Source organism: Nicotiana tomentosiformis, chromosome 10 (assembly GCF_000390325.3).
Source record: "Nicotiana tomentosiformis chromosome 10, ASM39032v3, whole genome shotgun sequence".
Lineage (NCBI taxonomy): Eukaryota > Viridiplantae > Streptophyta > Magnoliopsida > Solanales > Solanaceae > Nicotiana > Nicotiana tomentosiformis.
The window spans coordinates 41,538,519-41,610,607 of NC_090821.1; the positions used below are offsets into that span (position 1 = coordinate 41,538,519).

Genomic DNA, 72,089 nt, shown 5'->3' on the forward strand with positions numbered 1-72,089 from the left:
AGCATGGTGATTTACAATTAAAACATGGATTCAAATCCTATCCATTAGTTACAAAAACTATATTTGGATAATTTCCCACGGAGGGTGGATCATAACTCGAAAGGGGCAATTTGAACATGACTCGAGCACATAAATATTTAAGCATTTAAATGACTAAAGCAATTTGGAATAGTAGGAATAGAAGTTTAAACAACCACATTTGGAACTTACGAGGAACTCATGGATTCCGATTCTAGAAATGGGGGTGTAGCCAACATACCTCAATTAAGCTTTCTCTTAGAGTTACTACAACTTCCCACACTCCTAGCAACCTCAATCTATAGAAACATAACCAAATTAACCATATTTAGGAATGTGTTCTTAGATTTAGCATTTTCTGACATTTCATCAAACACCTAATGTGCGAAATCGACTGCAAGGTCCCATAATAGAAATTCCTCAACCCCCACCATGAATTTTCAAGTAGTCAACAAATATACAATATCCCTACAACACCCATCCACCATCATTTGTAACTTGCATTCCTAGCCATTTGCTTCAAACCCACCAAAATCACATTTCCTAGTCTTTACATACTCCCAAATTCGAGATTGAGGGCTTATGGATCCCGATCACCATCCCACAAGCCCCGCCATGATAAAATCCTACTTAAACCCATTATTAAACTTTGTATAAAAGCTAGTGATGAAGTCTTACATTGTAAGTAGAAGGTCTTGTGAGTTTCCCTCTCGCATTCCTAAGGTTTGAGCAAGAATTGGAGAGTTGAATTGTTAGTGCTTCTCCCTCTTTCTCTAAATTGATATCCTCACTCTAAAACATCAAGTTATAACTTATAAAATTACCACCTAACGCTTTATAGCAAAATAGAGTCGAATTAGAAAATTTCCAAAAATAACCCCCCTGATGTCAATTATGTGATGCAATTCCATGGTAGCAGAACAGATCTGTGGCCAGCAGAATGTTATGTCAATTTCGCGATGCAATTCTGCGGTAGTAGAACATATCTACGTCCAGCAAAATGGCCACAAAGTGGTATTAAAATTTTGGGTTGGGTCTGGTCAGATCAACAATGCATTTTTGAGGTAGCAAAATGGTTATGCGGCCAGCAGAATGGCCACAAACCGGTCTTCAAATTTTGGGTTGGGTTTGGTCAGATCCGTGATGCATATTCGTGGTAGAATGTTTTTTATGTAGCCAGCAGAATGGACACAAAATGGTCTTTAAATTTTGAATTGCTTCAGAATCATTTCGTGGTGATTCCGCAGAGAGCGGAACAGATTCGCTATAGCATAATGGACCACAAAATCGTCATTTTCTGCAAATTCTTCTATCAACTCCATGATGCATTTCACAATCCAAATATATGTCTTGTGGCACATTAGATTACATGGGGTCTCAATACAGTAAACACTGCTAATACAAAGTAAATCCCCCCAGAAACTGGTAAGTACGGAGTCATGAGCTTCTACAACGGAATACAAGTTTGAAATTGAACCATAAATACACTGTCTGAACTGTAACAATAGTATGAAAGGAAAAAACAAGTCAAACTGCGACCAAGGTTGCAACTCTACCTCGCCTCTAGCAGATAGTCCAACAAGCAAGCCTACTGCTTATAACTGGTCCCCACACCTGGATCTCCACAATTAAGTGCAGAGTGTAGCATGAGTACAACTGACCCAATGTACTCAATAAGTATCGTAAATAAATACAGCAATGTAAGAGAAGAACACATAATTAATGATACTAGCTATCACCCGTGTAGTTTCATCCTTTAAACCGATGCCGAATAATATTGAAATCATATCATAAAATTTAGTACAAAAACATCTCTGTGTGTACATGTACAATTTCTCAAATACTCTGCTCAGACAATAACTTGGCATATAGAGGTGATATGAGGTTAAATCAGATAAATGATCAAGGAAATTACAAGTAAAGATGAAATGCAAAATCCAATAAAACATTGGTAGATTCCCTCAATTTTTCCATATCCGTTCTAATCCACTGATCAATATTCCCAACAATCGCGTGTACACTATCAAGAGAGAAACATAAGAGGCTCACCCTAGGGGGATGGATCCATATCCACACACAAGCACGACCAATTCAACGTGCTGCCAGCCTGGCGTTATCACATGCTCAACATCATAACTCACCCGGCGTGGTCACAAGCATAACAGTACAATCCGCCCGGCATGATCACATCCATAACAACACAATCTTCCCAGAGTGGTCACATGCATAATGACACAATCCGCCCGGCATGGTCACAGGCATAACGACACAATCCGCACAGCGTGGTCATAGGCATAACAACATAATTTGCCTGGGATCATCACATGTATAATGACACAATCCGCCTGGCGTGGTCACAAGTATAACAACACAGTCTGCCCGGTGTGGTCACAAGCATAACAACACAATCTGTGCCGTCGTGGTCACAGGCAGAAAACAACACAATCCACGTGGTGTGGTCACATGCATCCAGTCCAATCACATCATACAACAGTAAATAAACAAGTATACATATATGAAATGAGTGAATAACAAATCTCATGCTCCTGGACTGGTTTAAACGACATGCTAAGTGCAGGCATGTGCAAGTGTACTATCATTGCTCGAACCGACAATTTTCATCAAAGGATAACATTTATTAGTCATTCAGGGATGACACCCCTATATGGCCTCAAACATGGCCCAAATAGTTCACAACAATGTCAAAAATGTGGGAAGCATTATAGTTAAAGGTAGTCAAATTCTAGGTTTATGAGAGCCTGAGCACAACCCGAACATGAATAAATAACCCCGGGTTTCGCACATGGGTTCATCCCCACACATGTGCGCACCCAATAGCAAGTAGCTATCACAACAACTAAAGAAACTAGTGCCTCAACCGAGTTTAAATAAGATACTTACCTGAAACAAATCAGATCACTCCGCTAGCATGCCCTTCCCACGCATATCAATCTCTGGAAGGCTCGAATCTAGCCAAAATAACACAATACTTTCAATATAAGCTATAGGAAATGATTTCAAATGATGAAGTTATGTTCTTTAACCAAAGTCAAAAAGTCAACCCCGGGCCCACGTCTCGAAATCCAACAAAACATACAAAATCATAACAACCATTCAATAACGAGTCCAACCATACCAAAATTACTCAATTCCAACTCAACTCGTCCTTCAAATCCTCAAACTATGTTCTATAAAGTTTCACAAATTTCTCAAATTTTTCCTACCCAAAACAATAATTAAATGGTAAAAATAATGATAGATTCATGTATAACAACCAAAACCGAGTTATAATCATTTACCCCAATCAACTCCTTGAAAATCCCTTCAAGAATCGCCTAAATCCGAATTCTCTAGCTCAAAATATGAAAAATGGGTTCAAACCCTTGATTTTGAATTTTATAACTGAAGCCTAGCGGTTCCTCTTCGCGATCACGGAATGTCCTTCACGATCACGAAGAACAAAATAATGCTGCCCTCAAAAATCACCTTCGCGAACGCAGAACACCAGCCGCGAACGCGATGCACATGAACTCGAAGCTACGCGATCGCAGACCTCCTCACGCGACCGCGAAGAACAAACGCGTGGCTCCAGGACACCCTCCCTTCCTTCTTCGCGAACGCAGTCCACCTCACGCATTCGCGATTCACACTCTCTACAAACTACTCTACGCGATCGCAAGACCCCTTCCATGAATACGATGAAGGAAACCAGACTCGAAAAAATCAACAATCTCACAAAGCTAAAAATGAAGACGAACTTGATCCGAATCACACCTGAGCCCCTCGGGACCCCTTCCGAACATTCCAACAAGTCCTAAAATATGATAGGAACTTAGTCGAGGACTCAAATCACATTAAACAAAATCAAAAACACAAATCGTACCCCAATTCAAGCCTAATGAAACTAATGAATTTCTAGCTTCTACATTCGATGCCAATAATTATCAAACCAACTCCGATTGACCCGACATTTTGCACACAAGTCATAAATGAAACAACGGTCCTATTCTAACTTCCGGAACCAAAATTCGAGGCCAGTAACCACAAAGTCAACTCTCGGTCAAACTTCTAGACTTTCCAAACTTCAACTTTTCTAACTTTCGCCAATTCAAGACAAAATCACCTATGGACCTTCAAATCAATATCCAGACACATTCCTAAGACCAAAATCATCATACAGAGCTATCGAAACCATCAAAACTCCATTCTCGAGTCATTTACACATAAGTCAACATCCGATCAACTCTTTCAATATAGGCTTCCAACATTGGAACTAAATGTCCCAATTCATTCCGAAATATCCCCGAAACCAAACTAACCATCATGGTAAGTCACATAACAACAAACGAACATAGAGTAAGAAATAAATGGGGGAACGGGGCTGCAATACAAAAAATGACTTGCCAGGTCGTTACATTCACCCCCTCTTAAACAAACGTTCATCCTTGAACGGGTCTTGAATCAACCTGGAGTCTCAAATAGATATGTATATCTGCTCTACGTCTCTTCAGTATCCCAAGTGGCCTCCTCGACTGGCTGACCTCTCCACTGCACCTTCACTAAAGCTAAGCTATTTGACCTCAACTTTAGAACCTGTCTATCCAAAATGGCCACCGACTCCACATCATAAGTCAAATCCCCATCTAATTTAACCGTGCTGATGTCCAAAAACATGAGACGGATTGCCGAAATACTTCCGGAGCATGTAAACATGAAACACTGGATGAACACTCGATAGACTAGGTGGCAATGCAAGCTTGTAAGCTACCTCTCTCATCTCAAGCACCTCAAAAGGGCCAATATACCGAGGGCTCAACTTGCCCTTCTTTCCGAACCTCATAACATCCTTCATGGGCAAAACTCTAACCAATAACTTCTCCTCCACCATGTAGGCAACATCACGAACCTTCCGATCAGCATAACTCTTCAGTTTAGACTGTGCCGTGCAAAGCCGATCCTGAATCAACTTAACCTTTTCCAAAGCATCCTGAACCAAGTTAGTACCCAAAAGCCTAGCCTCACCCAGTTCAAACCAACCAACCAGAGACCCTCACCGCCTCCCATACAAGGCCTCATACGGAGCCATCATAATACTCAATTGGTAGCTGTTGTTGTAGGCAAACTCTGCAAGCAGCATAAGCTAATCCCAAGAAGCCCTGATATCCATAACACAAGCACATAGCATATACTCTAATATCTGAATGGTGCAATCGGACTGTCCATCCATCTGAGGGTGGAATGTTGTACTCAACTCAACCCGTGTGCCTAACTCTCACTGCACTGCTATCAAAAACTATGATGTAAACTGCATGCCTCAATCTCAAATGATGGACATCGGCACACCGTGAAGTCGGACAGTCTCGCGAATATGGATCTCAGCCAATCGCTCTAAAGAATAGGTAGTCCCAACTGGAATGAAGTGCGCAGACTTAGTCAACTGGTCCACAATAACCCAAATAGCATCAAACTTCTTCAAAGTCCGTGGGAGCCCAACTACAAAGTCTATGGTGATACGCTCCCATTTCCACTCAGGAATCTCAAGCTCCTGAAGCAAACCGCCCGGCCTCTGATGCTAGTATTTCACATGTTGACAATTCAAGCACCGAGCTACAAACCCCACTATGTCTTTCTTCATCCTTTTCCACCAATAGTGTTGTCTCAAGTCCTGGTACATCTTCGCGGCACCCGGATGAATGGAATACCGCAAACTGTGGGCCTCCTCAATAATCAACTCACATAGTCCATCCACATTGGGCACACAAATCTGACCTTGCATCCGCAACACCCCATCATCCCCAATAGAAACCTCCTTGGTATCACTGTGCTGGACCGTGTCCTTAAGGACAAGCAGATGGGGGTCGTCATACTGACGCTCTCTGATGCGATTATATAAAAAAGACTGAGAAACCACACAAGCTAGAACCCGAAATATATAACCTCACGAACTGATTGACCAAGGCCTGAACATCTAATGTAAGAGGTCTCTCACCAATAGGAATGTATGCAAGGCTACCCATACTCACCGCCTTTCTACTCAAGACATCGGCCACCACATTGGCCTTCCCGGGATGATACAAAATGGTAATATCATAGTCCTTTAGCAGCTCCAACCATCTCTGCTACCTCAAATTTAGATCCTTTCATTTGAACAAGTGCTAAAGACTCTATTGATCTATACCTCACAAGACACGCCATAGAGATAATGCCTCAAACATTTCAATGCATAGATGATGGCTGCCAACTCTAGATCATGAACGTGGTAGTTCTTCTCATGAGGCATCAACTGGCATGAAGCATAAGCAATCACTCTACCTACCTGTATCAAGAGACACCCAATACCGATAAAAGAAGCATCACAATACATTGATAAGAACTCGATGCTAAAGGCAAACTAGAACTAGAGATATGGTCAAGGTAGTCTTGAGCTTCTGAAAGCTCTCTTCACCCTCATCCGACCCTTGAATGGAGCACCCTTCTAGCTCAACCTAGTCAAAGGTACTGCAGTGGATGAGAAACCCTCCACGAAGTGATGATAATATCCGGCCAAGCCGAGAAAGCTTCAAATCTTAGTAGCTGATGATGGTCTGGCCAAATCTGAATCGCGTCAATCTTCTTTGGATCCACCTTAATCCCCTCGCTGGACACCATGTGCCCCAAGAACGCCACCGAACTGAGCCAAAACTCACACTTGGAGAACTTGGCATAAAGCTTCTCCTCCCTCAACCTCTATAGTACAATCCTCAAATATTATGCATGCTCCTCCTGGCTACGTGAATACACTAGGATATCATCAATGAATACTATGACAAATGAATCAAGATATGGATGGAACACAATGTTCATCAGATGCATGAAAGCTAATGGGGCATTGGTCAGCCCAAAAGATATCACAAAAAATTCATAGTGACCATAGTGAGTCCTAAATGCCGTTTTCATAATATACGTGTCCCGAATCTTCAACTGTTGATACCTAGACCTCAATTCAATATTAGAGAACACTCTAGCTTCCTGAAGCCGGCCAAATAAGTCATCAATACGCGGCAAATGGTACTTGTTCTTAATGGTAATTTTTTTCAACTGCCTATAGTCGATGCACATCCGCATAGTACCATACTTCTTCTTCACAAACAGAACCGGTGCACCTCAAAGGCGACACACTAGACCTAATGAACCCCTTATCAAGAAGCTCCTAAAGCTGCTCTTTCAATTCCTTCAACTCTGCTAGTGCCATACAACACGGAGGGATAGAAATGAACTGAGTGCCCGACACCAAGTCAATACCAAAATCAATATCCCTGTCGGGTGGCAGGCCCGGCAGGTCTGCAGGAAACATATTCGGGAAGTCTCGCACTACTGGAACAAAATCAGTGGTAGGAGTATCAGCACCAACAACCCTCATAAAAGCCAAATATGACAAACACCCATTCCTAACCATCTGTTGGACCTTTAAATATGAGATAACCCTACTGGGAACATAGTCCAGATAACCTCTCCACTCGATTCTAGGTAACCCTGGCATCGCCAACGTCATGGTCTTGGCGTGATATTATATAATAGCATGACATGGGAACAACCAATCCATGCCCAAAATCACATCAAAATCAACCATACTAAACAATAAGAGATCAACTGTAGTCTCCAATCCTCTAATGGTCACCACACACAACTAATACACATGGTCCACAACAATAGAATCGCCCACCGGCGTAGATACATGAACAAGAGAAACTAAGGACTCATGGGGCATATCCAAATAACGGGCAAAATATGATGATACATGTGAATAAGTAGAACCAGGATCAAATAATATGGAAGCATCCCTGTGGCACACTGAGATAATACCTATAATAACTGTGTCTGAAGCAACGACCTCTAGCCTGGTAGGAAAAGAATAGCATCGAGCCTGACCGCCACCTGATCGGCCTCCCTATCTAGGGTGACCTCTAGCTACCTGAGCCCCACCCCGAGCTGGCTGAGCAGGTGGTGAAGTAACAAATAAGGAAGGCATAACCTGGGACCTTTGCTGTGGAGCCCTACTCAATAACCTGAGCAATATATCTTGAGATGTCTCAAATCCCCGCACTCGTAGCAACCCCTCCTGACGGGCTGCTGACCCTGATAACCCGAGGATTTACCGATAGAAGACTGGGAAGGTGAAACATGGTAAGAACTCTTTGCTGGTAATGCACTGAAGGATGACTGACCCGAACAGCACTGTAGGAACCATGGTAAAATGATGCACCACGATGAACCAGATGAGCTATCTGAGCATTCCTATAAGGACAACCCCTACTGTGATGGGACTGCCCTCAAGAAGAAACACCATTGAAACCACCTGATCCAAGAGGCCTCTTAGCCTCCCTCTCCTCACGCTCCTGACTATGGACCTGCTCTATCCACTTAGCAATATCAACCACCTCGCTGAACCTAGAACCATATGCAATCCGCCGAGTCATGACAAAGCACAGTCCATAGTTGAGGCACTCAATGAACTTGCTAATCCTCTCCCTCTTTGTGGGAACCAACCAGATCGCGCGATGATCCAAATCTGAAAATCTCATCTCATACTGGATCACGGACATACCCTCCTGACGTAGTTGCTCAAACTGCCTTTGTAACTCCATCCTGTGGGTTTGTGGAACAAACTTCTCCAGGAATAGAATGGAGAACTCGTGCCCCGTAAGTGGTGCAGCACCGGCTGGCCTGCCCAACTCATAGGCCTCCCACCATCTGAAGGCTGCCCTAACAGCTGAAAAGTAGTAGATGAGACTCCACTAGTCTCTAGAATACTCATCGTACAAAGAATCCGCTAGCACATATCTAAGACGTCCTGAGCATCATCTGACTATGCCCCACTGAATGCTAGAGGCCTGAGCCTTCCAACCGCTCTAGCCTCTTATGCTCCTCGTCACTCATAGGTGGACCCATCTGGGCCTGAGAAGTGGTTGGTGCGGCCTGAACTGAAACTGCCTGAGCAAGGCTAGTGCATACAGTAAATATTTGGGCTAAAACCTCCTGAAGGCCTGGAACCACAATGGGCACAACTGGTGCCTGAGCTGGTCCCACCAGCTCAACCACATTTGGAATCTACTCCTGAGCTGGAGCACTAGTGGCTCCACGGGTGCTGCTCTAGCTGCTGTACGAGCTACACCTCGGCCTCTACCGCGGCCCCGGCCTCTCGTGGCCCTAGCTGGTGGTACTAGTGGCCGTCCACCTGATCCGGTAGCACATGTCCTTACCATTTGTGAGGGAATAGAATAATAGAAGTTTAGTTTTCAAAATCAACAGATTCGCACGACAGGAATATAAGAAAGTGATGTTTCCTAATGGTTTGGTAGCCTCTCGAAGATAATTACAAACGTCTCTGTACCGATCCGCAAGACTCTACTAAACCTGCTCATGACTCGAAATACCTATGAACCTAGATCTAATACCAACTTGTCACGACCCAAAATCCCAACCCATCGTGATGGTGCCTAACACATCGACTAGGCAAGTTAAAGCATGATAGCGAAGGCAACATAGTAACGAAATTCATAAAAATAGCGTAAACCTGAAGTCTCAATACAGTAAAAACCGTCGGAACTATAACAACAGTATAAAAGGAAAAGACAAGTCAAACTCCTACCAAGGATGCAACTATACCTCCCCTCTAGCAGATAGTCCAACAAGCAAGCCTACTGCAGATAACTAGTCCCCACACCTGGATCTGCACAATTAAGTGCATAGTGTAGCATGAGTACAACCAACCCAATGTACTCAATAAGTATCGTAAATAAATATGGCAAGGTAAGAAAAGCACAAATATTAATGATACTAGCTATCACCCGTGTAGTTTTATCCTTTAAACCGATACCGAATAATATTGAAATCAAATCATAAAGTTTAGTACAAAAACATCCGTGTGTATGTGTACAATTTCTCAAATACTCTGCTCAGACAATAACTTGGCATATAGAGGTGATATGCAGTTAAATCAAATAAATGATCAAGGAAATTGCAAGCAAAGGTGAAATGCAAAATCCAACAAAACACTGGCCAGATTCCTTCAACGTTTCCATATCCTTCCAAACCACCGATCAGTATTCTCAATAACCACATGTACACCATCAAGAGACAAACCTGAGAGGGTGACCCTAGGGGGATGGATCCATATCCACACGCAAGCTTCACCAATTCAACGTACTGCCAGCCCGACATGATCACATGCTCAATATCATAACTCGCCCGGTATGATCACATGCATAACAATACAATCCGCTCGGCGTGGTCACAGGCATAACAACATAATCCGCCCACTGTGGTCACACTCATAACAACACAATCCACCCGGCATGGTCACAGGCATAACGACACAATCCGCCTAGTGTGGTCGCAAGCATAACGACATAATTTTCCCGACATGGTCACACGCATAACAACACAATCCGTTCGGCGTGGTTACATACATAATGACACAATTCGCCTAGCGTGGTCATAGGCATAACGACATAATCCCTGCAGCGTGGTCAGATGAATCCAGTCCAATCATACCATACAGGAGCAAATAAACAAGTATACATGTATGAAATGAGTGAATAAGAAATCTCATGCTCCTGGACTGGTATAAACGGCATGCTAAGTGCAGGCATGTGCAAGTGTACTATCATAGTTCAAATATGCAATTTTCATCAAAGGATAACATTATCAGTCATTCAGGGATCAAACCTATATGTGGCCTCAAACATGGCCCAATTAGTTCACAATAATTTCAAAAATGTGCGAACCAACATAATTAAAGGTTCAACAGTCAAATTCTAGGTTTATGAGAGCCTGAGCACAATCCAAACATGAATAAATAACTCTGGTGTCCGCACATGGGTTCATCCCCATAGATGTGCATGTAACACCCTGAACAATTTTAAAGTACTTAAGTGTAAAGCCTCGTAAAATTTTGCAAAAGAAAGTAATGTTTCGTGGTGCCGAATTGGTTTTACGTGTTGAGTATTATAGAAATTCTTCACGGCGAGCTTGCGAGCCGCGGCTCAGATTTTTTCGGTTGAACAAAGCACCGGAAAATAAAGGAAAGTTTTTGGAAAAAAAGTGCATTTCTGTAGCCCATTATGCGACCACAGAATCACTTTATGCACCGCATAATGGCCACAAAGTGAGGCAGTTATGGGGTCTGTTGGAAGCAATTATGCGGTCGACTATGCGACCGCATAACTGTTATGCGGTGCACTATGCGACCGCAGAACAGTTATACGGGCCGCATAGTGACCGTAGACTCAGGCAGATTTTTGGTCATTTTGGACACCAATTATGCGACCGATATACGGTCGCATATGCGACTGCAGAACCTGTTACGGAGCTTCATTTTTTGGGTTTTTAAAACCCGACCCTACTTCGTTAAATACACGTTTTGGGCCATTTTTTGAGATATAATCTGACATTTTAGAGTGAGATAGAGTGCCCTAGAGTGAGAAGGTGTTCTTCAATAATTGTTCTTCAATTCTTGCTCAAGTTTTGGAAGATTAAGAAGGCAAGCTGACTAGGTCTTCATCCTAGAGGTAAGATTCTACACCCTAAACCCTAATTTCAAAATCATCTAAAAATGGGTAATTAGAAAGATACATTTTGGGTATGAGAGTTGGTTATTTTACATGCATGTGATATCAAGGGGTATAGGAAGATTGTTGAACTAAGCATGGTAAAGATTGGGTAGTGGGATGATGGAATCCTCCATAAAAAGACCTTGAAAACTTTTGCACACTTAGTATTTGATAAAATGCTCAAATGAGCTAGAACCATGATCATCTTCCTAATTTTGATTCAATTTGTTATATTTCTAAAATAGATTGAAGTTGCTAAAAATTCAGGAACGTTTTAGAGTTTAAGGAAGCTCAATTGAGGTATGTTGGCTAAACTCTTCTCTTAGAATTGAATCCCACGATATTCTTGTAAATTATGTAAGTCTCGAGTGATTCATTATGAAATTGGCTATTCCGAGTAAGAGTGGGTTGAAAGATATATGTTCAACAAGCATCCCAAATGCTCTATTCATGTTATGTTTGTTGGGATTGATAAAAATCGCGAACATAAAAGGTGAATAATTACGTCAGGCTAAGCAATAGTAGGCATGGAATTAGAAGATTAGTTGTGAGCCACCATCAACTCAGGTCAAAAACCTTGATTGAGAGCGACAATCTAAATCTAGAAATGAGTCTCACTCCCACCCTTTGGGGGGCAGGGAGGAAGCCCTGCAGCATGTGAATGAAGCTAGAAAATGACTGCCACTTACCGGCAAATCGTTTCCGGAATTGGCAACTAAAAGATTAGATGTGTCAACACCTATGAGCTTCCCATGCTCATCCTTCAACTGTTAATAACCCAAACAACATGTTAATAACAAACTAAAGCTGAGAGCCCCAAAAGTTTTAATGTAAAGCTTGCACTACCTTAGATATAATCTCTACTAACTCAGTGTAAGTAACATCATTGATGGAAGGCAAGTCATTAGCAGCCAAAACAACCTGGCAAAGAGAAAAGTAGTAAAATGAGATATGGAAACAAGAAAAACACTGTTACCAGAAATGCTTTCATTTACTACCAATACGAGCTCAAAATAGCTACTAAATGTATCAGTTGTTCAATTGGCGGCAACCAATCTGATGCACTCCATACTATCATCATGGCTACAGCCTACATATACAAAATGTGTAAGTTATTCACTGGGGCTTCATGCCTATTAAACTAGGGCTAATTAGTATTCCCTGAATTCATTCAAAATATGTTCAGGTCCTAAAGTTTCTTAGCTTCAGGGGATTGATGAAACAGAAGCAAGAAAAGAGAGATGATATTCACTGTACACAAGGCACTGCAACCATGTATGGCCATACAAGCAACACAAAGCCCCAGCTCGTTTGTAATGTTTTACTGGAGATAAAACATTTTCATTAATGTAATCAATGCCGCAAAAAGAGAAATAAAAGAGAATGAAGTTACACTTTCAGAAGAGGAAGTCAAAGTCCTATAGCAGTGATCTCTAATACACCACATTAACTTGTGTGCACCCATAGAAACTCACAGACCAAGCATATCAAGTACACATCAATTAATGGCATTTCATTCAATGCAATGTAATCAAAGAACAGTCCAGCTACTGGTGGCCTACAACTTGAATCCAGTTTATTAAATGCAAGAAACGTCCGATCTTTACATACAGCAAACAACAAGGGACGCCAAAATAAACCTGTGCTCCATGACGAAGTAATTCTCTAGCAAATGGCAAAATACCCAAAATAATATCTGCACCAGAATTATCAACAAAGATTACAGCCTGTATAAGAGTAAGGATGTCAGTGAAGGAACAGACATCAAACATACTGGATCCTGGTCAAAATAAAGATCAGAAAACTTGAAGCCCAACGAAGACAAAATATGACAAGAAACTCACCTTTTTCCATGTTTTTTTACTCCATTTTGTAATGAAAGTGTCCATATCATCTATAACCCAGGGTCGAGGGACTAGGTTTTGGCAACTAGCTAGAAAAGACATACCATCCTCTGAAAACAGCTCTGCAAGCTTCAAGAGAGGTTAAGGAAAGTAGACATTAATTACATGATCTCAAAAACTTTGAATCATTTTAGAATTGCTGGTTGTGCAGGATGCAAGATTATATTATATCAAAATCAAATTTGAAAGGTTTCTTCTAGCTGGATCCTCTATAGGTTCCAACAAGATGCTCAGGATATCATACTCTTGCATTTCACGGAGCATCCCCTATTGAAATCTGCATGTTGTTCTATGTTACAAGGACTCAGGTATGCAAGTCAGAGAGGGGAATGTATATAGGCACGTTCAATTTCTAGCAGGTTTCATGTATTTGTAAGGATCTTTACTGGGAACCTATTTATGTACCACCCGATTGACATGAGTAGGTTTAGGCAAATGAAGAGTTAACACAGGTGTTTAGCAACAAGTTTCTCAAATAAGAGCACACCCTTCAGATGATGAAATCTAAATCATCTCAACTGGCTGATGTACTGGTAATTTTGAGCCTCATAGTGTTACTGGCAATGGCTAAGCATTCCAAAAGATTTCTTTGCTAAGTCTAGTTGATTTGCACCTTTCATAAAGTTTCTAAGCTAGGAAATATTCCTGATACTCAAATAAGAGCACTCCTTTCAAATGATGAATCTAAACCATCTGAACTAACTGATCTACTGGTAACTTTAAATCTCACAGTGTTACTGGTAATGGCTAAGCACTCTAAGATTTCTCTGATAATTCTAGTTGAGTTGCATTTTTCATAAAGTTTCTACGCTAGGAAATGTTCTGATAATGGTCCCAAGATTGTAGAGTCCTCAAAAAGCAGAGAGACCATAAGCAATGTGATTCAGTAACTATTAGGCTTGAGCACGAGAACCATGAGGCAGAAAATAATTTTCTGATCCTGGGAGTGGCACATGATGACAAGGCTTTTTGTCTGAAACTTCAAAGTCGAAGCGCAAAAGAGTCTGTCACAGATACCAGTCTTCTGGTAATCCTAAGAATGAAAAGGGCTGCGTCTAAGTATGATCAGTACTGAGTGCTGACATTATGGGTTAAGATGTAAAAAACCCTTAAAGCAGAAACATATATGATATATGCAAGGTTGCTCTTCGATATCATCCAATCGTTTTCGTCAAGTTGTTTCACTTTTTTGCATTCATTCTAGTTTCTACATATACATGTTTTCCTGTATTCCTTAATATGTAATCATCTTACCGAAATCCCATTTGTCCGAGCTGATTTAATAACCAGCTTCTGATTTAACCACATTACAACAACAACAACAACAACAACAACCCAATGAGATCCCATAAGTGGAGTCTGGGGAGGGGAGTGTGTACGCAGACCTTACCCCTACTCCTCCGGAGTAGGGAGGGTGTTTCCGGTAGACTCTCGGCACAAGAAGGAAAGAGACAGTGTATCAGTAACAGCAAAGGAATCCAGAAAGATAACACCAACAACGCCATAACCAAAAAATAGACAGAAAGTAATAACACTAAGCAGTAACAAAGGCACAGTACTACAGACGCAAGGAAATAATACGGACACAGCAAGGGCCACTAAACATACTACAACCTAACCTACGACCCTAATGACATATTAAGAATACAACTGGAACCACTAGCAAACACGATTATACTAGCCTCCTATCTCCTAACCTACAACCCTAATGTTCGACCTCCACAACTTCCTGTCAAGGGCCATGTCCTCAGAAATCTGCAACCGCACCATGTCCTGCCTGATCACATCTCCCTAATATTTCTTAGGCCGCCCTCTATCTCTTCTCATACTTGTCAAGGCCAACCGTTCACACCTCCTTACTGGTGCATCCAGGTTTCTCCTCCGCAAGTGTCTGAACCATCTAAGCCTAGCTTTCCGCATCTTGTCTTCCATGGGAGCCACGCCCACCTTCACCCGGATATCTTCATTCCTAATCTTATCCAGACTAGTGTGCCCGCACATCCATCTCAGCATTCTCATCTATGCAACTTTCATCTTCTGGATATGAGAATTCTTAACTGGTCAATACTATGCACCATACAACATGGCCGGCCTAACCACCGCTCTATAGAACTTTTCTTTAAGTTCCGGAGGCACCTTCCTGTCACACAGGACGCCAGACGCTAGCCTCCATTTCATCCACCCCACTCCTATACGGTGCGTGACATCCTCGTCAATCTCCCCATCCCCCTGTATAACCGACCCCAGGTACTTGAAGCTCCCTTTCTTGGGGATCACTTGAGAGGTAAGCCTCACGTCCATGCCCACTTCTCCCAGCACGCCACTGAACTTGTACTCCACGTATTCAATCTTAGTCCTGGTCAGCTTGAAACCTTTAGACTCAGGAGTCCGTCTCCAAACCTCCAACATCTCGTTAAAACCGCCTCGCGTCTCATCAATCAGAACTATATCATCAGCGAATAACATACACCATGGCACCTCCCCTTGAATATGGTGTGTCAGTGCATCCATCGTCAAAGCAAATAAGAACGGCTGAGCGCAGATCCTTGGTGTAACCCCATAACAACCGGAAAATGCTCCGAGTCGCCCCTCAGTGTCCTAACCCGAGTCTTAGCTCCATCATACATGTCCTTAATCACCCTAATATAAGCCACTGGAACACCTTTCACCTCCCGGCATCTGCAAAGAACTTTCCGAGGGATCTTGTCATAAGCTTTTTCTAGATCAATAAACACCATGTGCAAATTCTTCCGCCTATCCATGTACAGTTCCACCAACCTCCGAATAAGATGGATCGCTTCTGTGGTAGAACGACCAGGCATGAACCCATATTGGTTATCGAATATCGACGCCAACCTCCTCACCCTCACTTCCACTACCCTCTCCCACACTTTCATGGTATGACTTAGTAACTTGATACCCCTATAGTTGTTACAGTTCTGGATATCGCCTTTGTTCTTGTATAGTGGTATCATCGTACTCCACCTCCATTCCTCTGACATCTCCTTCGTCCTGAAAATAACATTAAACATCCCAGTTAGCCACTCCAATCCTACTCTACCCACATACCTCCAAAATTCTACCGGAATTTCGTTTGGCCCGGTCGCTCTACCCCTGCTCATCTTACGCATAGCCCCCACAACCTCCTCGACCTTAATGCGCCTACAGTAGCTGAAATCTCGATGACTACCGGAGTGCTCCAATTCTCCTAGCACAATGTCTTTGTCTCCTTCGTCATTCAGCAGCTTATGAAAGTACGTCTGCCACCTCCGCTTAATCTGCGCGTCTTTCATTAACACACGGCCTTCCTCGGCCTTGATGTACCTCACTTGGTCTAGATCACGAGTCGTCCTCTCTCTCGCCTTGGCCAGCCGGAACAACTTCTTGTCCCCGCCTTTGTCCCCCGGTTCTTCGTATAGGCGACCAAATGCTGCATTCTTAGATTCCGTGACCGCTAACTTCGCCACCTTCTTAGCTTCCTTATAACTTTCTCTGTCCATCCGCCTCTCCTCCTCGCATGTACTCTCCACTAACCTTTGGTACGCCGCTTTCTTTTCTTCCACCTTTCCCTAGACCTCGGCGTTCCACCACCAGTCGCCTTTGTGCCTGCCCGAGTAACCCTTCGAGACCCCTAGCACCTCTCTCGCCGCCTCCCTAATACAGTTCGCCGTCATCGTCCACATACCGCTTGCATCCCCACTACTCCTCCAAGGCCCCATAGCCAACAACCTCCTCTCCAGCTCCTGAGCTTTCTCCTTCGTCAAGGCACCCCACCTAATCCTCGGACGACCCCGAACCACCTTATTCTTCCTCCTTGATGCCGATGTCCATCACCAAGAGCCTATGTTGAGTCGCGAGTGTATCACTCGAGATAACCTTGCAATCCTTGCACAACCCTCTATCATAGCTCCTTAGGAGGAGATAATCAATCTGAGTCTTAGTCACCGTACTCTGAAAAGTAACCAAATGCTCCTCCCTCTTCGAGAAACTAGAGTTCGCAATCACTAGCTTATAATAAATAAATAAATAAATCATTTCCAGCTTCCAATAGAAAGGTTAAATATCATCAGTGTTTTGGGATGGCCTAAGACTAATCCACGAATAAGGCAAAGAAGCCAGCCCAATAATCAATTCAAAGATTGAGAACTTTCTAAGTAAGATAGAAAACTTAGTCTGAGAATCAATTATCCACTTAATTGACTTCATCAACCAAACCATGTCCAGCATAAACTTTAAGGCAAAAAGTCCATAAGACATGATTATACGCTTTCTTGATATCTGGTTTTCATAGAACATAGTACTTTGATTCTAGACCACAAATACCTTCACACTGTGCACACCTTCTACAAAAGAATTTTAAATTTTCTCATAACTTTTGTTAACCGTAGTGCCCTACTTAAGGAACAACTCCGTGAATAAATACGCCAGACTAAACTATCCAAAACAACAACATGAGATGCAACCACATTTTCATTATTTACTTATAATGTTAAAAATATTCTTTCTCTTTGGTCTAGTAGTAAGAGAGTTTCGAACCATGTACCACTTGCCCTCGGGGATTTCTCTGTTATCAGGAAAAAGAATTTCTTTCTTGCCTTATCAATTGCACACACAACTTTATATTATGTCTGCAAAAATATGGGTCACTTAGCCAAGCCAAAATGTTGACTAGGATCAAACCATGATGCATGTCAACATTTTCCCTCTTTTTAGAAATAAAAATTCTGTAGTTAGTTATGGGTTTCAAGCCTATAATTGAAGAACTGTCGAGAGGTCTACTGCGAGTTTGTCAAGGCCAAAGCTATACACAGATTTACGAATCACTTATGGCAAGAGAATCTAACATACCCATAGTCCTTTGATTAAGAAGAGTGAAAAGCTTTCGTCAAGCAATTTGGTAACTATCTCAATCATATTTTGGCATCATTTTCGACAATGAAGGTCAAGCAACTTACTAAATATCTCAGTGCCGCTATTTTGTCACCAACTTTTTTTTAAAAGGAGCTAGTTTGTCACCAATTAAGACACTAAATGTGGCAAGCAAACAGAGAAAAACTACTAAAGGAGCCAACAGAGGAAACATGAACTTGAGTAACTCAACTTTCCACTAGAATTTCGAGATAATTTGGGCATAACATTGAATATCTACAATTCTATGTTGTCAAAAGTGCTATAGATTACATCAAAGTGATTGATGGAAAGCGTTCTATCAGTAGTTGCCATAACTTGACTGACTGCCCGGGCATAACATACAAGTTAGATGAAGTAATGGTTCAGATTGTTAACTGACTTCTTGCAATGATTGTGAAGAAATCATGGATCAAAAAGCATGACGTACCTTTGCAGAACCAAGATCAAATATATTTCCTGCAAAAATTCCTCTGACCAAATTCTTTACACGCTTGGCTTCATCCTTAATAGCATCATTAAGACGTACTACCTCCTCAAATAAGGATATAGCCTTTGCATTTTCTTCATCCTAATGCATTTTCATACACCAAAAACCATAGCAGTTAAAACCAGACACTAATTTCTAATGTTGCAGGATAAGGAGTACAAAACAATCTAATGACCTTTAAAGAACTGGATGGTTTATTTTGTAAGGCATGTCAACATCCACAAGCAAACACCCTAGTGCATGTTTGCATAGCAGATGCAAAGTTAGGGTCTCATATTTCACCTCTGGATCATCCACCATGTTTTAGAATGACAGTTTTCATCTATATATTAGAGATTTTCATAGCACTCTACACATCCTTACGGTTATTTCTATAAACATTTGCTAACACGAGAGAGTCAACTTGAGGAATTTAATAATGGAGAAATCATACTAACCTTGACCTTTTTAAATATGTCTCTGAATCCCACTTCCCTAAGCACTTGCTCTCTAAGGCGACAAAGAAGCTAAAAGAATGCAAAGAAGGAGAAATTTGAAGCTTCTTAGCAACAACAAAAAGTTATCAGGCAACTTAAGGGTCAATAACTGCTTTGCTAATACGGTTGAACTTACAATGCAATCAGGAGGCCCTCCATGACTTTCAGGATCTTTCTTTAGATCCTCAAGTATTTCAGCATACCTATCCACCAAAAGAAAAAAACAGGTAAAAATGGAAACTGTCATCAATTTTGATTTTCTAGCATATAAACCTCAAACCTTCTGAAATATACTGACACTTGCTCAAGGTATGGTCTAAAGCGGCTTTAATTTCCCATCACTTTGATGACAAGTCAAAACCACTTATAATTAGAATATGACTATATCGATACCCAATTCCCTCCAAAACGAACACCAAATTTACATGATACTAACCTACACAGTAATTTTTCTTTTATAAAGCAAATATTTTTCTTGACAAGTATTGATAAAGAAAATATATTTTATTGATTGAGAGAATATAAAATAAGAGAAGGTCGTCTGAAATGGTTTGGCCATATACTACGCACACCTCAAAATCCAGTAGGCGGTACATTGATGATTAAAGGTACTAAAAGTGGACGAGGTAAGCTTAAAATCATGTGAAGAGAAGAAGTCTCAAAAGACCTACAACTCTTAGCATTAATGACTTAGTTCTTAACAGAATATAAAGGAAACAAAATATCTATACAAGTGATATAATCTAGTTGGGATTAGCTTTATTGTGGTTACACTTACTTTAGGTCAAATTAGAAAAATGTGAGATTTAGAGAACTTCTAGATTTATAGCCCACTAATTTGTCAACTACCTAGCCCCCCGGCTGCTCCTCACACCCTTTCAGCACATTGTAGTCTGTACTTAAGCTAGCTTGTTTGATAAATAGAGAATCAAAGAATTGACCAAAAGCAACTTTCTTTCAGCATTCAGTACTTAAGCTTAACACTTGGAAACTAGTTCCTCTAATTTAGTTTCCTTGGTACCCGCCGCTTCCCTCATCTAACAAAAGGAATTAAACAGAAGAAGTATTTTCTATTCCATTGACCAACCTACCCGGTGAAGCAAGGGGTAGCAGATAACAGTTTAAGTTTTATGCACCTACAATACAATAAATATTTACACAATAAGGTCATAAAATATGAGCTGTGCATTAATAATGTTTCGACTTTAAGTCAAGTTCAAATGAAGGCTATTATGCTAATTTTGTGAAATATCTCTATGTGCATTAGACTTTAAATTGCTCACATGTGTACAACACACTTTGATTTGAATTGTGTTTGTTATTGATGATGAGGGTGATATTTGAAATTAATAATGTGAGCATGAAATACTGAATATGGCCAACGTGCCAAGGATGATCTTATGATTATGGCCACTAGTGCTAATGAAATGAAAAGATGTAAAAAACGTATGAAATGCAATGGCTGATATAAAAAGGTTGATGTCTCGAATAAGACAACCTAGCCGATCAGGTTATGATCAGTCTCCGTGCTAAAATTACGGTGGTATTGGTAATGATAGTAATTGTGGTTGATGTCTCTAATGAGATGGCCTGGCCGGTCGGGTCGTGATCGGACTCCGTACTAAATTTATGGTGGTATTGAAATTGACAGTAATTGTGGTTGATTCTCTAATGAGATAGCCTAGCCGATCGGGTCGTGATCGGACTCCATACTAAATTTACAGTGGTATTGGTATTAATGGTAATTGTGGTTCATTCTCTAATAAGATAGCCTAGCCGATCGGGTCATGATCGGACTCCGTGCTAAAAGTACGGTGGCATTGGTATTGTGAACACTGGTATTGCGGACAATGGTATATCGATACTAGAAATCTCCCAATGTGAGTTATGGAAATTAATTTGAACACTGTCTTGATCCTTATTTGAGGTTTGATGTTGATTAAGGCTTTCATTGATATTATGATATTCTTGTTTGTATTAATTGTTATTCTATTGAGAGGGTGTTTAGTTATACATACTAGTACTATTCGACGGTACTAACGTCCCTTATGCCGGGGGCGCTGCATCTTTCAATGGATGCAGGTGGTTCCACAGCAGGAGATATTGATCAGTGATAGCAGTGCACCTTCTTCCCAAATGACTTGGTGAGCCCCACTTCTTTCTGGGGTCATGGATCTTTTGTACTTGTGTATTCTGTTTGAGGTATAGCCGGGGCCTTGTTGCCGGCATTATCATTGTATTCTCCTTTTTTATAGAGGCTCCGTAGACATAGTGTGGGTTGTGTATTGGTGTTGGGGAAAGACAAACTATGCTACGTTGTGGTTGTATTACTTGTCCATTTGAGACTATTAAAATGATGAAACTATTGGAAATGAATTGGTATTGTAGACGTGAACACCTTTTGTTTAATTAAGGAAAATATGCATTATCTCCATTCGTGGATGAGTTTGGGTAGAATGAAATCTAACAGGCTTGCTCGGTCGGGTTCACTCGGTTGAGCGCCGGTCGCACTCCTCGATTTTGGGCCATGACAAACTTGGTATCAGAGCCAGGTTTTAAAGTGTCCTAGGATGTCTCGGAGCCGTGTCTAGTAGAGTCCTTATTATCGGTGTGTTGTCGACCACATCTATAATTAGGATGCTACATGGGAATTTAGGAATATTATCCTTCTTTGATATTCTGAATCATGCGGTGAAACTGGTTGTGAAATTGTTCTTCCTCCAACTCATGCGTTGATGTTCAAGGTAAGTTTAAATGCTCTTTTGGTTTATTCCAAGTAATGTTGTCATATCACATGACGAAAGGGTAAAGGCTTGAATATTAAACAGATGGCACATATATCATGTTGAATGAATAGTATGACATATGAGACAAGTATATCGTACCATGAGCATACTTTATATGAGAAGAGTGCTAGAACTGATTACCCACCTCGAAAGAGGCAGTGACGTGATAAATGAGACATACGCTTAACTAGTACATGTGGACAGTGTGGGAACCATGTATATGATTCTAAGATGTAAACATGTTACATAGGCACGTGATATATGAAAGGCATGGCCTGGAGAGTAATGATAAATGTATAGGTCTCTCACGGGAGACAAGAAGTTATGAAAGGAGAGTTGATTGAACCCACAATGAGAAGACCCTAGCACTATGAACGTTATAAGAATCCTAGGAATGTGCGAAGTGGTGTTACACTCCAAAAAGGATATTGACATGAGGGAGTTAGATCCCAAGCCTATGTGGCTGAATAAGAGTAGAGAACGTATGAGGTTAATACCATGGTGACTTAAATCTCCCTAATAGTCGAACATATATATGAGGGATAGAGACATGAGACATATGTCCCAGAAGTTGCTAAATTCAAGACTTGTGTCAAAATGTGAATCATTCACCCCAAGTGGGGGAGGAAGGGCCATAGAGAGGCCACTTAAATACAATGAAACAAGAGTAATACCATGTAGCTATGATGTTTGAATATTTTGTTGAAGACAGGTGTAGTCTAGAAAAGAGATAATGGGTAGCATGATTCTCTGAAAGGATATGCTAATGATAAACCACTAGTACCCCAAAAAAGTGGAAGGTTAAGGAAGGTAAATTCTTCATACATGGCAATGTGAATGACAGGGTCAACGATCCCAGAAACTAAGAGTATGTTTACAAAGGGATTTTATACTTGTTAGGGGGTCAGGAACAATGGAACCCAAGGAAGTAATATAGGTCAAATGTGAAAGGTTGCGAGTTTTTAGAATGAGTTAATCACGGATTTGCGATTTAGGCTTTGAGAAAGACAGAACGAGTGGAAAGATAAATGTGAAGTTATAATAACCCAAGAGTGCATTGGTACTTGATGGTGAGTCTCTTAAGAATCTTATAAGCAAGGAAGTGTTAAGTAAAACACGGATGAACACACTTTCCCAAGGATATCCTAACAAGTGTCGAGAGGCGACCAGGATGAATTCCCAACTAAGGGAAAAGACCACGTAACGTATGGAAGGGCACATATCTATTCAATTACTAGGGAGAACGAGGCGAGCAAAATTGGAAGAAAATCTATAAATTGAGATGGTCATGGTTATCGCAAAATAGTTCGTATTAGAATGGTGGACCCGCATATAGCACAAGTGTCAATAGAAGATAGAAAGGATCAACTGTAATGCAGCCGACTTGAGTGACGCCGAATATCAACTAAACGATATAGAGGGAGTTCATGTCTACATATTACATTGTAAAGTGAGACTACTGGTGATGAAGTGGTGGTGTGATAAACTCAACAAACCAGACATAATGAAACTACGAGTTCATGGGAGGCAAACAAGTGAGTGGCACAATAAGGTTGTCGACTATGAATTAAGGGTGAAATGGGATGTGAGTTAATGCTCTAGTCACAAAGGAAATATAGTATCAACATATTGTCTAGACCAAAGGGGAAATGTTTGAAACAGATTAAGAGAGGATGAACACTTGTTACGAACCAGACATGTTTAACATAATAGCTCTTAGGCTGCAATACCAGGAAACACTATTGGTAACTACAATACGGGGAATAAGGTGAGTTACTCATCGAGGATTGAATCAGGTGGACTAAGTCCTACACTTATAAGGAAAACAAGAAGTCATCGTTAAAGAATTTAGGAGGATCTCAAGTTTCAGAAAAGGTCCTGTTCGGGTTAAATATATATGAAGGGTATCGATATGTGTTTTGGGAAGTATTTAACAGTAAAGAGGAATCGTGAGAATTTTCACCAGGGAAGTATAGTGGTTTCTTAAAATCCTATAACACTTATAATGAGGAAAGAGGATGGCTAAGAAAGGTCTGAGTACAATATTTCTTCACATATTGAGGCAATGCCATGCAGGTTGATGTTATCAGGGTGTGCGCGCAAGCTAGTAGATGTTATTCATTTGAAACATATGGTCCCATAAGAAAACTGGCCTAGTAATGTCTTTTGTTGAGAAATTTGGAAAAATAAGTTGCAAGTACTAATAAGATCGTAACCGTATCAAGGAAATTTTTGTAGAGCTCAATTTCTAGGAGGTCATATGAAAGCGAAATCTGATATAGATGTTCCACTAATGATGAAATATGGCAAGATGATCATTTATACCTCTAGGCAACTCAAGAATCATGAGAAAAACAATCCAACACATGACTTAGGACTTGCGGTTGTGATTTATACATTAAAGGTTTGGCGTCATAAATTGTATGGGGTCCCGATGGACATATTCACGAACCAATAGATCCTTCAATATATTTGCAAATAGAAGAAATTGAATCTAAGGTAGAGAAGATGTCATGAGTTACGTAATGATTACGATATCAATATTCTATATCATCCAGGGAAGCCAATGTTGTGGCGGATGCTCTTACCCGGAAATCTATGGGTAGCTTAGCACATTTGGAGGCATACCAAAGGCCATTGGCCAAGGAAGTTCACCGATTGTCTAGTTTAGGAGTTCATCTTGCAGACTCTAGTGAAGGAGAGGTAATTGTGCAAAATAGGGTTGAATCATCGGTTGTTGTGAAAGTCAAAGAGAAGTAATACAACGATCCATTGTTGGCACAATTGAAAGAGGGTATTCATAAACATAAGACTATGTTCTTTTCTCTTAGCATGAATGATGGTACACTAAGGTACCAAGGGCGACTCTGTGTTCCAAATGTCAATGGTCTCCGGGGAAGATTTATGACTGAAGGTCACACTTCTAGGTATTCCGTGCATCCAGGTTCTACAAAAATGTATCATGATCTTAAGGAAGTCTATTGGCAGAATGATATGAAGAGGAATGTGGCGAACTTTGTGGCAAGATGTCCGAATTGTCAGCAACTGAAGGTTGAACACCAAAGGCCTGGTGGGTTGGCACATAACATAGAAATTCCAATGTGGAAGTGGGAAATGATTAATATGGACTTTGTGGTAGGATTATCGCGCACTTCGTGCACGTGTGACTCAATTTGGGTGATTGTGGATCGACTCACGAAGTCATCACATTTTTTGCCGGTTAAGTCTACCGGCACAGCGGAGCAGTATGCTCAGCTGTATATCAAAGAAATAGTCAGCTTGCATGGCACCCCAGTTTCCATCATTTCTGATCGGGGATCACAATTCACTACTAACTTTTGGAAGAAATTTCAGCAAGGTTTGGGTACTCAGGTGAATCTTAGTACAACCTTTCACCCGCAAACTGACGGGCAGGCAGAACGGACTATTCAAATGCTTGAGGATATGTTGTGTGCTTGTGTTCTATACTTCAAAGGTAGCTGGGATTATCATTTACCACTCATAGAATTTGCATACAACAATAGCTATCATGCTAGTATTCAAATGGCACCGTTTGAGGCTTTATATGGTACAAGATGTAGATCTCCCCTTTGGTGGTTCAAAATTGGGGAAGCAGAGTTGATAGGGCCAGACCTCGTGCATCAGGCTATGGAAAAAGTTAAAATCATTAAGGAGCAGTTAAAGACTGCTCAGAGTCATCAGAAATCCTATTCGGATTTTCGTCGTAGAGATTTGGAGTTCAAAGAAGATGATTGGGTATTCTGGAAAGTTTCTGCCATGAAGGGTGTAATGCGATTTGGAAAGAAAGGGAAATTGAGTCCGAGGTATGTCGGACTGTACAAAATCATTCAGAGGATCGGCGAGGTGTCACACAAGCTTGAACTACCACATGAGATGTCATTCGTACACCCGGTGTTTCATGTGTCTATGTTAAAGAAAGTAGTTGTAGATCCGACACTCATTATTCCGGTTGAGACTATTGAGGTAAATGAGAAATTGACTTACGAAGATATTCCGGTTTCTATTATTGATCACCAAGTTCGGAAATTGAGAAATAAAGAAATTACCTCAGTGTAAAAGTTGTGGCGAAACCAACAGGTTGAAGAGGCTACTTAGGAGGGCGAGGAAGAAATGAATAAAAAGTATCCTTATTTGTTTGAATGACCATGTATTTATAAAGTTGTGATCTAGGAAAATTATAAGACATACTTTCTATGAATTATATTCGATTTGTACATTTAATGTTGAGGGTGTTCCGTTCTGGAACTATATTGCTTATGAGGCCACAATTGGTGTTGTTTCGTATTATGTTACGTCGTTGGATTATGTATATGCTATTAGAATGTGTTTCTGGGGCTCTCTGACTGGTGGATAGGCCAAATTACAAAGGAAACTCTGGCGAAATTTTTGGAAATTTAGGGAGTTAGTCAAATTTGGGGCTGCTAGTTTGTGGTATAAAACAAACTAAGTTGCATAAGATGCTAATGACAGATTCTTACCCTCATTCGAGGACGAATGATCCTGGGGGGGGGGAGGGAGAATGTAACACCCCGTAAAATTTTGCAAAAGAAAGTAATGTTTCGTGGTGCCGAATTGGTTTTACGTGTTGAGTATTGGATTGAACAATGCACCGGAAAGTAAAGGAAAATTCTTGGCGGAAAAGTGCATTTCTGCGGTCCATTATGCGACCGCAGAATCACTCTACGGACCGCATAATGGCCGCAGAGTGAGGCAGTTATGGGGTAAGTTGGAAGAAATTATGCGGTTGACTATGCGATCGCATAACTATTATGCGGTGCACTATGCAACCGCAGAACAATTATGCGGAATGCATAGTGACCGTAGACTCAGGAGGATTTTTTGTCATTTTGGACACCAATTATGCGACCGATATGCGGTCGCATATGCGACAACAAAACCTGTTCCGTAGCTTCATATTTTGGGTTTTTAAAACCCGACCCTACTTCGTTAAATACACGTTTTGGGCCATTTTTGAGATATAATCTGATATTTTAGAGTGAGATAGAGTGCCCTAGAGTGAGAAGGTGTTCTTCAATCTGATATTTGGAAGATTAAAAAGTCACGCTGACTAGGTCTTCATCCTAGAGGTAAGATTCTTCACCCTAAAATATGAGCTGTGCATTAATAATGTTTCGAATTTAAGTCAAAATCAAATGAAGGCTATTATGCCAAATTTTGTAAAATATCTCTATGTGCATTAGACTCTAAATTGCTCACATGTGTACTACACACTTTGATTTGAATTGTGTTTGTTGTTGATGATGAGGGTGATATTTGAAATTGATAATGTGAGCATGAAATACTGAATATGGCCAACGTGCCAAGGATGATCTTATGATTATGGCCACTAGTGCCAATGAAATGAAAATATGTAAAAGAAGTATGAAATGCGATGATTGATATAAAAAGGTTTATATCTCGAGTAAGACAGCCTAGCCGATCGGGTCGTGATCAGACTCCGTGCTAAACTTACGGTGGTATTGGTAATGATAGTAATTGTGGTTGATGTCTCTAATGAGATGGCCTAGCCGTTCGGGTCATGATCGGACTCCGTACTAAATTTATGGTGGTATTGATATTGACAGTAATTGTGTTTGATTATCTAATGAGATAGCCTAGCCGATCGGGTTATGATCGGACTCCGTACTAAATTTACGGTGGTATTGGTATTGATGGTAATTGTGGTTGATTCTCTAATGCGATAGCCTAGCCGATCAGGTCGTGATCTAACTCAGTGCTAAAAGTACAATGGCATTGGTATTGTGAACACTAGTATTGCGGACAATGGTATATCGATACTTGAAATCTCCCAATGTAAGATATGGAAATTAATTTGAACACTGTCTTGATCCTAAATTGAGGTTTGATGTGGATTAAGGCTTTCATTGATATTATGATAATCTTGTTTGTATTAATTGTCAATTCTATTGAGAGGGTGTTTAGTTATACATACTAGTACTATTCGACGGTACTAACGTCCCTTTTGCCGGGGGCGCTGCTTCTTTCAATGGATGCAGGTGGTTCCACAACAAGAGATATTTATCAGTGATAGTAGTGCACCTTCTTCCCAACAGACTTGGCGAGCCCCACTTCTTTCCGGGGTCATGAATCTTTTGTACTTGTGTATTCTATTTGAGGTATAGCCGGGGCCTTATTGCCGGCATTATCATTGTACCCTTCTTTATCTGTAGAGGCTCCGTAGACATAGTGTGGTTTGTGTATTGGTGCTGGGGAAAGATAAACTATGCTATGTTGTGGTTGTATTACTTGTCCATTTGAGATTTTTAAAATGATGAAACTATCGGAAATGAATTGGTATTGTAGACGTGAACACCTTTTGTTTAATTAAGGAAAATATGCATTATCTCCATTCGTGGATGAGTTTGGGTAGAATGAAATCTAACAGGCTTGCTCGGTCGGGTTCACTCGATTGAGCGCCGGTCGCGCTCGCCCAATAGCACGTAGCTATCACCACAACTTAGGCAACTAGTGCCTCAACCAAGTTTAAATAAGATACTTACCACAAACAAATCAAATCACTCCACTAGCAAGCCCTTCCCACGCGTATCAATCTCCGAAAGGCTCGAATCTAGCGAAAGATAACTCAATACTATCAATATAAGTTATAGGAATTGATTCCAAATGATAAAGCTAAATTCTTTAACCAAAGTCAAAAATTCAACCTCGGGCTCACGTCTCGGAATCCAACAAAACATACAAAATCCGAACACCCATTCAATAACGAGTCCAACCATACAAAAATTACTCAATTCCAATCTCAACTCGACCTTCAAATCCTCAAATTATGGTCTATGAAGTTTCACAAATGTTCTCCAATTTTTCCAACGCAAAACAATAATTAAATGGTAAAAACAATGATAGATTCATGTATAACAACCAAAACCGAGCTAGAATCACTTACCCCAATCAACTCCTTGAAAGTCCCTTCAAAAATTGCCCAAATCCGAAGTATCTAGCATAAAATATGAAAATGGGTTCAAACCCTCGATTTTGAATCTTTATAACTACTGCCCAGAGTTTCCACTTCACGATCGCGGAAACTCCCTCGCAATCGCAAAGAACAAAATAATTCTGCCCTCAAAAATGACCTTCGCAAACGCGGAACTACGCGATTGCAGACCTCCTCACACGATCACGATGAACAAACACGTGGCTCCAGGCCACCCTCCCATCCTTCTTTGCGAACGCAATCCGCCTCACGCGTTCGCATTTCACACTCTCCTCAAACACTGCGATCGCGAGCAATACTTCATGAACGTGAAGAGTAAAATTTCCATCTGCTACAAACTACTCTAGGGAATCGCGGCACCCCTTCCGCAAACGCGATGAAGGAAACAAGACTCAGAAAAACCAGCAATCTCACAAAGCCAAAAATGAAGCCGAACTTGATCTGAATCACACCCGAGGCCCCTGGGACCCCGTCCGAACATACCAACAGGTCCTAAAACACGATACAAACTTAGTTGAGGCCTCAAATCATATCAAACAACATCAAAAATAAGAATCGCACCCCAATTAAAACCTAATGAAACTAATGAATTTCTAACTTCTACAATCGATGTCGAAACATATCAAACCAACTCTGATTGACCCCAAATTTTGTACACAAGTCATAAATGACACAATGGACCTATTTCAACTTACGGACCAAGATTCGAGCCCGATAACCACAAAGTCAACTGTCGGTCAAACTTCTCAACTCTCCAAACTTCAACTTTTGTAACTTTCGTCAATTCAAGCCAAAATCACCTAACCTGCAAATCAATATCCGGACACACTCCTAAGTCCAAAATACCATACGTAGCTATCAGAACCATCAAAACTTCATTCCGGAGTCATTTACACATAAGTCAACATCCGATCAACTCTTTTAACTAGGTTTCCAACCTTAGGACTGTGTCCCAATTCATTCCAAAACATCCCCGGAACCAAAGCAACCACCTCGGCAAGTCACACAACAACAAACGAACATAGAGTAAGCAATAACTATGGAAATGAGACTACAATACTCAAAACGACCGGCCGGGTCATTACGCAAATAAGCCAGATCAATACTTTAAAAATGCCTTCCCACGCAAATCAACCTCCGAACGTCTCAAATCTAGCCAAAAACAACTCTATAACGTCAAACAAAGCCATATCAAATAACCCCAAACAATAAAGCATTTATCTTTATACAAATACACAAAGTCAACCTCGAGCTTGCACCCCATAACCAGACAAAAATTATAAATTCCGAACAGCCATTTCAATACGAGTCCAAATATATAAGTTTCATCTAAAACCAACTCCAAATCGTGGTCTAAATCTCCATTTTTCAGTTTAGAAAAGTTTTACCAAAACCCCAAAAATACACTTTCTTACCTTATAAGTCAAACCCTCTTTTATTGTTTAAGATTCCTTCATTTTAAAAAATAAAATCAATGATAGATTCATGTTATAATCATAAATTTGGGTTAGGTTTACTTATCCCAATGAAGTAGATGAAAACACCCTCAAAAATCGACTCTTCCAGAGCACCAAAACTTTGTGAGAGTAAGTAACTAAATCCCAAAATAAGTAAAAGAAATGCACAACTGTCCCAGCCGGAATCAAATGCTAGATTATTCAGAAACTCACATTTTGTTAGCTCAACATAATCCTTGCGAGATTACATGCAAGATAACCTTTTGAATCACCCAATTTGGTATTATGATGAGGGAGATATGATGTTTTGAAGTTTTAAAGGAAGTTTGAAAATTTCAAGGATATAACCGATATTTTCAAAATTATTGCACCAGAAAATTAACAATCGCAAAATCTTCTTTTTAGCACCCAAAACCCATTCGGAACCGCCCGTACACAAACCATATATGCATTTCAATAATAAAAATAGGCTACAAACCTGTTCACGCACTCAAAACACCAAAGAGAAATCCTCTTGACCCGATGTTGACTGTGGTCAAACTCCAAATCCTTAACTTAACTAGTCTCTCAACCAATTATCCAAAACACGCCCGAGCCCCTCGGGACCCTATCCAATCATACCAATAAGTACAAACACATTATCCAAACTTATTCAAAGGCTCAAAACACCCACGTGAACATCACAATAAAGAATCGAAGCTCAAATCGAATAGAATTTCTCTTAACTTGTTAAATCTTCATTCTTTCAAATGAGTGTATGAATTACACTTACACACTTCAAATTATGTTCAAACTTTGCACACAAGTTCAGTTCAACTATTTAGACCTATACAAAGTCTCGGAACACCAATTGCAACCAATAACATCAAAGTCAACTCTTGCTCAAACTTATGAACACTTAAGTTCTTCAAATTGTCAGCTTTCGATAAATATTGTCGAAATCTTCTAGGAATCTCCAAAACCAAATCCGAACATACGTACAAGTGTAAATCATCAGACGAACCTATCGGAACCATTAAAACTTGATTCTGATCCGCTTACCCAAAAGTCAAACCTTGGTCAACTCTTCCAACTTAAGGCTTCCAAATCGAGAGTCATTCTTCCAAATCAATCCCGAACCACTCGAAAACCAAAAATAAACACGCAAGTTATAATATATCATATGAAGCTACTCCAAGTCTCAAACCACCAAATGGAATACTAAAGCTCAAAACGACTGGTCGGGATGTTGCATGCTCCCCTACTTAAGCATACGTTCGTCCTCGAACATCCCAAGAGTCGTTTCAAAGCCATCAAATCACTATATAAACTCACCATAAATATACCTATAGGTGATCCCATGTCACCACAATCTATAAAATCTCATTAGCACAATCCCGACTGAAGATTCTTTCTTCAACCTTAATCCATCAAGCTTAGAACCAAAATCCAACATTTGAAATTCTTGATACGATCCAATTCTCGCATATATACATTATATCAATCTCAACAAGATGTATCAAATCATAAATATATTCTCAAGATATAACCAAACGACATAACCCATCGCTTATATGTCTGTAGCAATATCTCTGACCACAATCGCTTCCCATTACCAAACCCGATACCAGTGACATACCTCATATCAAATAAAATCTTGTTCTAAACCTTCATACACCCCTGATGATGAAAGAAATATGTAGAAACTCATAACCACTCATCAGATCAATAAGTCATGGAGCTTACTCACCCGATAAGAGCCATTGCCAAATTCTAAGCTAACTAATGACATTATCCTTCCAAACCTACCTTAACCAAATTTGATAGCACTAATTCGATGTCCAACAACCCCATATCACCCGGTACAAGCTGCTCGACTAATAGGCCACACCAAATTCCACCTAGAGCCACATACGATGCAATCCATGCACCAAATAAGCAACAACACGGATGTAATCAATGATGGAAAGAGAACCAAATGAGAGAACCATCTAATAAGTCCAATAGGTACAATACCAATGGCAGCATACTATGAATAAGTCCAACAAAAGAGAAGTAAAAAACACGAAATGACCACGAAGAATCACATGCTAACATAACCCCACCTCGGCACGTAGCCCGATCCCAACATACCGATCTACATGGATTACTTATCCAGACATAATGCTCATAATCAACAACCATATGTGTATCAACAGCAAACACGCGAAATGCATGACCATAACTATAGTGAAACCGATAGCACAATATTCCACCGATAGGAAAAACATGACTAATGTGCAGTAAGAGACTCAACATCCAAGAGCCATCTCATTCCAAATCTCGCCACCTGGCCTAAACAAAACCACATCATACATGTGAATAGCCATGCAATCTCATAGTCCATTGTAGCATAAAAGAGCAACATATGAAATAAATGAGGGCACGAATAATATCACGACCCAAATTCTCACAGTAGGCCGCGATGGCGCCTAACGTCGTCGTTAGGCAAGCCAACAGTGTACTATTAACTTAATTATTCATTTTATTGATTTTGAAATCATGGTTTTTAAATTAAGTAAAGGAAATTAAGCGTATAAAGCTATGGAGATATGAAGAACAAATAACACATAAAATGAAATGGTGACAATATTAGGCAAAACCAAAACATCTACTAGAAATTCCCAAAACTCTGGTACCATAAGTGCACGAGCAATCTAGTAGAATATACAAACCACTATAGCTAATGTCTGAAATGAAATAGACAGAAATGAAAATACAATAGGAAGGAGATTCCGGGTGCTGAAGATCATAGCAATGGACAACACCTCATCACTAAGTCTCCGGATAACGGGGATGCACGCCCCAAATCCTTCATCGCGAATGTGAGACACCATCCGCGTTCGCAAAGAAAGAAACCAATACCAGCAAAATTTTCCATTTTGGACTTAATTCCGTGTGGTCCAAAACACACCCGAGCCACCAAGGACCCCGTCCAAAGGCACTAACAATTCATAAACATAATCCGGACCTGCTCGAAGTCTTAGAACACATAAAACAATATTGAAACGAAGAGTCACACCTTCAGACCAAATTAATCCACTTTTGAACTCCAAACTTCTTCAACTAGCTCCGAACACGACGAATAATACTTAGACAACTCGGAACGATGCCAAATTTTACGTATAAGCCAAAAATCACCATACAAACCTATTCCAAGGCTCGGAATCCCAAACAGACATTGATAACACCAAAATCTACTTCAAACCAAGCTTAGGAAACTGTAAAACCTTCAATACACCAACTTTCAACAATAAGCGCTGAAATACTCCCGAACCTCGATCAGAACACACGCCCAAGTCCAAAATTATCATACGAACCTATTGGAACCTTCAAATCTCAATTTCGAGGCCGTTTATTCAAAGTGTTGACTCAAGTCAAACTTGACCACCTTAGGCCACTATTATGGAACTAAGTGTTCCGAATTCAACCTCGCGAGTCATAAAACAATAAAAGCACATATTGGAAGTCTTAAATAGGGGAACGCGGATTTAGAAAGGAAAATGACTGGTCAGGTTCCACCTCTTAAACAAATGTCCGTCCTTGAACGGGTCGAGAATCATACCTGGAGTGCCAGATAAGTGTGGATATTTATTCCACATTTCCTCCTCGGTCTCCCAAGTCGCCTCCTCGACTGGTTGACCCCTCCCTTGGACCATTACCACTGAAATCTTCTTAGAACAACACTTGCAGACCTGCCTGTCAACAATAGCAACTGGCTCCTCCTCATACCCCAAGATCACACATAGCTAAACAGTGTTTTAATATAGCCCATGGTACCTATCGGCATGGTACTTCCGAAGCATAGACCTATGGAAAATCGGATGAACTCCCGATATACTGAGAGGCAAGGCAAGCCTATATGTAACCTCTCCAACTCTCTGAAATACCACAAAGGGACCGATGAACCTCAGACTCATCTTGACCCTCTTTCCGAACCTCATGATACCCTTCATCGGCGAGACTTTCAACAGAACTTGCTCGCCCACCATAAATGATAAATCATGCACCTTCTGATCCGCGTAACTCTTGTATTTGGACTGAACTGTACGAAGTCGCTCTTGAATCAACTTTATCTTATCCAAGGCATACTTTACCAAATCAGCACCATATAACCTAGCCTGGCCGGGCTTAAACCAACCGATTGGGGAATGACATCGCCGACCATACAAGGCCTCAAATGGAGCCATCTTGATGTTGGACTGATAATTGTTGTTATAAGCAAACTCGGCCAAAAGAATCGGTCCTACTACCCTCTGAAGTCAATCACATGCTCTGAGCATATCCTCGAGAAGCTCAATTCCATAATCAATTTCGTGGTCAAATCCGATTTTTATCAAACCCTAGGTTTTTCAACATAATCCCATAATTTCTACAATTTTTGTGTTAAAATCTACCCATAAACTATGTATTAAATTCACATTAGGTAGAAATCACTTACCTTCAAATGCTAGGTAAAACCCCCTCTCCAAGAAGCTCAAAGTTTGGCAAAGAAAAGTGAGAAATGAAGAAAATGAGCGTAAGTCTCATGTTTTAAAATATTTCTTCCTTGGTACTCCTTCGCGATCGCGGAAAGCCCCTTGCGATCGCAAAGAAATATCTGCCATCGCCCCAAGAATCTTCTTCACGAACGCGGCCAGGTCCTCACGATCGCGAAGTTTATCCCAGCCAACGCATCGCGAATGCGACCAACCCTTCACGAATGCGAAGGACAACGACTTGCTGACCCCTAAGACCCAGTTCTTTTACTCAAAGTGTTGACTCAAGTCAAACTTGGACACCTTAGGTTGTATTATGGAATTAAGTATTCCAAATTCAACCTAAACCCTTCCAAAACTAAACCAATCATCCCCGTGAGTCATAAAATAGTAAAAGCACATTCAAGAATTCTTAAATAGGGGAACGAGGATCTAGAAAGCAAAATAACCGGTCAGGTCATTACATATAACATCCTCTCCGCCCGATGACACACCAACAATAAATGATGCACAAGAGTGAGCAAACCCGATCCGATGTAGGATACATATTCTCATTAGGCCTACCAATAGGCCCCTAGTTCAATTCTGATCATCCTAAAATAGGTAAATAATCTTCCAAAAGTCTATAGTAACTTATCCATAACACCTGCCATTAGTTGTCTAACTCCTAACATATCTTCACCGTCCACAACCAAGGAAATATTCTGCTTTTGAGAGCATCCAGTCTCTAAACCTCAAGAATACAGGAATATCCATACATGATCCCAACTCTACCACTCAAATGACTGACACATCATTCATACATAATTATCTCACGCAAAATACTCATATAAATCTTCTGTTCCACATAGCAAAACCTTAACCTCGACATCTAACAACCAGGCAATTACTGTAATACTAGTCAAGTATCCGCAAATCTATAGACAGCGCATCTCCTAACACGCACACCCTTCTTAGGCGATACAAGTTAGTACTAAAATCCTCTTAAACATCTAAAATCTCCCATGTTTTCTTGAACTCATGACCTCCTTTTCAATTCTGAACAGCAACCTTATCCCTGAAAATCTCAAACCCACACAGCGCACCACATCTATTATGCTAACACATGAAAATACAAAAATCTCATAATCAACTCTGAATCATAAGTAGGATAAACACCCTAATCAACTAGAAACCTTCTACTTGACCTAACTTAGAAGATCATCACAACACGCAGCAGACGTCCAACACTTGTAGAAGACATCAACCTCAAACGATCGTCAAAATCATCACAAACTCTTCGAAACTCATTAGCATATAACAATGCCATTAGGACTGAGTCTATCCAATCATCCACACCATGCTGACTGCAAAATCCAAAAGTAACTCAAATCGAAATACTCGCTTAAAGGTATTCCCGAAAATTAATGAAATATGCTTTTGTATAGGAACATTGGGAAACGAGCCAAAAGAGTAAAAATCAACTCATAAAGGAGTCAAAAGTGGACAAGGACAAAAACAAGGCAAAAGGCACATAGTGCGGACCACACAACACTGTGTGCGGCAGCAACATAAAGGAAAAGCCATGTCAGTTTTCTTCAGAGTATGCGGACCGCACAAATATTGTGCGGCCGTAGAAGAGGAGATTCAGGGAGCTGGTTTTGGGCAAGCTGAAGGAGTTCGGACCGCACCATAATTGTGCGGCCGCAGAATGTTAAGTGCATCTGCACTCAATATTATGCGGTCCGCAGAAGACAAAGATCACAGAGATGGGATTTCAAGTTCAAGAAGAAATGTGGACCGCACCATTTTTGTGCGGTCTCATAATCAAGAGCGCAGCCGCACTCATCTTTATGCGGTCCGCATAAGTCTCACTTAGCTAGAGCCAAGCAAGAGTGTAGTCGCACTTACAAATGTGTGGTCCGCAGTAGTTGAAGGAGTGCAGTCGCAATCCAGAATTGTGCGACCGCAGAACTGGAACCTGTCAAGCCAAGTCTCGTTGTGCGGACCGCGCACATAATTATGCGGTCGCACAGCCTCCACAGGGGTATTTTTGTCAGATATTTTCAGCTTAGTATAAATAGAACTTTTTGTCATTTTTAGGATAAGTTTTGTTTTGGGAGAGCACCTGAGCCGTTTTTCTTTACTTTTTTGAGTAATATTGTACTAGATTAGCTTATAAACATTAGATTTTCTTTCCCTAATCAATTGTTATGCATTCTATCTTAATTGCTTCTTGTATTTCTTCATTTTGCATGAGTAGCTAAATTTCTAGCTAGGGTTGTGGCCCAACCCTAGTGTGGGTACTTAATAGGTGTTTGATTTAGGACTTGTTTGTGATTGGGTTAGTGTTATTTAGCCTAGTTCTTTCTTGAATTCAAGGATTAATTTATGCCTAATTGACTAAGTCTCTACTTGAGAAAGAGAGACTAAGTCTAGGAAAACTTGGCTAACAAGAAATTAGGGTTAACTCAAGAAATGGTAGCCCCAATTAAAGGGTTGAATCTAGAGATAGTAAGACCCAACTTGAGTATTTATCACTTTTTTTGTGCAATACCCATTTGGACTTGAAAAAGTCAAATTGGGCAAAATCACTCAAACTACCGAGAGGTATAGAGTGGGTAATTACGTGTGATTGCTATATTACAACTATACTAGAAGTGGAAATGTAATCTAAGGGATATTGTACAATTATACTAAATATATACCTAACCCCAAATCTAACTGCCTTAGGATTCGACCCTGACTTGCATTGGGATTTATTATTGGTTTGACCGCCTCAATACCTATATTTGTGGTGTGAGTTTGGGCAACATCAATTTTTGGCGCTGTTGCCGGGAATACTTTCCACTATACTACAACTGAGTGAGTTGATGGTGGAAGTAGATGGAACAATGAACCTAGGTGGCTCATATTAAGAAGGGTACCAAGGTGACAAAAGTGCAAAATCTGAAAATCCGATTCGACTCATGTGCTTTGAACTCTTATGTGGGATTTGAGGAAGTGGAGGCTACCAAATACTTGGAAAAGCTGGCTAAGGGTGATGCAGCTCGCCCGTGGCTAGCTGAGATTTCAGCTATTCGAGGATTAGCACCTCTATGGCTCACAGCAGGGGTTCCCATAGTCCGGGCCACCCTAAACTTTGAAGCTAAAGGGTGACAGACTTTAGTGTGCAGTTGCATTGACCCGTGCATGAATGAGAACAACCTCCCACTTTCCCGAGAAGTCCTGGTGGCTTCAATTATGGCTGGGTACCCAATCAATGTGGGCGCTATAATGTCAACCAACATCACTTTGGTTGTCCAGAAGGATGAGAGATCCTACCCCTACCCAAAATTTCTCATAGAGTACTTCAATGATCAAAAGGTGGAGCCTGGCAGTATAATACTAAGGTAAAGGACAATAAGCCTTTAGCATGGTACCACCTACAGGGTTCTGACAACCCAAAGATCAAGGGTAAGGCAACTACCTCCGCTGGCCAGTCTGAGGAGCCAACGGTAGTAGTTACTGATTCAGCTACTGAGCCTTCCACAGCAGCCGGACCTTCTGCCGGGACAGCAGACATGCCAACCAAAAAACCATTATGGAGACTCTAGTGGCACATAGGGATTTCATTGAGGATTTGGGCAAGCAGGTAAAGAAAATACGGAAGTCTCAAGCTTCAAAGAAGTCGGTGGATAAGTTGACAACAACAGTTACCAAGATTGCATCCGTTGGAGATCTGCCACTGGAGCTACTTATGGAGGGAGCACCTTCAGCACCAGCAGTACCAAAGGCATCACATATAGCAGCCGGCCAGTCTGAGGAGCCGGTTGTGACTGCACACACTGCTGAGAAGATGATCCAGATGCTTAGCAACCCTTTTGTCCCTAAGCCATGTGATGATGAGATACAGCTAGAAGAGACCGAGGGTGCTGAGGATTCCATGCAGACTGAGACCACATAGGGAGTTCTCTTAACTCTCTACCCCTTCTTGTTCTTTTTTTTGATAAGCATTGGGGACAATGCTCATTTTTTTTCGGGGAGGTGGTCTATTTTGATTAATTTGACATTGACATTTGGTCTGTAATAACTCTTATACTATTTTTCGTTTATCTGTATTTTCTATTTGGTTATGTATATATTCTTCCCTTTCCCTTGATGTTTATATTAATTTTCCCCTTGGTTTGTATATTCGTTTGCCGTACTTTCTGTAGTTTAGCTGCTTTAGTTTATCTTTCTTAGTAGTATAACTTCTTATTTATTTTAGTAACTTCTTTTTTGTTTTAGTTTAACTTCTTACGTTTTAGTGAACAATAAACCTTTGGTTTTCTTAATGCCACGGTTCTTTTCAAGGTGGATTTTATGTGAACCGGGTGGCTCTTCCCAACGATAGATGGCGTGACAACCTTCTTAAGGGTTTGAGTCCATTTTATTTTATGCTTAGGCAAACATGCTTCACTTGGTAACAACACATTTACCCACAACCTTATGGTTAAAACAAGTTGTTGGTAGAAATTAGCTCTAGTTGTGTGTTTTTGACTCTTGTGTTGACTTAAGCAGTCATCGAGTGGTTTAGTCGAGCCATTTGTGATTCTCAAGCTCAACTAGGGTTATTGTGGGCCCTCGACTCTGTTCTCCATAGCAATCCAGTAGCGTGAAATGTGAGATATTGAATTGTAAGTCCAAGTTCCCGTGCTAATAGTTTAGAACTTGCCCCGAATGTTTCTAGGCAAAATTCTTAGTGAAGCGTGGCTTGAGAAATGATTGTATGCTCTCATTGGTCCAATTTGAAATTTGAAATCTTCCATAGCCTACCAATGTGATATCCCTAGTCAACCCATTTGAGCCTAAGCCCTTTTTCTTTTAATAACCATGTTACAAGCCTTTATCCATTTTGTAATGACCCTGTCTTGGCACCCGATCTTTCCTTAGCATTCTTGAGAAAAACGTGGTAAAAATATAAGTTTGGGGGAGATACGAGGAGTTTGGAAGTGATAAAAGGTACAAAGAAAAGAAAGAATAAGGTAGAAATTTGAAGGGATTCAAAGAAAACAATGATGATAGGCATGAATGTCATGATCAATTAAGAGTGACATTACGTCTCTCTAGTTCCCCTGAGGAAAAAGAAAATGACTCAAAGAGTCGAAACAGTATGAGCCGAAAAGAGAAAATGGAGTGATTGAGGAAAGATGAAACCATTATATTCCAACAAGTCCTACCTTGGTCCAAAAGCCTTCATTACATCACGTAAAATCGCTAAATGATTTTAGGTTGAGTGAGCTTACATTAGTGGTGATTTACATGAGGGGCAAGCTTATGGTACGTAGAGCCGGACTGGTGACATTCTTTTGAGAGAGATGAGCGCACTTTTCGCAATCCTTGATTCGGGTGTGACATTCAAAAGTGAGATTTGCTAATGGAGAGTAGAGGAGGAGGATTTTGGGATCCAAAATGACCTACGTGAAAGAGCGAGTGTCCTTGATGAATAGAGTCAACTCTTGATGCTCTAGTGTCGTATTAGAACTATGGTACTCAAAGAGTCAAATCATTGCGTTGTTGATAATTCATATGTGTTATGGGTAATTGTTAGTTGCAATTGATGTTTGATTGATTTACCTTAGGCCAGCAGAAATATCCCTTTTTCTAGTGGAGGTGGGAATTGCCTTAATTGCTTGAGGAAAAGCAAGAGCTTAAGTTTGGGGGAGTTGATAAGTAGGGATTTTGACCGCTTATTTGCTCTCTTTTACTTACGTTTTAGCTCAAAAATGCTTAAAGGTATTCCCGAAAACTAATGAAATGTACTTTTGTACAGGAACATTGGGAAACGAGCCAAAGGAGTAAAAATCAACTCATAAAGGAGTAAAAATTGGCAAGGACCAAAACAAGGCGAGAGGCCCATAGTACGGACAGTACAATATTGTGTGCGGCCGCAAAACAAAGGAAGAGCCATGTCAGTTCTTCTTCAGAGTATGCGGACCGCACAAATATTGTGCGGCTGCAGAAGGGAAGATTCAGAGAGTTTGTTTTGGGCAAGCTGAAGGAGTGCGGACCGCACCATAATTGTGCGGCCGCAAAATGTTAAATGCCCGCAGAAGACAAAGATCAGAGAGATGGGATTTCAAGTTCAAGAAGAAATGCGGACCGCACTATGTTCGTGCGGCCGCATAATCAAGAGCGTGACTGCATTCATTTTTATGCGGTCCCAGAAGTCTCACTCAGCCAGAACCAAGCAAGAGTGCGGTCGCACTCACAAATGTGCGGTCCACAGTAGTTGAAGGAGTGCGACCGCAATCTAGAATTGTGCGGCCGCAGAACTAGAACCTATCAATCCAAGTCTCGTTGTGCGGACCACACACATAATTATGCGGCCGCACAACCTTCGCAGTGACATTTTTGTCAGATATTTTCAGCATAGTATAAATAAATTTTTTTATCATTTTTAGGGTAAGTTTTGTTTTGGGAAAGCACCCGAGCCATTTTTCTTTACTGTTTTGAGTAATATTGTACTAGATTAGCTTCTAAACATTATATTTTCTTTCCCTAATCAATTATTATGCATTCTATTTTAATTTTTTCTTGTATTTCTTCATTTTTCATGAGTAGCTAAATCTTTAGCTAGGGCTGTGGCCCAACCCTAGTGTGGCTACTTAGTGGGTGTTTGATTTAGGACTTGTTTGTGATTGGGTTAGTGATATTTAGTCTAGTTCTTGCTTGAATATAAGGATTAATGGTTGCAAACATTGATTCATGCCTAATTGACTTAGTCTCTACTTAAGAAAGAGAAACTAAGTCGAGGAAAACTTGGCTAACAAGCAATTGGGGTTAACTCAAGAAATTGATAGCCCCAATGAGGTTCAATCTAGAGATAGTAAGACCGGACTTGCATTTTTCACTTGTTTTATGCAATACCCATTTGGACTTGAGAAAGCGAAATTGGGCAAAATCATTCAAACTACCGAGAGGTGTAGAATGGTAATTACGTGTGATTGCTATATTACAACCCCGACCAATCAAACTTGCCCTACAGTTTACAACCCATTAGGTAATCACCTAGGTGGAAGTCACGACCCTAGAACTTTTATCATTTAGAAAACAACTAAAACCAAAAATATTGTCTCCTAGTTTTATAATTGCAATCGATATTTTAAAGTAGAAGTAGAAACAACAAAAAAGAATGTGGAAGTGTAATCTAAGGCATATTGCACAATTACACTAAATATATACCTAATCCCAATTCTAACTCATGAGGATTCGACCCTATCTTGCGTTGGGATTTATTATTGCTTCGACCGCCTCACTACATATATTTGTGGTGTGAGTTTGGGAGACATCAATTTTTGCAGCACTATTTATCACTAATAAGAGAGACATAGCACTATAAGGACCGTACCAAAATTATTCGGACCGAACAATCACTTTGTAGCCGCACAATTCTAAGTGCGGTCGCACAACTGGAAGATCAAAATTGCATGCTCTCTCAAGTTTGGCCTTTCAAAAATCCTTAACAATGTGCGGCCGCACACAAAATTGTGCGGTCTGCACAAATTCTGCGGCTGCACTCACTTTTGTGCGGTCCACAGAACGTCTTCGAAGGAACAGGTAATGAGTGTGGACCTCACTAAAAATTGTACAGTCGCACTCAGGTAAGTTCTGGACCAGACGGGTCAAATTATAAATAGGGCTTTTCTCAACCTTTTACACTTTATATTCTCTGAACCTTCAAACCCTAAGCAAACACAATGCAACCCCCACTAAATATCAAACTTCAAGCATTTCATCTCTTAGATTCTCACCTGCATCCTCCATCACTGGTATGTTCATTTCATCTTAAGATTTTTTATCTTCTCTTAGTTTTGTTCTTTTGTCTAGGGTTAATTTCATGCCTAAAAATGTCAATAGTTTGTGATCTTTGCTCAAACTCATGTGGGTAGCTTCATAATTGTTAATTGGGGCCTGGGTAAATAGCTAATCATGCTTAATTGTTAGGGCCATGTCTAATTCTTGGAAAACTTGTATGAATCGTAAAGCAATCCCGTGTTAATCCAAATTATGCGACCGCACACACTTTCGTGTCGTCTGCAGTCTCTAAGTTAGGGTATATGTATGCTTGCATTTTGCAGACCACACTCAAAAATATGTGGTCCGCAGTGAAATTATACGGTCCGCAGTCAAAATTCTGCGATCCGTACTATTAAATGAGCAGAGACCCGGTAATCTGAACTTGGGGTTATGCGGCCGCACTCAAAATTGTGCGGTCCAAACTTTTGATTGTGCGGCCGCATTCACTTTTGTGCAGGCCGCACTTGGCAGTATGCGGCCGCACTCACTTTTGTGTGGTCCGCACTTGGCATTCTGCGGCCGCACTCACTTTTGTGCGGTCCGCACTGCCTCTTTTGGTTTTTTTACACAACTGGCCTGCAACTATCATGCATATATGTGTGTCCTATGTACCTGAACTCTAACTGATTCTTATTGTTATGAATTGCAGACAATGGTTAGATCACATGGTGGAGGAGATACATCAAAAGGGAGGGTAGAACCCTACCGAGGCCGAAGCAAGAGTAACCTACCACTAGCCATCCAGAGAGTGTTAAGCAAGAAGGCTATGGCCAATAGAGTCCCTGAATCATCAGACACCAGTAAGTATCTCCCGTCTAGGGAAGTTTCTAAGGGAAATTCTGAGCAAGCCCCACCTAACACCCAATCTCAACAAGTCCCGGGTAGATTCCACTTGGTTGATGAATCATCTTCTGCTGCTAGTTCTCCTAAAGGTTCGGAAGAGGGTAGCCGTGATTCTGAGCCCTCATCCTCACATGCCCCGGCTACACCAATCAATGTTGATGATGATGACGTCTCGGATGACGATAGAGGGGGAGACACTCAATTGAATGCCTTTAACAGATTTAGAGAGTGGTGGCTCCAGAGATCGCTCACTCTTGAGCGGCAATTCTTGATGAAGGATTTGGACAAGCAAAACCCAAATGTCCTCAAACAGTTCCAGGAGAAAAAAAGATGAAAATGGATCACCCAAAATTTCCTCAATGCAAATGAGCACCTGGTTAAAGAATTTTATGCCAATGTGGCTTACATTAAGAAGGGTATCAAGGTGACAAAAGTGCGAAATCTATAAATTCAATTCGACTCCTGTGCTTTGAACACTTATATGGGATTTGAAGAAGTGGAGGCAGTCCAATACTTGGAAAAGCTAGCTATGGGTGATGCAGCTCGGCCGTGGCTAGCTAAAATATTGGCTATGCGAGGATCAACACCTCCGTGGCTCACAGTTGTGGTTCCTATAGTCCGGGCCACCCTAAACTTTGAAGCTAAAGGGTGGCAGACTTTAGTGTGTAGCCGCATTGACCCGTGATTGAATGAGAACAACCACCCACTTCCCTGAGCAGTCCTAGTGGCTTCAGTTATGGCTGGGTACCCAATCAATGTGGGTGCTATAATGTTAACCAACATCACTTTGGCTGTCCAGAAGGATGAGAGATCCTACCCCTACCCGAACTTCCTCACAGAGTACTTCAATGATCAAAAGATGGAGTCGAGGCAGTATGATACTAAGGTAAAGGCCAAGAAGCCTTTCTTATGGTACCAGCTACAGGTAAGTAACTCCCCACCCATTTTCAAGTTAATTATGCGGATTTTAGGTAGATTAAACATGGAAAGATTGTGAAAACTTGTGGGATTTGTGAAGAACCTAGGGTTTTGGTAAAAATTGAATTTTACCCCGAAATTGGTTTAGCAATTAAGTAAAAAATATATATTTCAGTTCGTGAGGCTATGGGTAATATTAATCTTCGAAACATTTCAGAATTCGGGCACGTAGGTTGGGTAATTACTCTAAAAACTAAATTATGAACTTTTGAGTATATATTTATTAAATTATATATTATTTAACTAGTTTCGGATTGTTCGGCATCGACTTGCGGCATTTAGAGCGGATTAGTGGACCGGAAGTGAGCTTGCCTAACCTTGTAAGAGGTAACTCATCCCCTTAGGTGTATCCTTGTTGTGTATTACTTGTGTGAGGAGCTACGTACGCACGAGGTGACGAGAGTCTATGCATAGCTATATTCCATGTTATGTCCGGGTAGACTTAGATCCACATCATGCTTTTAATTGTACTGTTGTATTTATCATGCGTATTAACTGTCTTGAATGAGCTGAGACTAGGGTTTTAAAGTTGCAATTATCGACTTAGCCTTCTTATTTTGTAAAATTGAGGAATACTTAATAACTATGAAAATCCATGTCCTCTCGCGCCACAATTACTTCCGCGAGTAAGGTAAACTTCTCTACTTTAATGGGATCGAGTCATTCGCCTAGGCAGTATGGTAACACCACTCTTAAGGGATCGAGTCTTTCGCCTCGGCAGTATAGTAACACCACTCTTATGGGATCGGGTTGTTCGCCTCGGCAGTATAGTATCACCACTCTTATGGGATCAAGTCATTCGCCTCAGCAGTATGATGGTAACAATATTCTTATGGGATCGGGTCGTTCGCCTCGGCAGTACTGAGTACCACTATTCTTATGGGATCGGGTCGTTGGGCTGGTCAACTTCGTGCTTAATAATTGAAATGGGTTCCAGTTTGGATATGATTGAGTTAGGGTCTTCACGGCCAGTTATGAGATGTTAGTGATGTCTTACGGACTCCTATTGTATTTAATTGTAGTTGCTTTTATTTGTCTCATTGATACCTATTGTATGTTCACCATGTCTACTTTATGCACTTTCATTATTATTATTGATCTCTAGTAAGTGTCAAATCGACCCCTCGTCACTACTTCTTCGAGGTTAGACTAGATACTTACTGGATACGCGTTGTTCTATGTACTCATGCTACAATTTTGCACGGATGTACAAGTACTGAAACAAGTTCCACCAGTGGTCACGTGGGCGTGTAGCCGATCGTCTATGGAGACTTAGGGGTGAGCTGCCTGACTTGCCACGATCCGCAGCACCGGAGTCTCCTTCCATCTTATTTTACTATTCCTATCTATTACTCTCAGACAGTAATTTTAGTAGTTTTGTATATTCCCTAGATTTCTCATGTACTTATGACGCCGAATATTGGGGATTCGTAGCACCTATGTACTGTTGTACTTGTCATTTCTATCATCGTAGACTATCTACTTATTATGTTGATATTTTGTTTAAAAATACATATCACAGTTGCATGAAATTTGGTGTAATTAAAAACATGTTAAAAAGGGTTAAATAAATAGTAGTTTCGCTTGTGGGCTTGCCAAACGGCAGTGTTAGGTGAAAACTCGACCTAGTACGGAATTAGGTCATGACAGCTTGGCATCAGAGCTTTAGGTTCACAAAGGTCTCACAAATCATGAGCAGACCTAGTAGGGTCTTGTGGATCGGTGCGGAGACGTCCGTTCTTATCTTCGAGAGGCTGTAGGGTGTTAAGAAACTTCTCTTTCTTCATCTACTATCATGCAGTTGATATTATACTAATTGTCTTTCTATTAATCTCTCATAGATGGTGAGAACGTGTGTGGCGGATGTAACAAGCGGTCGAGGGGTTGTTCTCCCCCTTGCTAGAGGTCGAGGCAGAGGTCGATGGAGGGCTCCAACTCCCGTCAGAGGACGAGGGAGCCCAAGGGTTTCTCCTTTTATGCCACATGTGGATCTAGTGGAGGATCTTGTTGTTGAGGAACAGGATGAGGCGCCTGTAGCTATTCCAGCCCCAGCATATTTCATGACTGTGTCCGGATTCTAGGAGGTCATGGCCCGTATGCTGTGATTTATGGACCCTATGACACAGGTTATTTCCAGTGGACTCTGCCATATCTCAGGCGGGAATGGGAGCACAGACCCCTACCGCCCAGGCTCCAGGGCATGTCGCTGCTGTTTATTAGACCCTAGGTACACTACCTGTGGGCTGAGCCCAGCCTGTTGCAGCGGCTATGCCCAAGGCTGTACCAGTCGCGGCTGATTATCAGTAGAAGCGGCTGGATATATGGACTAGGTTTCTCCCCCCTACCTTAGGGGGTGACTGTTCAGAGTACCCCCAAGATTTAATTGACCGGTACAAGGATAGGCTCCGAAACATAAAGATATTCGAGTCCAACGGAGTGGACTTCACCACTTTTCAGTTTGAGGGCAAGGCCCGTAGATTGTGGGATGCCTATCTTCTTAGCAGGCCAGTAGGTTCACCTCCCTTGACTTGGGATCAGTTTACACATCTATTCTTGGAGAAGTATATACCACCTTCTGAGAGAGAGGAGCTTCGGGGTCAATTTGACCGACTCCGTCAGGGTCACATGTCTGTCACCGACTAAGAGGTAAGATTCACTGACTTGTCTCGTCATGGAGCCATTATACTACCCACAGATGCAGAGAGGATGCAGAGGTTCGTTGTAGGTCTGCACCCTCAGATTCAGGTACCTATGGACCGTGAGGCAAAGATGAGGACTTCTTTTCTTCAGGTTGTGGATATAGCTCGGAGGATCGAGCATATTCGCAACTGTAGTGGAGAGTTTGCACCGAGGGACAAGCGGCCCCGATAGCTTGAACGATTCAATTGCGTCCCATCTAGGGGCAGAGGTCAGTTCATAAGGGGTCAGCCCAACAAGCCCGTGCAGTCAGCACCACCGCCTACTCGGGGTGCTCCAGCAAGACCCTATTGCAGTGCCATTCATTGAGTACTTACCTCCTGACAGCAATTCAGGGTTCCTCTAGTGGGTATTCAGGCCATCATGGTTAGACTTTAGGTCACCAGTCCACCGTTCCAAGGGGTTGTTTCGAGTGCGGGGATCTTGCCCACCTGAAGAGGTTTTGTCCTAGACTTCGGAGCAAGGCTGAGCATCAGGGCTATCATCCTATGATTACCATACCAGCTGCTACACCAGTCGTCCGGCCATCCATAGGCGGAGGGCAGGTGAGTAGGGATTGTCCTAGAGGTGGAGACCAGCCATGTGACGCTCCAGCTAGGTTCGATGCCTTTCTAGCCAGACCAGATGCAATTTTTATCTGCAGTAAGGATGCTACGGTACTATTTGATCCATGGTCTACGTATGCATATGTTTCATCTCTTATCACTCATTTTCTGGGTGTTCCTCGCGAGTCCTTGCGCACTCCTTTATATGTATCCATGCTAGTGGGAACTGCTGTTGTTGTGGATCAGATTTACCGGTCTTGTATCGTGAATTTCTATGGTTATGAGAGTAGAGCGGATCTTCTATTGCATGATATGACCTACTTTGAGGTCATCCTGGGCATGGACTGGTTGTCTCCATATCATGCCGTCCTTGATTGCCATGCAAAGACTTTTACCTTGGCGATACCAAAGTCGCCTAGATTGGAGAGGAAGGGTTCATGTGTCAGTACATCTAGTCGGGTTATCTCTTTCCAGAAGGCTCGACGCATGGTAGAGAAGGGTTGTTTGGCTTATCTAGCTTATGTTCGGGATACTGCTGCAGCGACTCCAACGATTGATTCAGTGCCCGTGGTGCAGGAGTTCTCTGATGTGTTTCCTTCTGATCTACCAGGCATGCCACCAGATCGTGATATCGATATCTGTATTGATTTGGCTCCAGTTACCCAGCCTATCTCTATTCCACCGTACTGCATGGCTTCGAAAGAGTTGAAGGAATGGGCTTGAGGAGTTGCTATCAAAGGGGTTCATCATACCAAGTGTGTCACCTTGGGGTGCACCAGTGTTGTTCGTAATGAAGAAGGAAGGGACTATGCGGATGTGCATTGATTACTGCCAGTTGAACAAAGTTACCATTAAGAACAGGTACCCGTTGCCGCATTTGATGATATGTTTGACCAGTTGCAGGGTGTTCTCTAAGATCGACTTGAGATCTGGTTATCATCAGCTGAAGATTCATTCTTCGTATGTTTGAAGACGACCTTCCGGACTAGATATGGTCACTATAAGTTTTATGTGATGTCCTTCGGCTTGACTAATGCCCCGGCGGCGTTTATAGTTTTGATGAACCGAGTGTTCAGGTCATATCTTGATTCATTTGTCATTGTCTTCATTGACAACATATTCATCAACTCGCGTAGCATGGGGGAGCACGAGCGGCATTTGAGAGTTGTGCTTCAGTCCTTGCGGGAACAAACGTTATATGCTAAATTCTCCAAGTGCGAGTTCTGGTTAGATTCAGTGGCATTCTTGGGGAATGTTGTATCATGCAAGGGTATTAAGGTAGATCCCAGGAAGATTGAGGCAGTCCAAAGTTGGCCTTGTCCTACCACAATGACTGAGATCAAAAGTTTCCTGGGGTTAGCAGGTTATTACTGCTGGTTTATAGATGGCTTCTCATCTATTGTAGCACCTTTGACTAGATTGACCCAGAAGGGTGCTCCATTCCAATGGTCTGATGATTGCGAGGCAAGCTTTCATAAGCTCAAAACAGCTTTGACTACAACACCGGTGTTAGTGTTGCCTTACGGTTCAGGGAGTTATAATGTGTATTGTGGCGCTTCATGTGTTTTCCTGGTTTGTGTATTGATACAGGAGGGGTGAGTCATTGCATATGCTTCATTTCAGCTAAAGCCTCACGAGAAAAATTACCCCGTACATAATTTGGAGTTAGCCGCGACGATAGTTCATGCTCTCAAGATCTAGAGGCATTATCTTTATGGGGTGTCCTGTGAGGTTTACACCAATCATCGCAGCTGGCAGGTTAAATAGGAGCACCAGAGGCCAGGTGTCCTACTTCAGCTTATGGTTAATACCTGAGTGGAAATGGGAGCGCATTACTATAGACTTCGTAGTTAGGTTGCCGCGGGCTTTGATGAAGTTTGATGTAGTTTGGCTCATTGTCGACAGGTTGACCAAGTCGGCACACTTTATTCTTGTTGTGACTACGTATTCTTCATAGAGATTGGCCTAGATTTACATTCAAGAGATTGTTCGGTTGCATGGTATGCCTATTTCCATCGTTTCAGATAGAGGACCTCAGCTCATTTCGCACTTATGGAGAGCAGTTCAGAGCGAGTTGGGTACCCGGGTAGAGCTCAGCATAGCCTTTCATCAGCAGACTGACGAGCAGTCAGAGCGGGCAATTCAGATTCTGAAGGATATTCTCAAAGCATGTGTCATTGACTTCGGAGGTCAGTGGGATATATTATTGCCCTTGGCCGAGTTTTCTTATAATAACAGTTATGAATCCAGCATCGAGATAGCTCCATTTGAGGCTTTATATGGTCGGCGATGTCATTCGCCCATCAGATGGTTTGAGCCTGGCAAGGCTAATTTATATGGTACTGATTTGGTGAGGGATGCCTTGGAAAAGGTAAAGTTGACTCAAGAGCGACTTCGCACTGCAAAGCCCAGACAGAAGAGTTACGCGGATCAGAAGGCGCGTGGTTTATCATTTATGGTGGGCGAGAAGGTTCTCTTGAAAGTTTTGCCGATGAAGGAGATCATGAGGTTCTGGAAGAATGGGAAGTTGAGCCCAAGGTTTATTGGCTCATTTGAGGTGTTGCAGCTAGTTTGGGAGGTTGCTTATGAGCTTGCTTTGCCTCCCAACCTATCGTGAGTTCATTCAATCTTCCATGTGTCTATGCTCCGGAGGTATCATACCGACAGGTCGCACGTGCTAGATTATAGCACGGTACAGCCAGATGAGAGTTTGGGTTATGAAGAAGAGCCAGTTGTTATTATTGATAAGCAGGTTCGCCAGTTGAGGTCCAAGAAGATTGCAACGGTGAAGGTCCAGTGGAGGGGTCAACCAGTCAAGAAAGCGACTTGGGAGGCCAAAGAGGACATGAGGAACAGATATCCACACCTATTCAGCACTCCAGGTATGATTCTAGACATGTTCAAGGACGAACGTTTGTTTAAGAGGTGGAGAATGTAATGACCCGACCGGTCGTTTTCCTTTATAGGTCCACGTTCCCCTAATTAATACTTCCCGTATGTGCTTTTACTGTTTTATGACTTGCGGAGATGGTTAGTTCGGGTTTGGAAGGGTTTGGGTTGAAATCGGAACACTTAGTTCCTTAATAGTAACCTATAATGGTTAAGTTTGACTTGAGTCAACATTTTGAGTAAACGACCTCGGAACCGTGATTTGATGGTCCCAATAGGTTTGTATGCTGATTTTGGACTTGGCATGTGTTTGGATTAGGTTTCGGATGACCCGGGAGCATTTCGACGCTTAATATTGAAAGTTGGCATACTGAAGGTTTTCCAAGTTCTTAATGTTTAGTTAGGGGTAGACTTTAGTGTTATCGAGGTGCATTTGGGGTTTCGAGCCAAGGAATAGTTATGTATGGTGATTAATGACTTGCACGCAAAACTTGGCATCATTCTGAGTTGATTTGATAGGAATTGGATACGCGGAAGTGTTTTGGAAATTTTTGAGTTTCATGTTGAATTCATGTGTTTTGGCGTCTGATTCATAATTCTAGATGTTATTTTGGTGTTTTGATCATGCGAGCGAGTCTGTATTATGTTATTAGATGTGTGAGCATATTTGGATGGGGCCCCGAACGCTAAACAAATTGGAATCGGGCTTGATTTGGGCATAGGGGAAACTGTTCGTGCTCCTAATCTGGTGCAATCGCACCTACATGGGAAGGGCCACAGATACGAACTCGCAAAAGCGGCACACTGTTCGCAGAAGCAAATTTGAAGTTGGAGTTGAGGGTCACAGGTGCGAGGATATTTCCGCATTTGCGCGCCCGCAAAAACGATCGAGGCTTCGCGAATGCGGACTTGGGCTGGTCGACTGTGGGTCGCAAAAGCGGAAGAAGTCCAAAGAAGTGAGGAAGCTGGAGGCAGTGGGGGGATCGCAGGTGCGACCTTTTGACCTCACCTGCAGTTTCGCAGATGCGATCAAGTGGCCATAGGAGCGGAAACCGCTGGGGGCAGTAAGGGCTTTTTTTGCTGGACTTAGACTTTTTTCCTCAAATTTTCATTTAGTCTTAGGAGATTTTGAGAGCACATTTGAGGGGGATTCTCATCAATATCCTAAAGTAAGTAACTCCCACCCATTTTCAAGTTAGTTATGCGGATTTTAGGTAGATTAAACATGGAAATATTATGAAAACTTGTGGGATTTGTGAAGAACATAGGGTTTTGGTAAAAATGGGATTTGACCACGAAATTGGTTATGGAATTAAGTAAAAATTATCTATTTGAGTTCGTGAGGCTATGGGTAATATCTAACTTCACAAATTTTCAGAATCCGAGCATGTGGGCCCAGGTGCAAATTTTAAGAAACTTTCAATTTGGGTTGGGTAATTATTCTAATAGCTAAATTATGAACTTTTGAGTTTATATTTATTAAATTATATAATATTTGACTAGTTTCGGATTGTTCGGCAATGACTTGGGGCTTTTAGAGCGGATTAGTGGACCGGAAGTGAGCTTGGAAACGAGGTAAGTCTCTTTCTTAACCTTGTAAGAGAGAACTCATCCACTTAGGTGTATCCTTATTGTGTATTACTTGTGTGGAGAGCTACGTACGCACGAGATGACGATAGTCCGTGCATAGTTATATTCCATGATATGTTTGGGTATACTTAGATCCACATCATGCTTTTAATTATATTGTTATATTTATCATGCATATTTACTGTCTTGAATAGAGCTAAGACTAGGGATTTTAAAGTTGCAACTATCGACTTAGCCTTCTTATTTTGGAAAATTGAGGAATACTTAATAACTATGAAAATTCCATGTCCTCTCATGTCGCAAGTACTTCACGAGCGAGGTAAACTTCTCTACTCTAATAGGATCGGGTTGTTCGCCTCGGCAGTATGGTAACACCACTCTTATGGGAATGGGCCACTCGCCTCGGCAGTATTTTAACACACCACTCTTGCGGGATCGGGCCGTTCGCCTCGGCAGTATAATGGTAATACTATTCTTATGGGATCGGGCCATTCGCCTTGGCAGTACTGAGTAGCACTATTCTTATGGGATTGGGCCGTTTGCCTCGGCAACTTCGTGCTTAATAATCGAAACGGGTTCCAGTTTGGATATGATTGAGTTAGGGTCTTCATGGCCAGTTATGAGATGTTGGTGATATGTTACGGACTCGTGTTGTATTTATTTTAGTTGCTTTTATTTGTCTCATTGATACCTATTGTATGTTCACCATGTCTACTTTATGCAGGTTCATTATTATTATTGACCCCTAGTAAGTTTCGTCACTACTTCTTCAAGGTTAGACTAGACACTTACTGGGTACGCGTTGTTCTTTGTACTCACGCTAAACATCTGCACTTATGTGCAGGTACTGAGACAGGTTCCACTTGTGGTCACACAGGTGTGTAGCCAATCATCTACGGAGACTTAGGGGTGACCTGCTTGCCTTGTCACGATCTGCAGCACCGGAGTCTCCTTCCATATTATTTACTAATCTTGTCTATTACTCTCGGAAAGTAGTTTTAGTAGTTTTGTATATTCCTTAGATTGCTCATGTACTTGTGACACCGGGTTTTGGGGATTTGAAGCACCTATGTACTGCTGTACTTGTCATTTCTATCACCGTATACTATGTACTTATTACGTTGATATTTTGTTTAAAAAGACTTATCACAGTTGCATGAAACTTGGTGTAATTAAAAACATGTTAAAAAAGGGTTAAATAAATAGTAGTTTCGCTTGTGAGCTTGCCTAACGGCGGCATTAGGTGCAGTCTCGACCTAGTACGGAATTGGGTCGTGACAATAGCGAAGAGAGGGATCAGACAGGGTGACACCTTATTACCTTATTTATTTGTTTTAGCAATGGAGTACTTGACTAGATTGTTAAAAACTTTAAAGGACAAGCTAGGTTTTAACTATCATCCTAGGTATGAGAAGTTAAACATAATTTAATTTAGTTTTATTGATAATTTTGTTGCTTTTTTATAGAGCTGGTGTAGGTTCTGTTCAACTACTACATGAGTTCTTCCAACAGTTCTCTAAGGCTTCATGCTTAATTGCGAACCAGTGCAAAGGTTGTATATACTTTAGAGGGGTACCAGAAAGGATCCAACAGGAAATTATTCAAGATCTTGTTTTTATAGTGGGAACATTTCCATTCAGATATCTTGGCGTACCATTGGGCTCAAAGAGACTTTCATTTGGGCAGTGGCAACCCCTACTAGATAACATGTTTGGAAGGATCATTGACTGAACTGTAAAATTTGTATCCTATGCAGGAAGACTCCAGTTGATCAAAAGTGTTTTAATTTCTACTAAATCCCTTTGGTCACAAATCTTCTCTTACCAAAGAAGATAATCCAAAGATTTTGTCAATATGTAAGAGATTTCTATTTAGACAAGAGAATCTGAAGGAAAAAGAAAAGCTTTGGTACCATGGGAAATAATGTGTTGGCCATAATCAGTAGGTGGATTGAGTAAGACTAACGTACACCTGGAATAAAGCAGCAACACTTAAACATCTTGGATCTTAAACAAAAAGGACAGATTATGGATTACTGCTACACATATACTATATGAAAAGGAGAGAAGTATAAAATATAATTGTAAAACACGTTTCATGGGTGATTTAGAAGAGTATACATGCCTCAAAATAATTAACTAAAGCTAACATAAGAACTGAGAAAGCCCTGAATGCAAAAATCTACTCAATCAAAGGCATGTACAACAAGCTAGGAGGACAGCTCCTAAAGATAACTTGGAAGACTCTTATGCAATAATCAAGGTAGGCCCAAATGACTGTTCATATCGTATCTTGCTATCCAGAAAATATTTTACACCAAAGACAAACTAAGCAAATGGCACATACAACGTAGTACAAGTTTCCCATTGTGTGAAGATGTAGAGGAGGATCGCCAATACATGTTCTTTAAATATAATTATTCAACAAAAATATGGAGAAAACTGCACCAATAGAACTGTAAAACAAATGGGGAGATGAAATTGAATGGACGATATCACATGCAAATGGGAGGAGCTCACAGACTAAGGTATATAGGCTGATACTTGCTAGAATCATCTATCACATATGACACGAAAGAAACTGTAGAGAGTTTCAGCAGAGGAAAAAGGGCTCTGAAAATGTAATTAGGTTGATCATGCAAGAGGTACACTGCAGAGGAAGCTTGAGGTCACAACTAATGAGATATATGCGGAATTGTTATAAGAAATATCAAATTATGGTGGATGTCTACTCTTCCTCCATGATCTTCATCTCAAATGCTTAATGACATATTTTCTATGTTTAGTGACATATTCAATGACATATTTTCTTCACTTTTCATGCCTATATAAAGGCCTTGTAATAGATAGGAAATAAGAATCTCTCCTCTCTTTCTCTCTATATCTCTTAGCTTGTTTTTCCTTATTCCATATTGTTACTTTGAATTATATTTTATAACACGTTATCAGCACGAGACTCTACCATCTCAAGAAGCTCTTTGAGAAGACTAAGCAAATGGATATCTTTCAAAGAAAACTTGGATCAAAGTTCAATTGTAAAAATATTTGCTTAATTGATTCATGTACAATACATACAATATTCAAAGAGAAGAAATATTTCTCTCATTTAAGTATGTGTAAGGCAGATGTTACTATAATTTCTGATAATAGTAATCTAATTAAAGGCTCTGGAGGAGCTAATATAACTCTGCCTAAGGGAACAATACTTATCACAGAGAATGCAATGTTCTCCTCCAAGTCCAAGAGGAACTTGTTGAGTTTTAAAGATATCCGTCGAAATGAATTTCATATTGAGACAACAGATGAGAATAATCTTGAATATCTCATCGTTACCAAGAATGTCTCTGGCCAGAAAAAGGTTGTTGAGAAGTTCCCATCTATATCTTGTGGCCTGTATTGAACAAGAATTAGTGCAATTGAGGCACATTCTATCGTAAACCAAAAGGTTTCTAATTTCAATACTTTTTGTACTTTGGCATAATCGATTGGGACATCCTGGATCAATTATGATGAGACGAATTATAGAGAACTCAAATGGGTATCCATTAAAGAATTTAAAGATTCTTATAAATAATGAATTTTCTTGCACTTCTTGTTATGAAGGCAAGTTGATTATGACACCATCACCAACAAAGGTTGGGATTGAGTCCCCTGCGTTTTTGGAACGTAAACAAGGGGATATTTGTGGACCTATTCACCCACCTAGTGGGTCGTTTAGATATTTCATGGTCTTAATAGATGCATCTTCTAGATGGTCTCATGTGTTCCTATTGTCATCTCGCAACCTGGCGTTTGCAAAATTAATGGCACAAATAATTCGATTACGGGCACAGTTTTCCGATAATCCAATTAAGTCTATTCGACTTGATAATGCTGCTAAGTTTTCATCCCAAGCATTTAATAATTATGGCTTATCAATTGGGATAAAAGTGGAACATCCTGTATATTACACCCCATGTTTTCGTACGTTAAAGTTTCGTCGTAAGTTAATCAACGTAAGTTTGGGAATGAGATTATTTTGAGATTATAAGCCTTATTCTATTTCAAACATATAATGAGTAAATTCGTGAAGGTGAGAGGGTAAGCAAATCGAAGAAAATAAATTTTCGTCGAAGTTTGTCATGTTGGGATAAATACGGCCCGAGCTAAAATATCTGGTATTTATGGACTAGTGTCATATAAGGTACCACATGACCATGATAGTAAGGTGTATAAAGTATGTTGAAAGTGAGTGGTATTATAAGTAATTTGAGATACTTCTTAATTATGTGGGTAATTGATTAATTATCGGATAGCGGGATATTACCTAATTTATTAATAAATTAAAAGATAAAGATCCTCACCCCCACGTGGCCACTAAACCAAACAAATGACTCTTACTCCCTTTTGATTAGGTGGCAACCTAAAATGCTAGTTATAAGACACTTTAATACAAACAACCCTACCACCAGATATGATTTCTTACCAAATTCCTACAAACGTGAGCTTTGCACATTAGCTTTTGCATATTAACTACAAGACACTACAATTTAGATATGAGCTTTGCACATTAGCAACGTAAATGCTTACAAATTCCTACGAAATTCCTACACATTCCTTACAGTACACCACAATCAGGCGTTAGAGATTCTTACAACTTTTTCAACAAAATGTCTCGCAATCAAACAGTTCCAACAAAAATTATTAGCACATAAGCAACGTGAGATTTTGCGATTCTAAAGGAGTACGGTGCAACCTGTTCCAAAAATATCATACGTATTTTTTCCTACTCGAGGTATGTTAAGGCTATCCCTTCTTTCTTTTTGGCATGACCCAAATGATACTGAAAGAAACGAGCAAACGCACAATTTCTATAAACGACTCTATTCATAGAAATATTAGGGGTGTCTATATTCTTGATTCCCCATGTGAATTATTATTATATCTTCTGTTCATGGGTCTCAAAAAAATACGGATTTGATAAAATTTATCCGACAGGTATATTATTTTTATGAAATTCTGAGAAAATATTATTAATGTATTTCTTATGCATTTCATGCATTTATACATATACATTGACCCATGACCAGATGGCGTTATATACGCGTATATATGTATATTATATGTATATGGGATATGGGAAAAGGTATGGCATTATATACATACCACCACCTGATCAGCAGGTATGCGTTGATGATTTACCCACAATGGCAGAAATGATATGATGGGATGCCCCCAGAGGCTTGATGATGTTATGAACGCATATATCTATGCATGGTATGATATTTATACACATATGCATGATATTATAAAAATAAAATGATTCACAGAGCTATGCAGACGTATATGTCGAGTCTTTTACTCCATATATCTCTCATGTATATTATTTACTGATTTTCATTCCTTACATACTCAGTACATTATTTGTGCTAACGTCCCTTTGCCGGGGGATGCTGCGTTTCATGCCCGTAGGTCTCGATAGACAGGTCGAGAGTCCTCCGAGTAGGCGATCAGCTCAGCGGAAGATGTTGGTACACTCCATTTGTTCCGGAGTTGTGGTCAGTATGATTAGGACATGTACTGATTAGTATGGCGGGGCCCTATCCCGGCCTTTATGATATTTATGTATTCTTCGAGGCTTGTGACATATGTCGTGTACGTAAAAGATTGTACGGCCTTGTCGGCCTATGTTTTGAGTTTATAAATGATGATATTGGCCTATTGGGCCCATATGTCACGTGTATATGATGATGTAATAAGAAAGATACGTTACGTTGGTACTCGGTTGAGTAAGGTACCGGATTCCCATCGCGGCCCATCGGTTTGGGTCGTGACAAAAGTGGTATCAGAGTAGTTCTGTCCTAGGGAGTCTACAAGCCGTGTCTAGTAGAGTCTTGTTTATGGGTGTGTCATGCACCATACTTATAAGCAGGAGGCTACAGGGCATTTAGGATTGTCACTCTTTCTTCTTACTCTAGATCATGTGGTAGAGCTCAGTTGTAAGAACTCAATTTCCTAAACTCAATCTTATTTGTAATACAACGATACCCACATCCAGAAAGACGATTGGTAAGAGATATTGGTATGGGAGAGTTGAGTCAGAGGAAATCAATTTTTGCATCATGCTTATGATGGATAAATATGAGGTATTCAGCAGATAATGTGTATATTAAGACGTGTAAGCCTCTTGATAAGGAACCTTAAGGCTAGAACATTTATTCACCTTTATGGTGAAAGACAATGAGAGATTCAGAAGATAAATACAAGTTTCAAGAAGTAAAATAAGCAAGATGAAAAAGGGTACGAGGTATCCAGTTAATAAAGATTATCATTATTTACCATTCATAGAGGGAGATATAAGCATTTTGAGTTACCTTTAACAGTGATAGATGTATGTGCAATCGGCCACACCGATCTCAGTTATGTCCTATGGGAGCTAACAGACATACTCCCAACATACATAGTATAAGAGAAGGGCGAGTTATCAGAATACGGCTGGGGATATAGTAACCCAAAATAGTGGATGGATTGGTAAAGCTAGTTGACATTTCCGAAGGATAGTGAAAATGTGGTAATGGATCTGCTTGTGAGACACCTCGATGGTGCACCCTAAAATAGTACAGCTAGATATGAGTACTATAAAGATAAGCACTGGAATCCTAGAAAGGATAAATATCATCTTAGTGTGGCTCCCATCCCTGGTAGAAGGAGAATGTTAGGCAATTCGAGGAGCCAATGGATGGAGCAAGAAGGGCTAAAAGAAAAAGAATATTTTGTTCGAGTTTTCAGAATAAAGTGTTAGATAGAAATGTTAGCAGGAAAATAAGAAGAGAGTTAATGGAGCAGTATGAGTAAAATGTGGTACATGGATGACAACGGTAGATCAAAAAAATGATAGTATTACAGAGTCTATAGTCAAGTGAAGGGAAAAACGAGAGGTGACAGGCCTTGAGACAACAAAAGATTATAGGCTATAAAGTCATATCCTCACTTCGAAAAATAAGTTCGTGACTCCAACGCAACTACCGGAAGGAAAAGTTAGACCCCAGAATAATAAAAATCAGTATGGGATGGTGAACAAGATAAACTAAATATGAATTAGGGACTGAGTGACTTGATAATAGTCAGCATCATGAGAATTTCATATTTGCTTTCCAGCGATAATAGAATGGACAACAAAAGACGATTCATGAGAAATTTAGAAAATGGTCATTCAGGAAGACGCTTCCCTAAAGCAAGCAATATAAGTAAAGTTAAGCTTGAGGGACTATATGTGCTTGTGACACTAAGTGTCACCCTCGCGAGTGAGGAATTTCGTTATCCTTGGTATAGAAGGATTACCGCGAGGCGAGTAAGGGTCATCGATGATGTGAAAAGATGCCAAAGATGAGAAGGTAAAACATCTATACGAAGATCATCGTAGCACTAAATCTTAGTGCTCCCCTAAAGGGGAGAATATAGTGTGATGTGGCATTAAGTCAAAATTAAGTGGTTCTAGTAACTATGTAATGATAAAGTAAGAAGTAAAAAAAATGAAAAAGGGACGAGATTGCACTTATTCAAAGCCTACAGATATGCTACGAATCCAGAACATTATGCAAACACGACGTCAAGGAAAGGAAGTAAGGGTCCCTGCCCGGGATGTTTTTGATAAATATTAAGTTAAGACAAAAGAAATAGCCCAAGAAAGATTATGCGGAATATGGATATGAGAATGGACTAACGAGTAGTTAGTAGTTAATTCACGAAGAGCCTAGTTATGGCTAGACAAGGGGATACAAACAAATCAACAAATCGTACAAGATAAATATATTGAACCCAACATGAGCAATTCAGTCTCGCAAATATGACCTCGGAACCCTTGAGAAATATTCAGATAGAAGTTGGGGTAGTTAAAGGTAACGTATAAGTGTTACGGAAATAAAAGAGGATGCCACTGGAAACAGTCAAAATTTAAGTTCAAAAGCAACCCTACAAGAATAAGGGCGTGGAGATAACTAACTACGGATAATTATAGGCGAGAAAGGATTCAATATCATATGGGTTGTATGGAATTCCAATATGTGTGGGCACTAAGATAAACCAAGTTTTCAAGCAAAAAGTGGCAGAAAGACCAGGAAAAGTAATTTCTTACGTTTAAAGAAAGCTGAGATGGAACGAAAGAAATTATTCGATCAGTGATCCAGAGTGAGTTACGTTATGAATGCACTTTAGATTTCGTAGTATTATCCATGCAGCATATATATTGACATTCATACAGCCGTAGAAAACTTCAGTATAAGTAAAAGAAAGAATTGAGCCTAGGTCATAGACAAAGGATTGAATTGTCAAAAGATTATATCATGGATGTTACATAGCGCCCACAAAAGGCTAAAAGTATAATAATTAACACCATAAGCTGCAGATCGGAAGATAGCTTAAGCCTACATAAAGGTTGATCAGAGGAAAGAGGAAACTAAAGAATTACATCACCCAAGTAAATCAGGAGTCTGATTATTGAACCTAGAAAATTATAGAAATCGTGATTGAGAACATTGCATGATCACCCTTAATATCTGAGGTACAAGAGAGATAGTACAACAACCATATTCTATAACGACTCTACGAGAAAGACAGTTAGAAGAGTACCAGCCTCATAAGAAGTCAGTATGAAGCTCCCGCCGGATTGTGTATGCACCAGAGGTGCAAGTGTTATAATAGAGATTCAAATTGTGGATGTGAATTATACCTATGTGGAAGGGAGGTCATAAAAGAGATAGAAGATGTGAGGCAAGATGTTAAGGTAAGTAAGGTAAAGGTGAACAACATACGCAATACTCAAATGTAGGAGGTTGTGAATAGTCCATACTTGGGAAAGAAGGCTAAAAGCGTGGGGATTGAGTATCCAAGAATGATAGTTGCGTCATCAGTGGCATGTCTTCCAGCCTATGGTTTTCAGGTATCGAGGAGGCTAATTAAGAGAGTAAAGAAGAGTTAGAGACGATGTGATGCCACGTTTGATGTTCCAGAATGACATAAGGAAATCTATGACGCAAGCAAATTGAAGGAAGGTTACGAGTAGTATAAATAGATATACGTAGGACGCAAGCTAAAGTATGGTAAAACAACAAGGTTTTAGAAAGACAGGAATAAGGACAAGAAAGGGCGAATGAGGAGGTGACGAGAAACAGGTACGTTCTCGGGATTAAGCCCGTGAAAACAAGAGAGCTAATGATCTCTCTAAGGTATAGCAAGTTTAGTATAGCCTGAATAAACTCAAGGGAGTCTAAGACTAATAGCATTTGAAAGAGATGGAATGCTACCCTGATAGTACAATGAGGGTGTAATTGTGATGGATAAAGGATGACGTTTAGGCCTTCGAGTGAGTAAAGATTTGAAGAGGATTTCATGGATCGTACGAGATTAAAATACCCACGTAAGTGAACCACATTGAGATGCTATAAAATACGGTCATTGAAGTACAGTATCACCCCTAAGTGGATCAGGGAAATCACTTCAAATATTCCTCGATGCAACATAAGCCCTTGTGGCAAGGTATGGCGTAAGAAGTTTCAAGTTATAAGTGGTATATTGTAAATTAATATGAGGTAAATTAACAATGGATGGACAAAAGTCACAAAGTATGAGATCAGATTAGGCCACCATTCTTAAGATGAACAATAATGAGGAAGCATTAAATAATTTAGATTTATACATATGGGATAAGCAACGAAAGTAACCTGGAATTCGGTAGCAGCCCTCTGTAACGATAAATCAAGGTAAGGGTTATGGCATAGTATGACCTACCTAGGTGCAGTAAAGTCATAGTGATGGATAAACGAAATAAGGTATAGCAATATTCGTGAGTTCAACAAAGTACCGAACGAAGAATTTCGGTATACCCAAAAATGCCCAGAGGGACATCTTATCAAACTCTATATATGTTTACGAAGTGAAGCCTAGAGATTGGCTAAAAGCTGGAGGAAAAAAAGAAAGAAGAGTCGCATAGGCGTACTTACAAGAAAAATGCCGTACAAGATGCATGACAGAAGGTAGCAAGAGTTACGAGATTGGAAGAATCCCGACCACAGACTGTGGTATAAGAAAGAGACCTACAGGTGGGAATACCCTAGACTTTGGATTTATTCACAAAACAACTGCCTAATATGGCAAGGAGAGTACTAAAGTATTCACAAGGACTATAGACTATAATAATGATAAGTGCATCAGTCAACATTCGAGGACGAATGTTCCAAAGAGGGAAATGATATTACACCCCATGTTTTCGTACATTAAAGTTTCGTCGTAAGTTAATCGACGTAAGTTTGGGAATGAGATTATTTTGAGATTACAAGCCTTATTATATTTCAAACATATAATGAGTAAATTCGTGAAGGTGAGAGGGTAAGAAAATCGAAGAAAATGAATTTCCGTCGAAGTTTGTCATGTTGGGATAAATATGGCCTGAGCTAAAATATCCGGTATTTATAGACTAGTGCCATACAAAGTACCACATGACCATGATAGTAAGGTGTATAAAGTATGTTGAAAGTGAGTGGTATTATAAATAATTTGAGATAATTCTTAATTATGTGGGTAATTGGTTAATTATCGGATAGCGGGATATTACCTAATTTATTAATAAATTAGAAGATAAAGATTTAATATCCTCAACCCCACCCCCACGTGTCAGCAAGCCACTAAACCAAACAAATGACTCTTACTCCCTGATTAGGTGGCAACCTAAAATGCTAGTTATAAGACACTTCAATACAAACAACCCTACCACCAGATATGATTTCTTACCAAATTCCTACAAACGTGAGATTTGCACATTAGCTTTTGCACATTTACTACAAGACACTACAATTTAGATGTCAGCTTTGCACATTAGCAACGTAAATGCTTACAAATTCCTACGAAATTCCTACACATTCCTTACAATATACCACAATCAGGCGTTAGAGATTCTTACAACTTTTTCAACAAAATGTCTCGCAATCAAACAGTTCCAACAAAAATTATTAGCACATAAGCAACGTGAGATTTTGCGATTCTAAAGGAGTACGGTGCAACCTCTTCCAAAAATATCATACGGAATTTTCCCTACTCCAGGTTTGTTAAGGCTATCCCTTCTTTCTTTTTGGCATGACCCAAATGATACTGAAAGAAACGAGCAAACGCACAGTTTCTATAAACAACTCTATTCATAGAAATATTAGGAGTGTCTATATTCTTGATTCCCCATGTGAATTATTATTATGTCTTCTGTTCATGGGTCTCAGAAAAATACATATTGGATAAAATTTATCCGACAGGCATATTATTTTTATGGCATTTCGAGAAAATATTATTAACGTATTTCTTATGCATTTCATGCATTTATACATATACATTGACCCATGATCAGATGGCATTATATACGCATATATATGTATATTATATGTATATGGGATATGTGAAAAGGTTATGGCGTTATATACGCACCACCACCTGATCAGCTGGTATACATTGATGATTTGCCCACAGTGGCCAAAATGATATGATGGGATACCCTCAGCAGCTTGATGATGTTATGAACGCATATACCTATGCATGGTATGACATTTATACGCATATGCATGACATTATAAAAATGAAATGATTCACAGAGCTATGCAGACGTACATGTCGAGTCTTTTACTCCATGTTTCTCTCATGTCTATTATTTACTGATTTTCATTCCTTACATACTTGGTATATTATTTATACTGACGTCTCTTTGCCGGGGGACGCTGCGTTTCGTTGCCCGCAGGTCTCGATAGACAGGTCGAGAGTCCTCCGAGTAGGTAATCCACTCAGCGGAAGATGTTGGTACACTCCATTTGTTTCGGAGTTGCTTATGTGATCAGTATGATTAAGACATGTACTGATTAGTATGATAGGGCCCTACCCCGGCCTTTATGATATTTATGTACTCTTAGAGGCTTGCAGACATATGTCGTGTACGTGAAAGATTGTACGGCCTTGTCGACCTATATTTTGAATTTATAAATAATGATGTTGGCCTATTAGGCTCATATGTCACGTGTATATGATGATGTAATAAGAAAAATACGTTACGTTGATACTCGGTTGAGTATAGTACCGGGTGCCCGTCGTGGCCCATCGGTTTGGGTCGTGACATTGTAGCTCATGTTCACACTCAAAATGGCCTTGCAGAGTCTTTGATTAAACGTCTGCAATTGATAGCAAGACCGTTACTCATGAAAACGTAATTACCCACTTCTGTTTGGGGTCATGCCATTTTGCATGCAACAATGCTAATCCGTTTTAGACCGATAAATTATCATAAATATTCCCCGTTGCAATTAGTTTTGGGTCATGAACCTAATATATCCCATCTAAGAATTTTTGGATGAGCTATATATGTGTCTGTAGCACCGCCGTATCCCACCAACATGGATCCCCATACAAGGTTAGAAATATATTTTGGGTTTGAATCGTCCTCCATTATTCGCTACCTCGAAACATTAACGGGAGATTTGTTCACTGCTCGATTTGCAGATTGTCGATTCGATGAGGCATTTTCCCCAAAATTAGGGGGAGAAACTGGTGAAATCAAACGGGAAATTTCGTGGGAAAATCCATCATTATCTTATCTTGATCTATGTGCTCAATTTGTGAAAACGAGGTGCAAAAGATTATCCATTTACAGAAAATAGCAAATCAAATGCCAGATGCATTTACGGATCTAAAAAGGATAACGAAATCACATATCCCTGCAGAGAATGTTCTAATCTGTATTGATGTCCCTGTTGGAAAATCTTCTAGTGTCATAGCTAATGAGTCAAAAGCATGCCTAAAGTGTGGCAGACCATTGGGTTGTAAGTATCGAAATCCTAGAAAAAGAAAAATAAATGATCAAGATAACACTACAAAAGAGTCTCATAAAGAAACCCATGATTTAACCAAAAATAAAATTCATGAGGATGTCGATAAGCCTGAGACTCAAGAAAATAAGAAAGTATCAATAAATCCAATCGATATTGAGACAAATTTGAATCGATTGAATATAGTGGTGGATTATGTCTTTGCATACAATGTTGCATCTAGCATTATGCAAGATAATGAGGATCTTAAACCTCAATCTGTTGGAGAATGTCGACAGAGATGTGATTGGCCAAAATGGCAAGAAGCAATCCAATCTGAGTTGGATTCACTTGCGAAACGTGAAGTTTTTGGGTCTATAGTCCAAACACCTAATGGTGTTAAAACTGTTGACTATAAATGGGTCTTTGTACGTAAAAGGAGTGAGAAAAATGAGGTACAAAGATATAAGGCACGCCTTGTTGCACAAGGATTTTCACAAAGGCCTGGTGTCGATTATGAAGAGACGTATTCTCATGTTATGGATGCTATAACGTTTCGTTATCTCATTAGTCTTGCTGTCCATGAAAAGCTTGACATGTATTTAATGGATATGGTTACAGCCTACCTATATGACTCACTTGATAATGAGATATACATGAAAATTCCCAAGGGATTTAAAATGCCTGACGTACATAATTCAAAGTCAAGGGAAATATTTTCAATCAAATTGCAAAGATCTTTGTATGGTCTAAAGCAATCAGGAAGAATGTGGTATAACCGCCTTAGTGAATATTTATTAAAGGAAGGTTATATAAATGATTCCATTTGTCCATGTATTTTTATAAAGAAAATAACATCGGAGTTTGTTGTACTTGCTGTATATGTTGATGACATAAACCTTATTGGAACTCCTACAGAACTCCAAAAGGCAATTGATTATTTAAAGAAGGAATTCGAGATGAAAGATCTCGGAAAGACAAAATTATGTCTCGGTTTGTAAATTAAACATTTGGCAAACGGGATTTTTGTTCATCAATCTGCCTACATAGAAAAGGTATTGAAACAATTTTACATGGATGGAGCACATCCATTAAGTACTCTGATGGTTGTTCGGTCACTTGATGTGAATAAGGACCCATTCCGACCTCAGGAAAATAATGAAGAGCCTCTTGGTCCTAAAGTACCATATCTTAGTGCAATTTGTGCACTAATGTATCTTTCTAACACTATAAGGCCTGACATAACATTTTCAGTTAATGTCTTAGCAAGATATAGCTCTACTCCTGCAAGGAAATATTGGAATAGAATCAAACACATATTGCGGTATCTAAAAAGAACTACCGATATGGGCTTATTTTATGGCAATGATTGCAGTCTCGATCTTGTTGGTTATGCCGATACTGGGTATTTATCTGACCCACACAAGGCTCGATCTCAAACATGCTATGTGTTTACATGTGGAGGCACTGCAATAACTTGGCGATCGACTAAGCAATCAATCGTGGCTACTTCATCTAATCATGCTGAGATAATTTCTATTCATGAAGCAAGTCGAGAATGTGTATGGTTGAGGTCTGTAATACACCTTATTCGAGACAATGTGGTTTGAAGTGTGACGAACTACCCATAATTTTGTGTGAAGATAATGCAGCATGCATAACTCAATTGAAGGGAGGATTCATAAAAAGAGATAGAATAAAGCACATTTCACCAAAGTTATTTTTCACACATGATCTTCAAAAAAAATGGTGATATCAATGTTTAACAGATCCGTTCAAGTGATAATATGGCCGATTTGTTCACCAAATCTCTACCGACGTCAACCTTCAGGAAACTAGTGTACAAGATTGGGATGCGAAGGCTCAAGGATATGAATTGATGCACTCATCAGGGGGAGTTAATATGCGGTGTACTCTTTTTCACTTACAAGGTTTTGTCCCACTAGGTTTTCCTTGCAAGGTTTTTAATGAGGCAACAAAAAAAGTGTATTCCTAAACATGTGTACTATTTTTCCTTCACTAGGTTTTTTTTTTTTCTAATAAGGTTTTAACGAGGCGCATTATCTATGGACATCCAAGGGGGAGTGTTATAAGAAATATCAAATTATGGTGGATGTCTACTCTTCCTCCATGATTTTCATCTCAAATGCTTAATGACATGTTCAATGACATATTTTCTATGTTTAATGACATATTCAATGACATATTTTCTTCACTTTCCATACCTATATAAAGGCCTTGTAATATAATAGATAGAAAAATACACACAATTGAAGAAGAAATAAGAATCTCCTCTCTTTCTCTCTATATCTTTTAGCTTGTTTTTTCTGGTTCCATATTGTTACTTTGAATTATATTCAACAAAAATATGGAGGAAACTGTTGGTATGGTAGGGCACCAATAGAACTGTACAAAAAATTGGGAGATGAAATTGAATGGACGATATCACATATAATTGGGAGGAGCTCACGGACTAAGATATATAGGCTGATACTTGCTGGAATCATCTATCACATATGACACGAAAGAAACTGTAGAGAGTTTCATCAGAAGAAAAAGGGCTCTGAAAATGTAATTAGGTTGATCATGCAAGAGGTACCCTGCAGAGGAAGCTTGAGGTCACAACTAATGAGATATATGCGGAATCTTAGTTACTACCCATAGTTGTATACTAATTAAGTATAGAAGGATAGGAGCTGAATATTGATTATAGAATTGGTCTTCAACTGAGGTTGGGCCTTCTGTACAACACAAGGTTCAATTATACTTGCACATTCTTTTTTCCTTAGTAAATTATATACTTAATTACCAAAAACAATATTGGTCACCATTAAATTTTTACGAACTAAATGAAGAAAAAAACAACCTAAATTCCCGATTTTGAACATGTGCATGCACTGAACTTCGATAAAGCCCAAAGTAGACTTTTCAATTGGGACTTTTTCGTATATATACAAAAAGTTTAACCTTATTTGCCTAATTTATCTAATTTTTTCTATTTACAAAAAGTAACTAAATTTTTTTATAAAATACATATAAATTTGATCAAAATCTATAATTTATCTACAATTTATATACAAATTGAATACAAATATTTTGTACAGAATCCAGTCAAAAACTATAATTTACATATAATTTATATACAATTTGTATACAATTATGTTAGTTATATATATTTTATATGCCGTTTCTGCACCCGACATACAAAATATATACTCATCAAGTTTCAATATGAAATTCTAACCAAAACCGCCTCGTAATTTTCTCAAAATTGAGATATAATTTTCAAAGGATATTTTCAATCATTTGCAACAATACTCAATCCAAACAAATAATAATTTTGCAAAATTTAATTTTCGAATTCAAAGCTTTGAAACTTTTTAATGGCTGACAATAGAGTTTAGACTCATGTCTTCAATTTCGTTGGCCCTTAAACTAAACTGGCATCCAAATTAGTAGAATCCAGTAGTCTAACTTTCAGCTTTAGATAATAGTTATCATATTGCAATCATCATTCAAATTTGAATAGGAATTGGTGTTGTTGGCAAGCATATTAATGGAATCAAAACCATAATAACCACGACTTTTGTTTCAGGTAATCTCAGTTCTGTATGATTGGTTTAATGATTTTTATGCTATGTCTTCTTTTCTTTCCGAATGAACATTTGCCAATTTATGCTAATTATAGATTAACAATGTACTTATGACTCTAGGCATGATCTGGTTATCCTTTGAGAAGTAAGCTAAACGGGTGATCTTTAAGGAAGATTGGAGTCTAATACATTATTTTGTATATAAATAGTAAACTGTATATTAATTTCTAATTAAATTAAAATTTCAATAGTAAGAATAAATAAATTTTAAAAATATTATAAATATGTAAAAATCTCTTTCCAGTTTCACCAGCAGAAGCCCAATATTATTTGCAACTTAATCTTTTACTCTCTTTTTTTACGTCTTTTTCATTCTCTATTCTAATTTGTTAGGAGAGGTACACTTGGAGTAAATGACAGGTGAAAGAAGGGAATGGTGAGATTGAACCTTGCCCCAACATATTACACCACAAAATAAGAAAAAGTACAATTGAATCTGTACATGTAGTTTATAAATACGTGGATTAAGTTGGTACGATTAGTAAATAACGAAGAATAAAGAAAATAAAACAAAGATAATTTAGGAATGAACTAACCTGAAATTCATATTGATTCCACCGAAATCAAGGATAATTGGAAAACTTTGGCATTAGCCTTGTATAAAACTTAAGAAAATGAAAGAATGATTCTAGTATTCGTGTGTCTTAACAATGAGTACAAATGTTGCTATTTATATCTAAATAGAAGGAGACAAGGTCTCAAAATTACTCTCTCTTAAAGATGAATAAAACACCTCATGATAGCTGCATTACGTTGGGAATAAATAATGTGATTTTCTGTAACGGTTGCTCCTTTAATGCTGATCTTTTCAATCGTTACTTTACTTTCAAATTCTCTTCCTCAATCCTTGCGTTCTCGGAATCTACACGATACAGGTCACATGATTGTATCTGGTATTAACTATCTGCTGACTCATTTTCACCCTGTCATCACTGCTATATGTCTGCTTGAGAGACGTCCACGTGTTAACTGCAAATTTTACCCAATATGCTATACCACACTAAAAAATTTATATAAGAAGATTTTTAAAAAGTGCTAGAATATCATATGAGAGATTTGAATTTCTGATCTAAAAGAAATTTTCGAATCCCCTTTACTACAATACTAAACTTTTTGCTTATATCAAAATGAATTAAGAATTCAAATTCCACCCGCGATCTACACAATATTAAATTCACATATATCTATTCCAACTGAATTGATAATATGACGTAGCTAATCAAGATTCCAAGAAAGTACATTATGATCTAGCATTATTTGCTGAGAGAGTTTCTGGATTTTCAAACTTTCAATATACTCTCGCTCATCACAAAGTCCCAATTGATTTTAAGTACGTTTAGAATAAAGGGGGTGATTTTACAGAATACAACCATAAAGCTAGGGAACACATTCTCTAGCCTAGTGGAGAAATAACTAGTGGAAGAGAGGAATAAATACTCAGCAGAACCAAGCTCTTCTTCCCCTGAAAGAGTACAAGGTGCAGGGGAGCCAGGACTTGGCAAAGGTGGGAGGCCTCCCCCATCCTAATGGATAGCATTGGCTTCTGGAACACCAGAGGACAAAATAAACCTACCAAACAATAGGAGATAAAGATGTTCATTCATAATGCTAGGGTAGCGGTATTTGGTCTTCTGGAAACAAAAGTGAAGAGAGCAAAAGCCCAACAAGTCTCTTTTTACCTCTGTCAAGGCTGGTCGTTTGGCACAAACATATCCAAACATCCAGGTGGAAGGATATGGATCCTATGGAATCCTATGCTATATGGAGTCAATATAATCAAAGTAACAGCACAACTAATTCATTGTGAGTTACACTATAGAGGGGCTGATGAAACATTACATGTGACTATGATATATGCATTCAATGATGTTACACTCAGAAGAGATCTTTGGCGGGCAATTAAATATATTCATGATCAGATAAAAGTCCCCTAAGATATAATTGGGGGCTTTAATTGTGTTTTACATAAAGAAGAGAGAATGGGAAGCCCTGTCACAATGGCAGATATAAGAGACTTTAAGAAATGTGTTGAGGATTGTTCATTGTTGGACCTTAAATCCACTGGAGCTTTTTTCACATGGACAAACAAGCAAAGTGGAGGGGATATAGTACTCAGTAGAATTGATAGAGTAATGGTGAATGCTGGGCGGGGACTAAACCTACCTGCATCAGTAGTACATTACAGGAATGAGGGGTTGTTTGATCACTGTCCAGCCATTATCAGTTGGGACAATGGCAGCTAACCAAAGAATAAATTATTCAAATACTTCAATATGTGGAGCTTGGCCCCAGACTTCAAGGAGAAAATAAAAGCAGGGTGTTGGACTAATAGGAAGGCACTAAGATGTATGAATTAGTAGGAAAATTAAACAAAATCAAACATACATTACAAGAGCTGAACAAGGACAGGTTTAGTGAGTTTGAAAGGAAGGAAGATGATGCAATGCAAAAGCTTCAAAAGTGCCAAGAAATAATACAATTGGATCCATGCAACATCTAATTGATAGTTGAAGAAACTAACCTGTCCTGAGAATGTAAAACTTGGAATAATGCTAGAGAGAAGTTCTTGAGGCAAAAATACAAAGTACAGTGGCTGACTCAAAAAGACATGAACACAAAATTCTTTCATAGTATGATGAAAGTAAGAAGGAACTCCAATAGAATATTCTATATTGATAATGTAGAAGGACAACATATCAATGATCTAGAGGGGATAACTAAGGCATTTACAACCTTCTATGAAGGGCTGTTGGGAACTAATAAAAGGAATATGGAGCATGTATGAAGCAGCTTGGTAAGACAGGGTCCTATTATTTCTGCTATACAAAGAACACAACTAGAAGAGCAATTCAATGAGAATGAAGTAAAGAAAGCATTATGGGCTATTGCTGGAGATAAGGCACCAGGCCCAGATGGCTTTGATAGTCAATTCTTTAAAGATGGATGGGAAGTTGTAGGGAAGGATGTGGTTGAAGTTGTGCTAGAATGTTTTTAGAAACGAAAAAATGCTTAAAGAATAGAATAACACAGTAATTATATTGATACCAAAGAGTGCACATGCATCTAGTGTGGGGGATTACAGGCCAATAGCATGTTGCAATACAATCTACAAGATTATATCGAAAATACTTTGTAATAGGCTCAAACTAGTCCTCCTTCATCTAATATC

General features: G+C 39.9%; 4 protein-coding genes across 4 annotated transcripts in view; 3 read left to right on the forward strand and 1 right to left on the reverse strand.

Moving 5' to 3' along the window:
- Nucleotides 1–12,079: 12,079 nt before the first annotated feature.
- Nucleotides 12,080–38,661, reverse strand: LOC138900065 (damage-control phosphatase At2g17340-like). The gene is made up of 10 exons (XM_070186769.1): nucleotides 38,526–38,661; nucleotides 38,118–38,367; nucleotides 20,479–20,523; nucleotides 19,524–19,590; nucleotides 19,349–19,417; nucleotides 18,852–18,992; nucleotides 13,454–13,582; nucleotides 13,250–13,336; nucleotides 12,456–12,530; nucleotides 12,080–12,376 (listed from the first exon to the last, which is right to left on the reverse strand). The coding sequence occupies exons 1-10, from the start codon at nucleotides 38,659–38,661 to the stop codon at nucleotides 12,224–12,226; spliced, it is 1,152 nt and encodes a 383-aa protein (XP_070042870.1). The 3' UTR covers nucleotides 12,080–12,223.
- Nucleotides 38,662–47,923: 9,262 nt separating this feature from the next.
- LOC138900066 (uncharacterized) lies at nucleotides 47,924–48,703 on the forward strand. Its single transcript, XM_070186770.1, has one exon. The coding sequence runs from the start codon at nucleotides 47,924–47,926 to the stop codon at nucleotides 48,701–48,703; it is 780 nt and encodes a 259-aa protein (XP_070042871.1).
- A 414-nt stretch (nucleotides 48,704–49,117) lies between these two features.
- Nucleotides 49,118–50,918, forward strand: LOC138900067 (uncharacterized). The gene is made up of 3 exons (XM_070186771.1): nucleotides 49,118–49,552; nucleotides 49,950–50,593; nucleotides 50,648–50,918. Exons 1-3 carry the CDS (start codon nucleotides 49,118–49,120, stop codon nucleotides 50,916–50,918), a joined length of 1,350 nt encoding a protein of 449 aa, XP_070042872.1.
- A 19,999-nt stretch (nucleotides 50,919–70,917) lies between these two features.
- Nucleotides 70,918–72,089, forward strand: part of LOC138900068 (uncharacterized) — a 1,470-nt gene continuing 298 nt past the window's right edge. Inside the window, exons 1-2 of the mRNA XM_070186772.1 lie at nucleotides 70,918–71,114; nucleotides 71,711–71,907. Coding sequence (XP_070042873.1) covers nucleotides 70,918–71,114; nucleotides 71,711–71,907 — 394 coding nt within the window. The remainder of the gene's footprint in view (nucleotides 71,115–71,710; nucleotides 71,908–72,089) is intronic.

Coding starts and splice junctions, on each gene's coding strand:
- LOC138900065 (XM_070186769.1), bottom strand. CDS start 38,661: ATGTCTGCTGTCCCGGCAGAAGGTCCGGCTGCTGTGGAAGGCTCAGTA. Junction 38,368..38,525: donor CTTTGGGTTGTCAGAACCCT/GTAGGTGGTACC, acceptor TTGACATTATAG/CGCCCACATTGATTGGGTAC. Junction 12,377..12,455: donor TAGTAGAGATTATATCTAAG/GTAGTGCAAGCT, acceptor GGTTATTAACAG/TTGAAGGATGAGCATGGGAA.
- LOC138900066 (XM_070186770.1), top strand. CDS start 47,924: ATGATTACCATACCAGCTGCTACACCAGTCGTCCGGCCATCCATAGGC.
- LOC138900067 (XM_070186771.1), top strand. CDS start 49,118: ATGGGGGAGCACGAGCGGCATTTGAGAGTTGTGCTTCAGTCCTTGCGG. Junction 49,553..49,949: donor GCGCTTCATGTGTTTTCCTG/GTTTGTGTATTG, acceptor AGATTGGCCTAG/ATTTACATTCAAGAGATTGT. Junction 50,594..50,647: donor GCTTTGCCTCCCAACCTATC/GTGAGTTCATTC, acceptor TCATACCGACAG/GTCGCACGTGCTAGATTATA.